Genomic DNA, 68,101 nt, shown 5'->3' on the forward strand with positions numbered 1-68,101 from the left:
GGCTACGTTCACACCGCAGTTACAAGTGACCTGAATCTGATTTTTTCGCTCATATGTGACCCATATCTGATTTGCTTTTGACAATGTGAACAGCACAAGTCGCATTGAATCTGACATTTTCTAATCAGATTCAGGCCACATTTAAATGTGGTACTGAATCGGATACGTATCGGATTTTTTTGAATGCGACCGCAGTCTGAACAGCCAGGTCGCATTTAATGCGACTTTGACGTCATTCTGTCCCGCGCTGCACTGTTTTGTAAATGAATGACAAATAAAGTTGATTGAAAAGCGGGCGGGAGCCAAAACAAACATGGAGGACAGCAGCGAAGCAAATTTGCCGGCTGCCGCCACACACTGTTTTTAGCATGAAGCCATACAGTCCCACGTTACCGGTTGCCGTTGCCATGTTCGCTTCCGTAAACACCGCTGTGGCGTGATGTCATCAATGATCAACTGCGCATGCGGGTCACTTCAGGAGCGTGAGCTGTTCACACAGCAATCCGTAGACAGGCCGCATTTAAAGAGGTAATGTGAACAGCCAAACAAAAAATCGGATTTGAGCCATAAATCGGAATCGTGCATTAAGACCTGCGGTGTGAACGTAGCCTTACTGTCGGGCCTGGACATAAAAAACATGATCGAAAATTATAATCCCATGCATGGTTGTATGTTTACAAAGTATTTGTTTGAAGTTTTTAAAGTTGAACAAGTCAAATTAAACAATTATTAAATACTCATTTATTGGGCTTTAACAGCATCAAGTCATGAAAAAGATGTACACAAATATTTAAGAAAATAAATTACGAAATACTTTAACAGTTAATAAAAATCACTTGATCCTTTACAATGAAACACTGGCTTCACCATCGTGTTTTGGTCACAAAACAAAACGTATAAATACAACCAAGGCTGTGATGTGATCCAGCAGCTCCACACATTTTACTCCAAACTGCTTTTGTCAAGAAACATCTGTTAAACAGAAAACTACAGCTGAGAAATAAACATTTACAAGCTGAACATTACAACACATGACGCTAAAAAATATGATGTGTTCAGGCAGCTGAACACGTCATATTGTTGCTTGACACAAATTCTCTTCTTTCAAGAACACAATTGTACATAAATGACACCTTTGACAATAAAATGTAAAATAAGATGTTTTTTGAAGATCCTCAAATCAAAACTGACGGAAATGTAGCTGTTTAAAAAAGGACCACTTGGAGGTCACTTGTAAATATTGAGACTTTGATCTGTTAAACTGGTCAATCCACTGTGAGATTTCAAAAACGCAAAGAAGGTTCCAGACAAATTACAACTGTTTCTTCTGGAATCAAAAGATTCCTTCGTCGTTCTTCATCATTAAATCTCATTAAATCCTCTTTGGTATCCTTGAAAAAGTAAAATAAATGGTGTTTTCAAAAAGTGTTTTTATTTTTGGGGACCACCCATTGGTCTGAAGGCCCATTATTCTAATGGTAGATAGCAAAATGTCCTATTGGAATGAAAGCCCATTTGTCCGACAGCCCATTGTGCAAAAAGTTAGGATTTTAGTGAGCTTCTGCTTCACATTCCAGACTCCATTAAACATTAGGGATGAGCGAGTACAGCATTATCTGTATCTGTATCTGTATCTGTTAACCATATGAATTATCTGTATCTGTATCTGTACTCGGAGTGGGCGGGGCCTAACCCGAAAGTGGGCGGGATTTAAGTTAAGAAAACTCTGACTGGTATTCTCTGTGTCACTCATTATTCTGTATCACTGATCATGAGAGAGGGAGGGGGGGGGGGCGTGTGTGTAGCTTAATATTATTTATACCACTACTAGCTTTATTTTATTTTTTATCCAATACAGCAAGAAAGTGTCAGACAGTCAGTGCAAGAAGTAAAAAAAAAAAAAAAACGTTAGAGCCAGTTGACGGTTAAAAAAAAAAAAAAACTCCCGACGGCAGAGAGAGAGAGGTGGAGGGAGAGAGAGAGAGAGAGAGTGTGTGTGTGTGTGTGTGTAGCTTGATTTCCAATATTTATACCACTACCAGCTTTATTTTTTCACGAAATACAGCAAGAAAGTGTTAGAGCCAGGCAGCCAGATGACGGTTAAAAAAAGAAAAAGAAAAATCTCCGACAGGCAGAGACGCAACGCGAGTCGGCACCACATCTGAACGAAGTACCAGAACTCTACTAGTTCATAAGTAAGTACCAATCTAAGTAATAACAAACCTGAAGCTGAAGAAAGAAACCCTAAACATTAACGGAAAACGACCCGCGAACCTGAGTGACTGAGGGAGAGACAGAGAGCTGTTCTGTGTGTGAGTGATCAGAGCGGACACAACAACACGTCTGCGAGTGTGTAGGGGAGGGGCTGTAGCATATCACAGGACGCAGACACAGTCAGCTACCCAATGAGGATTTTTATTTAATCCGAGCACAGATATTGACTCGTATTACTCGTATAATACTCGTACTCGGCAAAAGTGCTTTATCCGTACCGGATACTCGTTTCAGCCGAGTATCCGGCTCAACTCTATTAAACATACTGCTCAATTTAACAGATAACATATAAATCATAAAGCATGTATATATATTTTTTTTTTCGGTAACGAGACATCAGAATGATGGCATGACAGCTGTTTGTTGGTGGATGTAGCCTGTATCGGGTTTGACTGGTTTGTTCCTGAACGGCGAAGCTTTCCGTTTAATTAATTGGTGACATGTATTTCAGGTGTCTACGATGACGGACACTGAAGAAAAAAGGATGACTTAAATGCTTGAAAATTACTTCTGAAACTGGCTGATTGGGTTTCCTCTTCTCAAAAAATGTAAGTTGTTTCCAGAGGTAGAAGTTGTCGTTATATCCCAAATTCTGTAAATATTGTAAATATTGTTCACGTCTGTAGGATGTGTTGGGATTAAAGAAACACTTTTCAGTATGTGGACTCTAGTTTGCCTCTCGGGGTTCCAGCTTGATGTTAGCATGTTAGCTGTGTAGCATCGTAGAAACAGTCTTCGTTAATCATGGAGGTCATGCTCTGAACACTGAAGTCTCTCTCCAGCAGGCTGTTGAAGTCCAGCCCACTTCCTCCAGGACTTCGTCGCAGACTGGAGCTCCGCCTCTTCTCCTCGTTCCTCCTGTCGTCGTTCTGAGAGGCCACCACCGCTCCTCGCTCCGCCTCCTCCTCGGTGAAGTTCAGCCTTTGCAGCTGAGCCTCCAGCTCGCTGGTCAGGGAGCAGAGTCTCGTCCTCTTGCCCGCCGGGTCGGAGGCAGCGTGGCTGGGCAGCAGAGGCTCCGAACATGTTTCTCCCAGGATGGACATGCCGTCAGGTGTGCAGCTCTCCTCCACCCGATGATGACTCATCCTCTGGGCATGACTTCTGTGCTGCCTCCTCCTCTCTGCTGTGGACATCCTGGTCCTCCTCAGGGAGCCGGTGGGGGGTCGCTCCCTGAGGAGGGAGCGAAGAGCTCGAAGCACGCTGGCCTTCGTCTCCAAACCACTGAAACACAAACAAAACCACACCCAGAAGTGAGTGTACTGCTGCTAATAACATCTTCATCATTTATTATCAAACTAATTAGTTGCCAATTAATTTTTTTGTGAATTGACTAATCTATTAAATGAGTAATCTAACGATAAAACAATGTCTTAAAGACCTTTGGAGGAAAAGAGGACAAAGTGTCCGGACTTTTTATATATAACACTGGTCCTCACAATGATAGAAGTACAAGAACACACACACACATACACACACACCATTAAAAAAGGAATTTACTACATTGAAATGTGGAAAATGTTTCCATCAGTAAAAATGATGGGGTGCTCTGTAAATATATTTATTCTAAAACCACAAAAAGACAAAATCTCATTCACCATCTCATCACAAGCTAATTCTTCTTGCTCCGATCAAACAGATTGATTCAGACAGCTGATTCTTTACCTGCTGCAGAGTTGGAACACCATCTCCGGTCGTCCCTCAGCCTCCGACCTGCTGTGAACCAGCTCCCACACACACTGGTTCTCTGAGCCTGATGACAAATATAGGTACATCTGTGAGTGCAGCTGTAGCACAGCGACTACCCCTGGACACCATAACAGATTGATTATAACACTGACCTGTGATGTTGGCCGGTCTGACCTGAACCGCTGAAACTGGGATTAGCCAGCGGAACCTGAAGGGATCCAGATCAGATGAGCGAGAAGCGGTCTGTCCAACACAGAACAAATACTATCAATACTTTTAAACAATGATAATGAAACAATTTATCTATAGAGAGCTTGTCATGGTACTCAAAGTCGCTTTACAGTTAAAATACAAAATAAATTTGAAAAAATCAAAAATTGCCGTCAAGCTGGTGAATGTCCGAAGGAGGCATAGTTCTAAACCGAAGCCCACGGTTAACCACCATGTTCACGTGTCCAATCGATTTTCCCCACTCAGCAACACACCCGCTGAGAAGCCATCTCTGGTCATTGGCAGCTCCATAGTGAGACACGTGACTTTAGTCAAATGTGTCCCAGGGGCCAGAGCGGGCGACATCGAAGCTCAATTGAAACTGCCGGTTCAGGATAAATGTAAATACAGTAAGATTGTTATTCACGTCGGTGTTAATGACACCCGATTACACCAATCGGACGTCACTAAAATTAATGTTGGTCGGTGTGTGAATATGCAAAAACAATGTTGGACTCCATAGTTTTCTCTGGTCCCCTTCCAAACTTTACTAGTGATGACATGTATAGCCGCATGTCATCTTTCCACCGCTGGCTGTTGAGGTGGTGTCAAGATAACCATGTGGGCTTTGTTGATAATTGGCAGCCTTTCTGGGGAAAACCTGGTCTGATCAGGAGAGATGGCATCCACCCCACTTTGGATGGAGCCGCTCTCCTATCTAGAAACATTGCTGATTTCATTAGTAGTCCTAAAACATGACAAACCAGTGTTGAGACCAGGAAGCAGAGTTGCAGTCTTACACACTTCTCTGCGCCTCCATTAGAGCATTCACCCACCCAAAACCAAAACGACATAAGAACGGTGTCTGTCCCCCGACCAACTAAATTAATTTGGTCCAACAGAAGAGGGATTTCACATGAAAACCTTCTGATGTAGTATAACAAAATAAGAGAACAGTCTTACCCTTAGTTAGCGCGTCCTTACTAGATATGATCAATGTGTCTTTATTAACAGGCTATGTGCCACAGTCCTTTAAAGTAGCTGTAATTAAACCTCTTCTTCAAAAGCCTACTCTAGATCCAGGGGTTTTAGAAAACTACAGACCGATTCAAATCTTCCTTTTCTCTCTAAGATCCCTGAGAAAGTAGTCGCTGTGTACCTATCAAGCTGTGTGACTTTATAAACAACAGTCTACTTGAGGACTTCCAGTCAGGATTTAGAGTACATCATAGTACAGAGACAGCTCTGGTGAAAATGACAAATTACCTTCTAATTGCTTCTGACAAAGGACTGGTTTCTGTACTTGTCCTACTAGATCTTAGTGCTGCGTTTGACACCATTAACCATGAGATTCTAATATGTAGACTTGAAAAATTAATTGGCATCAAAGGAACCACATTAAGCTGGTTTAAGCCCTATTATCCAATCGATCTCAGTTTGTGCATGTCAATGAAAAATCCTCCAGGCACACTGAAGTTAAACACGGTGTTCCTCAAGGTTCTGTGCTCGGACCAATTGGTTTCAACTTATATATGCTTCCTTTAGGCAATGTCATTAGAAGACACTCTATAAACTTCCATTTTTATTCAGATGATACTCAATTCACTATTTCCCATACAAAGATTAACTTTTTTTTTAAGTGATTTTGAAATATAAATATTGTTCCGTTCATTCATCTCTGCATAGCACTCTTTCTCCCTGTCATTTTCGTTCACACACACACACACACACACACACACACACACACACACACACACACACACACACACACACACACACACACACACCAGTGTTTCCCATACATTGATTTATTTGTGGCGGCCCGCCAGTATATCAACATTGACTGCCACATATTGATTTCATTTTTTCTAACTATTTAAAATGGGTAAAATCGTATTTAATTGTAGAGCTGCATGCAGCGCATCAGCCCCTCCCCCCGATTTCGCTCTGTCTCGCTGTCTCTCGGACTGTCTGTGAATAGCCCCTCCTCTCCGTGCACACTTACTGTTCAGGAAGGATTGTCTCCCTGAATTCCCCAATAAAATCAAACTTTGCTACAAGTAGGCTGTGGAGCCGTCACTTAAAGTGGAGCAATGGAGCACTCAGCATCCATCTTGCAGGGCTGTGCTGCCATGGAATACTACTGTTGATACTATTGATTCTGTTAATACTGCCATGACTGATAATGCTATTACTACTACTATACTACTACCTAAACCACATGCAGTTGGACGCAAGGGCCTGGGCTGCACAAAATTTCTGCCTAAAAGTCTGTTAAGGCAGTTTTTTCTCGCCACTGTCGCTGAAAACTGAAAATCGTGAGCGTGTTCAAGTCCTGCTCAATGTGTTAAGTGTCCTGAGATTACTTCTGTTGTAAAATGACACTATAAATAAAATTGAAGTGCAGAAAAAGTGAAGCCGTCATAAGCTGTGAGGAATTCAAGTACACTACAATGTCTGAGAACTGGTCCTCTGCTGCTGAAAAGCACTGATATCAATGCAATGCGTGTCCTTGAACGCATCAGTGAGAGATCCAAAAATGGCCCCCCACTTGCATTTGGATTACCAACTGAAGGTCTCACTAAGGTCTCTGTAAACAGAGTCCCCTGAATGTCCAACATTTGGACTTGAACACACTGCTGAACCAAATCTGCAGCTGTAAATTAACCAAGGAATCATAATAAACCCTGATGGAGCTTTCAAGTAATATACTAAATACCTGCTTTAGTTTTGACAGGTGATACCATGTAAAAAACAATTCTTCAAGACTCTTATCTACTCGTAGAAAAACGTGAGAGAGGATGACTCACCATCCTCTTCTTCAGCTTGCTGTTCTCACGGTAAACCAGGATGACAGCTCGTTTGAACACTGAGGACACAGCAGGAAGTTACTCACAACGCTCACACCTCTCTCTTCATCACATAATGAACGATCAGAGTCCGTACCCACCGAACAGTGTGAGCTCCGGTTCTTTTCTCAGGCGTCCCAGGCAGGGCAGCGGGTTCAACCAAACCACCGACGAATGGATCAGAAACTCCCCCATCGAGATCTCTGTCACCTGGGGAGGGGAGGGGGGGGGGGGGGGGGTCAGTCCCACAGAAGAGAGTCCGGTGGCGGGGTGTGTGTGATGTGTTTGTGTACCTGTTTGTCAGGTGCACTGTGCTCTACAGCCAGCTGGTCAAACACACAGCCGTAATCCTCGTAGATCTTCTGCATCTCGTTGATGTGAGTCGCCACCTTCTCCATCGCTCGCAGCGCCTCTGTGTGGACAGCATTGGAACTACAGTTAGCATGTATATAAATAAGTTAACTAAGTATAGAACTCAGTTTTTTCATGACCACTACAGGCTGCAGTTATCATTACAGCTGCCCCCTTGGTCCAGGACACTCTCATAAAGGAGATTCAATGTGTGTGTGTGTGTGTGTTGTACTGTCAAGTGTGTGTGTCTGTGTGCGTTGTTCCTGTCAGGTGTGTGTGTGTGTGTGTGTGTGTGTGTGTGTGTGTGTGTGTGTGTTGTACCTGTCAGGTGTGTGTGTGTGTGTTTGTTGTACCTGTCAGATGTGTGTGTGTGTGTGTGTGTGTTGTACCTGTCAGGTGTGTGTGTGTGTGTGTTTGTTGTACCTGTCAGGTGTGTGTGTGTGTGTTGTACCTGTCAGGTGTGTGTGTGTGTGTGTGTGTGCGCGTGTTGTACCTGTCAGGTGTGTGTGTGTGTGTGTGTGTTGTACCTGTCAGGTGTGTGTGTGTTATACCTGTCAGGTGTGTGTGTGTGTGTGCGTATGTGTTGTACCTGTGAGGTGTGTGCGTGTGTGTTGTGTGTGTGTGTGTGTGTGTGTGTGTTGTACCTGTCAGGTGTGTGTGTGTTGTACCTGTCAGGTGTGTGTGTGTGTTGTACCTGTCAGGTGTGTACGTGTTGTACCTGTCAGGTGTGTGTGTGTGTGTGTGTGTGTGTGTGTTGTACCTGTCAGGTGTGTGTGTGTGTGTGTTGTACCTGTCAGGTGTGTGTGTGTGTGTTATACCTGTCAGGTGTGTGTGTGTGTGTGTGTGTGTGTGTTGTACCTGTCACGTGTGTGTGTGTTGTACCTGTCAGTTGTGTGTGTGTGTGTGTGTGTGTGTGTGTGTGTGTGTGTGTGTGTTGTACCTGTCAGGTGTGCGTGTGTGTGTGTTGTACCTGTCAGGTGTGTGTGTGTGTGTGTGTGTGTGTGTGTTGTACCTGTCAGGTGTGTGTGTGTTGTACCTGTCACGTGTGTGTTTGTGTGTGTGTTGTACCTGTCAGGTGTGTGTGTGTGTGTGTTGTACCTGTCAGGCGTGTGTTGTACCTGTCAGGTGTGTGTGTTCAGGGCTTTCGGGGTCCGTCAGAGACACTAGCTCTCGCAGCAGCAGGGGATACTTCAGGACTCTCTGAACTGGTTTGATCAAATACGATTCTAGCGATGAAGAGTGCTGATTAGTCGGATTCCTTGCCTCCAAGAAGTGTTTGAAGGCTCCATCCGTCTTTGCTGTGAAAATAAAGTTTTGTCAGACCAAACTCAGGGTCGTTCTTCTAAGAACAAAGAAATAACTCCACGTTGTGTCTTGAGCAGTGTGACGGATCAAACTCACCTCTCTCCAGAACCTTCTGGACTTTGATGTGGTTGGCACAGAAGCCACTGTAGTGCTTGAAGTGGTCGGCGTAGTCAAGAAAAGATCCTCCCAATGAGAAGAGGAGTTTCTAAGGCAGAGACGGAGAAATGATTTTCAAATATTGACTGAGATTAGGAAACGCATCTGAAGTATCATCTGAATGTTCACCTTGAACTCCCCGGGCGTCTCCAAGTGGCTGAAGTTGGGACAGGAGCCGATTCTCTCCTCCAGCGTCTGAAGGAAGACTCTCTGGAAGTCCAGCATACCCGGCAGGCTGCCGAATAACGCCTCCATCTGCAGGAGAGACGCTGCGTTCAGGGACACCGACAACAACCGGAACGTCTCAGCACTGTGACATGTCTGTGTTTGTACCTCTTCTTTTCTGAGGAAGGTCTCCTGCTGCAACGGAGTCAGGTAGATGTCAAAGAGGCAGGCCAGGTCCTGATGGGGACGGGAGACGGATTTACAGTATACAGTAGTATTAGTTGCAGTAGTAGTACTGCAGTACTAGGAGTTGCAGTTGTAGTACTGTAGTACTATTAGCTGCAGTAGTAGTACTAATAATAGTTAAAGTAGTATTTTTTAGCAGTAGTAGCATAATCAGCAGTAGTATTAGTTGCAGTAGTAGTACTGTGGTACTATAAATTGCAGTTGTATTACTGCAGTACTATCAGTTGCAGTAGTTGTACTGCAGTAGCAATTTCAGTTGCTGTAATCGTATTTTAGTATTTCTGCAACAGTAGTATTGGCTGAATTCCCCAATCAAATCAAACTTTGCTACAATTAGGCTGTGGAGCTGTCACTTAAAGTGGAGCAATGGAGCACCTGATATACAGTGGTATTATTTATTAATTGATAATTGAAAGTGTGTGAGGGCACCACAAATAGAATCGGATTCTGTGGGAAACACTGCCAGTTTTAGTAGTAGTACTGCAGTGGTAGTTGCAGTGGTATTATTAGCAGTACTACAGTTGCATCAATTGCAGTAGTAGTACTGCAGTAGTAATATTATAATATCAGTAGTACTCAGTGTTGGGAGTAACGCGTTACAAAAGTAATGCATTACTGTAATGCATTACGTTTTGCTGTAACGCGGTAATGTAAGGCATTACAAAAAAAAAACTGGTAATATTTTACTCGGTACAAATCTCAGTAACGCGCGTTACAATGCATTTTAAACCCTAAATCAATTGACTCTACATTCGCGATAGCAAGATGGGCATACGCTCCACTTTTGGAAAAGTGTGAAAGCCGGTCCGTGTAACTCTACACTATGTTAATTAAGCGCTGTTGTTAGCAGGCTCCATGAGCTGGACACCGACTCACGGAGCGGGTCAGAGCGCAGCCGACCCCTGCAGTCACATCGTGGATCAACAGCTGAGGGGCGACGGCTTCGGTTCTCCCCGTCGGTTTTGAACCGCTTTTATGTCCGCGTCATAACGCTTTTGGTGCGTGTTTAAAACAGTAGGTTTATTTCAAAACGCGAGCGTCAGACGCTGTCAGAGCGTTAATGAACAGTGTTTTAGAGCTCCCCTAAATGTCTCAGGTAGGCTTTCAGGTAATTTCACAGCATACAGCGCCTTCAAGGTCATTAAAAAAGACGAACGGCAAATCTGGAATGAAAAATGGCCCTGTTATTTCATCCCCGAATCCCATTCATGAACACAATATCTAATATCAGTTAACGAGTCATTTTCCGTTTCTCGTTTTCCGTTTTTTAAACGAATAACGGGATACGAGTCATTTTCCGTTTTTCGTTCTTTTATTTTGAAGTGAAAAACATCACATCCTGCTGTGTAATGAGCTGCATTGAACACAAGAAGATCTATTGAGAACAAAAAATCCATATTTCCTTTTATTTTGGCGAAAAGTAATGCAAAAGTAATGTAAAAGTAGTGTAATGCCTTACAATTCAAAGACAGTAATATTGTAATGTAACTAATTACTTTGAAATGACAGTAACAAGTAATAAATAATGCATTACGCTTTTGAAGTAACTTGCCCAACACTGGTAGTACTACAGTTGCATGCATGAGTTCATAGTACTTGTACAGCAGTAGTACTGCTGCAGTAGTACTACAGTTGCATGAATTAGTTAATAGTACTAGTACAGCAGCAGTACTGCTGCAGTAGTACTGACCTTGACATAGGACTTCTCGGTGTCCACCAGTTCCTGGATGACTTTACGCAGCCGCTGACACACACTCAGGTGGGCGGGGCTGGGGGGCTGCCGGCCACCCTCCCCACTGTACGGGTTCCTGGGAACATCAGCCTCTGCCGCTCGGCCTTCTGGGAAGGTTTGGTAGAGAGCATGAACCCGCTCCATGGCCTGAGGACAAAATAAAATCACTGCCTGTTAACGTGGAGATGATTATCTCACTCCTATTGGAGGGGTCATTAAACGCAACACGCAACATAATATATGCAGTGTGTATATATATATATATATATATATATATATATATATATAAATAAATAATAAAGTGGTATTATGGTGGTTTTACTGCAGTAGACTCCCTGGTGAAACATCAACAGCAGCAGCGTCATCCTCTCTGTTTACCAACAGTACTACAGTAGTATTGGAAGCAGTATTACTGTCGTATTACTGTAGTATTCAGGACATTGTTTTCCTCTCTGTTTACCTACAGTACTACAGTAGTATTGGAAGCAGTATTACTGTAGTATTCAGGACAGCGTTCTCCTCTCTGTTTACTAACAGTACTACAGTAGTATCGGTAGCAGTATTACTGTAGTATTCAGTACAGCATCCTCCTCTCTGTTTACCAACAGTACTACAGTACTAATGGAAGCAGTATTACTGTAGTATTCAGTACAGCGTCCTCTCAGTTTACCAACAGTACTGCAGTAGTATTCAAAGCAGTATTACTGTACTATTACTGTAGTATCCAGGAAAGCATCCTCCTCTCTGTTTACCAGCAGTACTGCAGTAGTATTACTATAGTATCCAGGACAGCGTCCTCCTTTCTGTTACCAGCTTTAGCCTTCTCACCTCTGAAGACGTTCACGCACTTGTTACATCTAACCGTGCCACCACCTTCTCCCTTGACCCGATTCCCTCCTCTCTTCTCCAAGACATCTCACACTACATCTTGCCATTCCTCACCACCCTGATCAACTCCTCCCTCACCTCAGGTGTCATTCCAGCAGCTTTTAAGACAGCTACAGTGAAGCCCCTCCTTAAAAAACCCACCCTAGACGCTGCTGACATCCAAAGCTACAGACCTGTATCTCTTCTTTCATTCCTCTCTAAAACCTTGGAACGTGCCGCCTACAACCAACTGTCATCCTATCTCTCGCAGAACAACCTCCTTGACCCTAATCAATCAGGATTCAGGACTGCTCACTCCACTGAGACGGCCCTCCTCACAGTGACCGAGTCCCTGCGAGATGCCAGAGCCTCATCACACTCCTCCGTTCTCATTCTCCTCAACCTATCTGCTGCATTCGACACAGTCAACCACCAAATCCTCCTCTCCACCCTGGCTGAACTTGGCATAACTGACTCTGCTCTCACCTGGTTTACATCATACCTGACAAATCGCACCTTTCAGGTCACATGGAATGGCTCTATGTCCAAACCCTGTTCTCTGGACACGGGTGTCCCTCAAGGCTCAGTATTAGGACCACTTCTGTTCTCACTATACACCAGATCACTAGGTTCTGTTATTACATCACATGGATTCTCCTACCATTGCTACGCAGATGACACCCAGCTGTTCCTCTCTTTTCCCCCAACCTCTGACACTCAAATTGCAACTCACATCTCGGACTGTGTGGCTGACATCTCTGTCTGGACAACTGCACATCACCTCAAGCTTAACCTGAATAAAAGCGAACTCCCCTTCATCCCAGGGAAAGACTGCCCTCGCATGGACCTGTCAGTCACTGTCGAGGGCATCACAGTATTACCTTTCTCAACTGCGAGGAACCGTGGTGTAATCCTCGATGACCAACTATCCTGCACCCCCAACATCACTTCTGTGGCCCGATCCTGCAGATTTGCCCTCTACAATATCCGCAGGATTCGGACCTTCCTCACAAAGGATGCAACGCAGCTCTTGGTCCAAGCACTGGTCATCTCCCGCCTTGACTACTGCAACTCTCTCCTGGCCGGACTCCCAGCCTCTGCGAATAAACCATTGCAGCGTATCCAGAACGCTGTAGCACGCCTTATCTTCAATCTACCCAAATTCTCCCATGTGACCCCCCTCCTCCGTGACCTCCACTGGCTCCCTGTTGCAGCACGCATCCAATTCAAAACGATGGCACTGGCCTTCAGGGCCATCAATGGAACGGCACCCATCTACCTTCAAACACTGGTCAAACCACACGCCCCGAAGAGAGAACTTCGCTCCTCTACTTCAGCTGGCCGGCTGGTACCACCATCGCTGAAATCAAACAAATGTCGCTCAGCAAAGTCCAGACTCTTCTCTGTTCTGGCGTCTCAGTGGTGGCACAAACTCCCGACCAATGTCAGGACAGCAGAGTCATTTGCCATCTTCCGAAAAAGGCTCAAGACTCACCTGTTCAGACTTCACCTCGACTCTACATAGCATGACCCACTAACTGTAGTAGTATTACTGTAGTTTTACTGTAGTATCCAGGACAGCGTCTTCCTCTCTGTTTACCAACAGTACTGCAGTAGTATTACTTTAGTATTACTGTAGTATCCAGGACAGCGTCCTCCTCTCTGTTTATCAGCAGTACTGCAGTAGTATTACTGTAGTTTTACTGTAGTATCCAGGACAGCGTCCTCCTCTCTGTTTACCAGCAGTACTGCAGTAGTATTACTGTAGTATTACTGTAGTATCCAGGACAGCGTCCTCCTCTCTGTTTACCAGCAGTACTGCAGTAGTATTACTGTAGTTTTACTGTAGTATCCAGGACAGTTGCTTCCTCTCTGTTTACCAGCAGAACTGCAGTAGTATTACTGTAGTTTTACTGTAGCATCCAGGACAGCGCCCTCCTCTCTGTTTACCAGCAGTACGACAGTGTCGGGTGGCTGACTGCAGCTCAGACAGCAGACCAACTCGTCCAGCAGACCTCCACCAGGAGACGCCTCCCCTCCCTCCTCCTCCTGCAGCACCTCCTCGTCCTCCTCCGGCGGCAGCACCCAGCACAGGGCACCCATGGTCAGAGACCAGGATGTGGGGGAGGCCTCGGCCGGGATCAGAGGTCACCTCCGCGAGCCGCCACCGGCCAGCAACAACAACTACAAGGTGTCTCCGTCTGGACGAGCGGAGGCCATTAATCCTCCTCGGGTCAGACTTCACACACAAACACTCCTGGAGGAGTAAGCCTGGATTACCAGCCTGATCACAGGTCACGTGACAGGTGTATGAGCTTCATGGAGCACAACAGGGTTGTAGAAAATGCAAACGGGTTCAGTGAAGGAAACACATTGTTCCTCTCCTCAAGTTGTTCCACAGAGGCCACTGTCCACCGTGAGAATCTGAACCAGAAACTAACCTGCCTCACAGCCCACAGCTGTGTCGTTTCACCATATTTTCAAATGATATTTACACACTACATGAGTGAAATGGAAATATGAAATGTATAAACAAAATAATATAGATATATGTTTGGGGAGATAAATAGGGGGGATGCACACAGAATTATAAGCAAATAAATGGTAAGAGAATGCACACGGAAAATAACAAACATATATACATATGTTTAAAAATAAATAAATGCGTTTCAAACAAATAAAATAAATGCCAAAGTAAATAAATCAGAAAATGTATACAAATAAATAAAATCAAAATAAATAGGAAAGTTATATATATATACACACTCACCGGCCACTTTATTAGGTACACCTTGCTAGTACCGGGTTGGACCCCCTTTTGCCTTCAGAACTGCCTTAATCCTTCGTGGCATAGATTCAACAAGGTACTGGAAACATTCCTCAGAGAGTTTGGTCCATATTGACATGATAGCATCACGCAGTTGCTGCAGATTTGTCAGCTGCACATCCATGATGCGAATCTCCCGTTCCACCCCATCCCAAAGGTGCTCTATTGGATTGAGATCTGGTGACTGTGGAGGCCATTTGAGTACAGTGAACTCATTGTCATGTTCAAGAAACCAGTCTGAGATGATTCACGCTTTATGACATGGCGCGTTATCCTGCTGGAAGTAGCCATCAGAAGATGGGTACACTGTGGTCATAAAGGGATGGACATGGTCAGCAACAATACTCAGGTAGGCTGTGGCGTTGACACGATGCTCAATTGGTACTAATCGGCCCAAAGTGTGCCAAGAAAATATCCCCCACACCATTACACCACCACCACCAGCCTGAACCGTTGATACAAGGCAGGATGGATCCATGCTTTCATGTTGTTGACGCCAAATTCTGACCCTACCATCCGAATGTCGCAGCAGAAATCGAGACTCATCAGACCAGGCAACGTTTTTCCAATCTTCTATTGTCCAATTTTGGTGAGCCTGTGCGAATTGTAGCCTCAGTTTCCTGTTCTTAGCTGACAGGAGTGGCACCCGGTGTGGTCTTCTGCTGCTGTAGCCCATCCGCCTCAAGGTTCGACGTGTTGTGCGTTCAGAGATGCTCTTCTGCATACCTCGGTTGTGGTGGTGGTGTAGTGGTTATTTGAGTTACTGTTGCCTTTCTATCAGCTTGAACCAGTCTTGCCATTCTCCTCTGACCTCTGGCATCAACAAGGCATTTGCGCCCACAGAACTGCTGCTCACTGGATATTTTCTCTTTTTCGGACCATTCTCTGTAAACCCTAGAGATGGTTGTGCGTGAAAATCCCAGTAGATCAGCAGTTTCTGAAATACTCAGACCAGCCCGTCTGGCACCAACAACCATGCCACGTTCAAAGTCACTTAAATCACCTTTCTTCCCCATTCTGATGCTCTGTTTGAACTGCAGCAGATCGTCTTGACCATGTCTACATGCCTAAATGCATTGAGTTGCTGCCATGTTATTGGCTGATTAGAAATTTGCGTTAACGAGCAGTTGGACAGGTGTACCTAATAAGGTGGCTGGTGAGTGTATAGAGAGAGAGAGAGAGAGAGAGAGAGAGATATTTGTCTTCACTCCTCTCTCTCTGAGGATGAACAGTAGTAAGGCAGCAGTCTCACCTGACTCTGCAGCTCGTCGCCGTCACACAGTTCTGATGAAACGTCATCACAAACAGGAAATAGGACGTCATTGTCTGGAGGATCTGTGGAATCAACATCAGGTTCTAAATGTGTTCGGATTGGTCCAATTTTGATCTCAGTGTTTTCAAAAACATCAGCAGCCTGAATGTTCCCTCTGACCTCTGACCTCAGAGGAGTGAATTCAGCCACACTTTTGAGATTCAACATTAAATTGAATAAAAGTTGAACTACTAGATATCAGCATGAAACATCAAGAGAAATCGTTTTTGAATTACAAGTTTTCAGAAATGTTTAAATAATGGCAATGTAATGGTATCTGAGTGAGTTTAGGAGAAATCTAGAGACACAAACACACAAAGTAATGAAATGAATGTTTTCTTTCCATCAGTCTGAAAGAAGACATGTTATGAAGTGTTACGGAAGATAAATAGAACAACATCTCTACATTAATGAACACCATTACATAACTATACATCACACACAAACATTTATGACTGAGATTCAATCTGAAATCCCACCATTACAATTTCTGCAGATAGCTTTCCCAGAATTCCCTGAGGGTGTCTATCAACCTGCCTTCACAATGAAAGCCTTTCCTTTCAAACTAAAAGCTCCAGTGGGCACTGCACTTGGCTTCAGGGCCAGTAGGGAAACCGGAGCTCCTGTATTTCATCCTGGAACTGTTCAGGACTTTGTATCATAAACCTCTTCATGCATTTCCTGTCTGCTCCACTGACACAATCATTAATTAAACACTTTAAAATATAAACTTGTGTATGTTTAGAAACTTAGAAAGAATCTTACCGGCGTTGCTCCAGGTCTGGAGTTCTGGAGGGACCGGGGGCCGGCAGAGTTCACCAGGATCCTGGTCCCTTCTGAGGAGCAGCTGCAGCTTCTGGTGGCTGAAGAGACTCTGCATCAGGTCCAGGTCCAGTCCAGACACGCCGGCCCCATTCACAGCCAAGACCTCGTCTCCTGCCCTAAGGCCTGATGGGGAAACAAACACACACACACACACACACACACACACACACATTAAAAACACAAGTGTCTGTACTTCACATTAAAGCCCAATAGATGTTTTTTGTCTTTGCAGCTTGAAAATCGAAAGTGCGTTGTGACTGCTCTCAATAATACACAGGGAAAATAATACCAGAAAAATACAAATTAAAATGTGTACATTTTAAACAAAACATATAAACATATATACATTTAAAAAAAAAGAGAAAAGTAAAAAGTAAATAAACGGGAGAATTAATACAAAAGGTAAATAAGTAAAGAAACGAATTTCAATCATTTACATTTCATGTCCAGATTAAAGTTTGAGCACAGACAGTGAGTCGTGACTGCCCTCTGCTGTCAGATGAATAGAATAAATGCTCTACAGATCCATTATCAATCATTCTATCGTTTGCTTTAATGAACTGGGATTGATCAGAAACACTCGGACCTTCTCCGGCCGACTGTCCCAGTGGGTCAACTTCGCTGACAAAGACGTGACTTCTTCCGGCGCCGTCCACGTGTCCCGTCACCGCAAAACCTGCATGAAATATACCACTATTTTAGACTTGAAATGTTCACAATTTAGTTGATGGGACAAATACAGTTCAGTTTCCAGTGAGTTATTAGTGAATCATTTCTCACCAAAGTCTCTTGCAGCGTTGAGTCGACAGACGTTCAGAGTGAAAACACCTGGAAGCTGCTGCTCATCACCCAGCTGGACGACAAGAGGAGACGGGGGTCAGCCGGAGGTCAGCAGCTTTCACACATCCTTTCATCACCACATCACTACTTCTACCACATCACTACTTCTACTACATCACTACTTCTACTACATAATTTCTACTACATCACTACTTCTACAACATCACTACTTCTACCACATCACTACTTCTACTACATCACTACTTCTACATCACTACTTCTACCACATCACTACTTCTACCACATCACTACTTTTACTACATCACTACTTCTACTACATCACTACTTAAGCTCTTAATTCTTTTTGATGTTGATGAAAATGAGCTAATTATTTCAAACATCAACTCATATTCCTCCCAACCATATGTCTGACATTTTCTTTCAATCTACTAATCAATCCATTGATTTAATCTTTGCAACTCTAATCAGATTAAATCCTGATGTAGAATTTTTAAAACTGTATATTATTATATTATATTTATATTTAATATTGAAAAATGTAAACTAAAAAAATTATTTAATGGATTTATTTTTTAATTATTCAATCCTCATTCATGTAACACATTCTTAAAGACATGCACTGTGCATAACAGTGAGTTGAAGGAAACATGCGGTCACTGAACGCACCTGTAGAGCTGCAGAGTGTCCTGCAGGAGGCGCCACCTCCTTCTCTTTCGAAACCATTTTCAGTCTCTGGAGGAGGAAAGAAGTTTTATATTCTTAGGTTAGAGCTGCAGGTTCCATCCTCTTATGATATGAAAAATTGAAATTATTGACATAAAATACAACAGAAAATAAAGTCTGAGAAATCAAACTCTCATGAGCATTTTATCTCCGTTTCTACCTGTGAAAAATACTTATTGCTGTTTAGTATCCAATTCAATTTTATTTATAGTGTCAAATCACAACAGAAGTCATCTCAGGACACTTAACACATTGAGCAGGACTAGAATACGCTCAAAATTTCAAGAGTCAACACAGTATTGTAGGGACCTCACCATAAGGACTACACAGAGCGGCCTAAACAGGCCCAGAAGCCTTCACATGCAGTCGGAACAAAGAGACAAAGGGGATAAAAAACTACAACCGCAATTTTGGCTTTACTTCTCGCCGAGGTGTGACATCGCACTAAGGGCCCTAGTTTCGTGGTGCAGCGCAGGGTGGTGGAGCCGGCGTAATGCAAGTTTCGACCCGCGCAGCCTTGCGTACGGTCAGTTTAGTGGATCGCTCGGCCAAGATGGGTGAGGCGGCGCAGCAGGGTGAGGCGTCACAGATACAGCTTGGTGCAGTGGAGGTTTTGTGGCAAAAAGCCTCACCGAGACTTCTCCGAAAGCCCGCCAGCTCCAACCTAGTCTACTCTTGGCGTAAGGCGCAAGGCGCGAATAAAGTCCATTCATTCAAGGCGAATTACAGCTGGCGGAGTGGCAGTTTGGTTCACCGGCGCGCAGTGCGCACACATCACCAAGACCTCACTGGCAGGAAACTTGCAAAGTCCAGGCGGACACACCCCGTCGGCGTGGCGCATGTGCGCTGACTACGCCTGGTCTACAAAACTAGGGCCCTAACTCTCCTATTGGCTGACAACCACAAGGACCCCAGGGGGTCCCTGAGAGACAGCCGTGAGGTATAAAACCCAGCGCTACCTTAAAAAACGTTCTCTTCCATCGCAACACCATGTTGCAACAGGGGGTGAGCTCCTCCACCACAGCACACCGCTGCAACAGGAGGCAAACTTTTAACGTCTGCAGCGTTTCCTTTGTCTTAGGAGACAGTCTTTTCCCCAAACTCACTGGACAAGGGACAGACTGTTTTCCATCCTTTTTCCGCGACTCGCCTTTTCTTTTATTATTTCGGATCCCGAGAAGGTCGCCGCAACCGCGCGGTTCTTTGTTTGCCTGCAGAAGAGGAACACAATGGTTTCTTTATTCCAGCGACCAGCAGGAAGGTTAACCTCTGAGCCCTGCGCCTGTCTGAAGTCAGCTGACTAAATCGCCAAGCCGACACAAACACAAACTGTTTTCTTCATTCGAGTTGATCAACGAGAAGGATAACTGCTACGCCACGCTCTCGTCTGGACTCAACCGACTCGTCGCATCCCCCACTGCCGCCGAGGACTCGCGAACCACAGCCTGCTGCTGCCGGCACGTCAAGAAGCACCGCCGCCGCACAAGACGGACTTACGCACATCGACAAAGTAAGAGGCTATCTGTCTGGGCAGAGACATAAGTTTGATAGTGTAGGATATGCTTGTAATTCTTGTTGACGTGTTTTTGATCACGGACCGCCGAGTCCGTTGCTTTATGTGTTGTTGTATTCGAATGCTGATTGTGTACCCACGCCGCTGGGTTTCATTTCGGTCAATGCGTGTCCAACCTCGGACACATTCACGAGCTCAGTAATGATCTACCATCAGTTAAAGGACTGGGGTCCCGCCGAACGAATGCCAGTTCATTCACAAGCTCCCGTGTGATGGTAATAGCTTACTGATCCTTTGTGTATTACGCGCTTATTCCCTCTCTCTCTTTGTTCCGGGTAACACACATGTGCACACACATACACTGCCCCCACACGTATCCTACGCCAGCTGTTTCCGTCTCCGCACACTAAGGAAATAGCTCCATCTGGTGGCTGTACCCGGCCATCTCTCTCTCTCTCTCCCTCTCTCGCTATTCTATCTGACATCAGCGGCTCCGCCCCTGAACGCTGTGAGGAATAGGTCCACCTGGTGGTCGCGCCCGGCCATCTCTCTCTCTCTCTCTCTCTCCACACACACACACACACGCACACACACTCCACGTGTGTCTCTTCCTTTGTTTAGCTTAGCTTTGTGTGTACTTAGGTAGTTAGGTAATCAGGCTTTGTTAATTGCAGTGTTATTGATTGTGATCATTATTACTGATTTTAATAAATCTTATTATATTATAACTAGCGGTCTCTTGTGCTTGTTGTGTATATGTCACTGGATAACAGCAGGTTGTGAAGGCTAGTGCTCGAATTTCACACCTTTTTAATTGTTCGATTGTTTTCTACTTCCATGCCAATGATCACGATGATTGGCATGTGAGTATAAAACCCTTTATATTGAGACTGAGTACAGTTGTTGGTTATCTTTTCCCTGATTCCAGGGTGGTGCCCCGTATATATTTATGATTATATCATAATAATATATTAAATATAATTACTAATATCGATAATCATATTGACATTAATAATTATCTGTTGATAACCAAATCTGCTCCTGCTACATCCACAACAGTATGATGGAAGGATGGAGGACGAGGAAAATGATGACGGGGGAGGACAAGGAGGATTAGGTTGGAGGAGGATGAGAAGGAGGAGGGAGGAGGATGCTGATGGAGGAGGAAGAGGAGGAAGATGATGGAGGAGGTCAAGGAGGATGAGGTTGGAGGAAGATGAGAAGGAGAATGAAGGAGGAGTGGATGAGGAGGAGGGGGATGATAGAGGAAGAAGAGAGTGAGAAGATATGATGAGGAGTCAAAGAGAGACAACAATAAAAGTTAAGATTGAAATGTATAGCAGTTAAAAGAGGAAGTAGCTCGGACGTCGGAGGAGATGACAAAGAGGCGTCATGTTGAGAGGAAAATGAGGGAGGAAGGACGTTAAAAAAGGAGCAGAGAAGTTGAAGAAAGGAGGAGGTCATGTGGAGAGGAGAGGAGGTAGGGGGCTCATTTTCTGCCTCTACAGCTGGATTAAACCGAGGAACAAAGGCATTCTGGGAGAATAAAAGGCTGGAAGACCTTTTTAATCCCCCCACCTTCTCCCCCTCCTCCTCAGGCTGCTATGAAACAGATGTCCAACTAACCAAACACTGTCTAAATAAAGACAACTCCTCTCCTGCTCTTTTCACATCCTCCTTTGTCCTCCTCTCTTCTCCTCCTGAGGGGGCAAAGAGCCGACAGGTGGCTGCAGATTCTGGACAATGTTAGAAAAGACTCAGACCTGCCCACATGTCTCTTTAGTGTAAGTCTGTTGAGGAGGAGGAGGAGGAGGAGGAGGAGGAGGAGGAGGAGGAGGAGAAGAAGAAGAAGACTTTGACTTTCAAGTAACTTTATTTAAACACCATTCCAAGAAACCTTTAAATACTTATTTCACAAGATACATAGATAATCTCACAAAACACTATAAAACAACCATCATTCTAAAAATGTAAAACCAAAGAGCCATCCTCCCCCAGTGAGCACAAGACCTGCCTAACAGCCCACACAGCTTTAAAACCATCCAGGTTTTTGATTAGTCTAAAATATGTGTGTTCTACCCTCAGACGGGCTGCCACTAAACCCCTCAGACAGCGTACTGGGTCTGTCCAGCCTTTTCCAAGCAATTTGTTTTTTCGGCTTTTCCAGATCGCTAGTTTGGCACTTGCAAAAATAAAATTGATTAAAACCTTGCCTTTCCTTGGGTGAGTATTTGGGTCCAAAGACAAAGAGGGGAACAGAGAAAACCTCAACAACCCCAGACAAACCCCCAACCCACTCATTTCAAAAACATCTACCAATCGGGGACAGGACACCACCAGGTGGTCTAAGGTCTCCGTTAGTGAGCATAATGGACAACCCTCCCCAGTGCTTGGGTCAAAGTGAGCTCTGTGTCTGTTCGTAGCTATCGCTCCATGTATAATCCTCCACTGGATGTCAGCCATCCATTTCTCGACGGGAGGCTTATACAGGACCCACCAGCGACCATAAGGGGAAAAGTCTGAGCCTAAAAACTTGGTCCACTTTGACTCTCTGACTCCTGCAAGAAGAGAAAAGCTCAGTACCTTCACACAGCTGGAGTACAGCTGTTTACTTGTACAGGAGCTGAATGTTCCAAGTGCTGTGAACCAGTTCAGGCAAAACCAGGCCTCTCAGTCGGCTCCTAAGCCTACACAAAAGCGGCTCTATGGCCATACTGTACAATTGGCCTGAGATAGGGCAGCCCTGCCTGATCCCTCTTTTAACTGATACAGGTCTGCTCAACCCTCCCCCAACCTTTACAACCAGTGTTTGGAATAACGCTGTTTAAAAGAACGGTGTTAGGTAACGCCGTTATTTTTTCAGTAATGGGGTAATCTAACTAATTACTGTTTCCGTCGTTACAACGCCGTTATCGTTACTGAACGTTAAATGCGGTGCGTTACTATGAATTGAATTTGTCGGTTAAAAAAAAAAAGTCAGGATCGTGTTCTGCTTGCGCGCCGCTCGTGCCTGGTCTCGGAGGCCTGTTGTCCGTGGAGAAACGTGCAAACTTGCCGCGAGCTGGAGCCGGAGTTGGGGCTGCTGCTGGTCTGAGCGGCACGCGAGGGCCACGCGGGCCCCGGTGTCCCACCGTTCTGGTGTTGGACCGGAATCCGGTGCAGCTGTGGAACGGGATGGTGAAGACGGTGATGATGATGATGAACGGCCCGGCGGCTCGTGGAGGCACCGGGGCCTCGCCGTCATTATGTCTACTGCTGTGCGCTCTGACCCTGTTTTGTGATATATGACAGACACAGCGTCTCCCACTGTATAATTTCTCCTCAAGTTTTAATTATTCCCACATGCGAGGTGCGGAGAATGCAATCTCAATTATTATACACAAGACTACACGCTACGCGACTATAGGAGTAGACTACAAGACTACAGTTTGCCATCTCATTAAAAGAAAAATCCAAATTCTTTGACATAAAGCAACTTTTTTTTTTACAGTAACGCAAATAGTTACTTTCCGTGGTAACTAGTTACTTTTATTATAAAGTAATTCAGTTACTAACTCAGTTACTTTTTGGAACAAGTAGTGAGTAACTATAACTAATTACTTTTTTAAAGTAACGTTCCCAACACTGTTTACAACACAACATGCATCACTGTACAACAACTTCACCCAGGACAAAAAGTGCTCCCCAACACCAAAGGCCTGCAGTGTGGCAAAAAGAAAGGAGTGATCCACACGATCGAACGCCTTCTCCTGGTCGATAGAAATGATACCCACATTAATGTTGTAAAGTTTGCAAACTTCAAAAATGTCTCTCATTAAAAACAAATTGTCCTGTATTGATCTACCAGGAACACAATACGACTGATCAGTACCAATAAATAATTCCATATAAAACTTCTGTCTGTTAGCTAAAACTTTTGATAAAATCTTATAGTCCATACATAAGAGAGCTACAGGTCTCCAGTTCCTTAACAGGGTCAGATCCCCTTTCTTGATCACAGCACGCCTACAGGATGCTGGAAGAGTTCCTCTCTCAAAAGACTCCTTAAAGACGTCCAGCAGGTCATGTCCAAGAAAACTCCAAAAATGTTTGAAAAAGTCTGCAGGTAGGCCGTCCATGCCTGGAGCCTTTCCTGAAGCTATTTGTGTCACTGCAGAGGTCAGCTCCTCCAAAGAGATGTCAGAGCTCAGGGTGTCCCATTCTCCTGGACCCAGCTGTGGAAGACCTTGAAGAAGTTCATTAGTGGCATCGACATCACATACTTCTGCCCTAAACAGGTCTGAGTAGAAAGACACTGCATGCCTCCTCATCTCAGCAGGGTCACATTCCCATCAGGCAGGCGGAGACACACCATCTGCTTCCTTTGGCCCACAGACCTCTCCAGATTGAAGAAGAAGGAGGTTGGGTGCATCTATGTCCCTTAGAGTAGTGAACCGTGCTCGGACCAGAGCTCCTTTTCGCTGCTGCCTTTTGAGGAGTAACTGTTCAGTATTTTCAGCAGACATACTCTCTAGCTCTCTGACTTCTAACTGTAACTGCTCCATAGCCCCTCTAATATTTGCAGTGGAGTAGGATGTGTACTGCTGACAGAACACCCTAACTTGACTCTTTCCAACCTCCCACCACTGACTCAAGGAGGGAAAAGACTCTTTCTTGGATCTCCAATTAGCCCAAAACATTGGAAGTTTTCACAGAACTTAAAATCATGTAAAAGTTTAATGTTCAAATGCCAGAAGGACCTAGGTTTCCCAGGTGGAGATAAAACCAAATCTACTAAAATCAAATGATGGTCTGTAAAACCAACAGGGAGGATTTGACAGTTAGCTGCATGGGAGCAGACACGTAAAATCTGTCTAACCTGGCTGCACTAATCCTACCATCTGATATTTTCACCCAGGTGAACTGTTTAGCTGAAGGATGTTTCATCCTCCTTTAGAAGCTGAGACAGAAAGGAGGACGACTGAGGATGGAGCTCCTGTCCTGTCCTGTCTGAGGTAACATCAGTGCAACAGTTCCAATCCCCCCCTATTATAAAACACTCCCCCTGATCACAGCTATCTAAGCTGTCTCTTAATAACTTAAACACAGACAAGCGTTCAGGACCATGATTGGGTGCATACATATTACTAAAAGTAAAGGTAAAACTTTCTATTTCTGCCTTGACCATCAGAACTCTTCCTGCTATAATCTCTGTTCTGGATAAAATATTCACATTTAGTGAGGGAGAGAATAAAACAGCAACTCCTGCACTGAGATTAGAGCCATGGCTGAGTACATACCGACCCATATTCCCCAGTCTGTCCCATTCAGGCTATCACTGTGCGTCTCCTGTAATAAAATAACATCTAACTTTTTCTGTTTAATAACCTCTGACACTAAGGCTCTTTTCCGCGTACTTCTCCCCCCGTTAATATTTAAAGAGGCAACCTTTAAGGCCTGCATAGTAGAAGAGGAGAAAAGAGAAAACAAAACAGACAAATAGACACAGCAGAGAGGAAACACCCAGTGTTGTATGATCATGTTATTTTATTCTGGGATTTCTCATTTTCCTTGTTCTTTTGGTCCCTTTAAGACCTTTTTTCAGAGTGGTGACATGTGTCTCAGAAGGTAACGTCTCTTCTCACTCAGCAGGTCTATCCCTACAACCTTCTGAAGAGTGCTCACCGTCTGAATAAACTTTTTAATATCAGGGAAATAGTCACTAATTTCCACTGACCTGCCAAAAGAATCATCTAGAAACTCATTTACCTCTTTAAGAGAATACAGGTCTGTGATCTGAGAGACACTGTCTGCTACAGACACACTGTCAGAGTCAATCTCATCATCTGAGTCCATTTCCATCACCTGACTGTTGTCTATAACTGTCTGCAGCTCTGTCTGCTGCCCAGCACCAGACTGCAGCTTCTGCTCCATAAAAACAGCCTCCACCTGTCCTGATGTAGGCCTACCTGCCTACCCTTATCCCACTACACCTACCTCCCCCTGGCCTACTTCACCAGCCTCCCCACCGGCTCTGTTGCGCTCACTTCCCCAGGTGCACTAGCCCCAGCCTGTTCAGCCCTACTCACTCTATTCCAATTACTTTCCTTCTCTACACTCACAACCTTTACACTCTCCTTCCCTGCTTCCTCTCTCAAGACACTCAGCTGTGCGTCAGCCGCGGAGACGGCCGCCGCTGCCACACGCGCAGGCAGGGCGGCCTCGCAGCCGGCCGCCGCTGCCGCACGCGCAGGCGGAGCGGCCCCGCTACTGCCAGCCTCAAGGTATAGACACACCAACTCCGGCAACGGACGTCAAGTCAACGGATCCCATTCATTGTCTATATAGAGCAGGAGCTCCGCATGATGATACAGCACGTCGAGTTGACGGCCCCGTCGCCGTATATGAATTTGCATAAAGTTCGATAGATTGAAAATGACGTCCGTCCAACGCAAAGTTAACCCACTCTCGATGAGTTCACTCACACAGCTCTGGTCTTTCAAAAACACCACGAGCGCTTTATTCATGCGGGAGGCATAGAGGATGTTTCCATGGCCTATCTGCTCTCCCACAGCCAGCAACACCTGCTCCACGGTGAAGCTATGTGGTGGCACCAGCCTCACTCCCTTTCTCAGTGAAACAGGTGGCGTCTCAGAGGACCTCATCCTCGCCACGAGGCACGAAAAACACACAAAAAACACTAAACGCACTTTATACAATAAACTAACTAATATAACAAACAATAATCACACAATAAGAAACAGTAAGAAAAGAAAAAACTTAAATAGTTTTGAAAAATCCTCCTTGCTCTTCACCAACAAACCTCCACCGAAGAAGAAGAAGAAGAAGAAGAAGAAGAAGAAGAAGAAGAAGAAGAAGAAGAAGAAGAAGAAGGAGAAGAAGAAGAAGGAGGAGGCCGGGCTCTAGTGAAATAAAAACAATGGTAACAAGTAGGTCTTTAGGTTCAGCATCAAAATTTAAATATAAAATGAATCTGATCTTTAAATATACAACATTATGACTACATTCTTTACATATGATTATTTTACATTTTGTGTAAAACTGTGTCTCCTGTAATATGTATGACTACGTAGTTATATAAGGTTTTGGGCACTTCCAACTTTAGTGGCGTCAGGACTCTGGACCCAACTAAAAATAAATGCTCACAGTTTATATTTACACTTAATTAAAAATGATCCACCAAGGGAAAAAAAAAAAAAAAAACTTTGAGTCTAAAATTCTGGTCATGATTAAAACCAAAATCAGCCCCAGGGCATCATGGTCAAAAAATGAGGGGTTAAGCTGAGCTGAAATTACAGGTTTGTGTAGTCGAGTGGTAATCAGAGCAGAGTCAGTCTGGAGTCTGAAGACCACCGACAGACAGTAAACACATCATCAACACAGTCAGGATGCCACTCTCCTTATAAGGAAACAACCTCTGAGTTTTAACATCTTGTTTGTGTTACATGATACTATATTTATGATATGATCGCAATAGACTGAATATGTGTTTTACTGTTTTATTTATTTATTTTTTGTTTTATATTTAAGGTACATTTTGTGACACGTCAAATCCTCGTGATTGAATCAGGAAAAAGGCACATTAGAAATGAAATATATATTTTCACATGTGAATTGTCAAACATCCGACATTACATTTAATTGAGTTCTGATGGACGGTTCAAAAGTTTCGATGGTTTCCTTTAATCCGTTAAACGTGGATGTGAATGGATGAACCGTACCGGCAGTAAACATTTTGCTTTTTATTGTTTCTGGAAGGAACAAATGTTCTTACAGTAACAATCTGTGACTGCTGTTTGTTCGCAGGACAAAAGCAGCTGTTTGTCTCCTGCAGAGCTCACACCGAAATTAACTCCACATGTCCTCCAGAGATCAGACAGGCTCTGTGGGTCGGGACTGCCCGGAATCCATCCAGATCCAGCTTCAGAATCAGACCCTTGAGGTCGCAGAGTTGCTCTTCATGGTTGGTAGGAAACTAAAATCCTAATATAAATGATTTAAGGAGCTTTGTTTGACCAGATTTGATGCTAATATCTATGTCTGCTTTTAATTCAGCGGAAATAAGTGGGACATTTTTTTGGCAGATTTGCTTGAAAAAATGTGCAATGCTAAAAGGTTAAAGTTGTGAAACAAATGGTCGGTTTAGGGTTTGTTAAAAGTAATAACGTAAAAATATAAGGTAACAACACAACATAACAACGCAACAATGCAACCTCACACGCAACATCACAACACAACGTGACAATGCAACATAACTACATAATGCAGCAACATAATGGAACAACATAACTCAACAATGAAACCTAACAATGTAACCTACCAACATAATGTAACAACATAACTCAACAACACAACGTATGTTAATACGCAACATAACAACATAATGCAGCAACGAAATGTAACAATATAATAATGTAACAACATAACTCAACAATGTAACCTACCAACATAATGTAACGACACAACATAACATAATGCACCAACATAATGTAACAAACTAACACAGCAACATAATTAGGCAGGCCAGTAACGCAACAACATAACGCAACAACGTAACGCAACAACGTAACGCAACAACGTAACGCAACAACGTAACGCAACTACATAACGCAACTATGTAACACAACAACATAACTCAACAAGCTAACATAACGCAGCAAAAAAATCATATCTTAAAGACATAACATCATAACGTAACTATCCATCCATCCATCCATTGTCTACCGCTTATCCTGTATTCAGGGTCGCGGGATGACGTAACTAATGTAAAATAAACAACGACTGCCCTTAAATACTTTCCTACATTACGGTACGAAAGAATGATGTAAAACTTTGGTTTTACACAGAACATGGACCTCCATCTCCTGGGTGAAAGTCCTGTATTTGTGTGACCCACCAATCTTTTTCGCCCGTTAAACTCATTTTTACAAAACGTAACTTTCAATAATGTATCAAGTCACTTGCTCTGATGAAATGCACACTTAATGTAGCTTTAGTGCTAATCTAGCTAGCCTGTTGGGAGTCTCCTGTGTCCACATTCTTTTGGCCACTCTGCACCAAGGTGAAACGGGATGGATGCTTTTCTTATTGCGTTTTCGATTGAACCTTTTACTCAGTCAGATAATCAGAAAGGGTATCAGCCTAACAGCCAACAACGGTGACGTCCTACAACCTCAGAGCTCACTGAGCTCTTTGATTGGTCGGTTTTCTGTAGAATGAAGGAAACTTCCAGCGGATCAAACTGCAAACCAAACCACTGTCCTCATATTTTCCCATATAATGGATCCCAAAGTATAAACACAAATGTTATAGCATCTGTCCGTCAAAACACAAAGCCAAAATAAACCTGCAGCTGCAGAGACATTTATCCTCCTCTGGTCCCAAAATAGCTCCGCTGTTTATCAAGAGGGGGCCCCTCAGGAGCCGTGCCTGATGGGAACTTCAGCTGGCTCATGATCCAAAGTTGACGAGGAGCCAAAAATCTGCCTCATAAAGACAAACCGACGGGGCTGTTTAACTGCAACATTTCATCCTAAAAAACAACCACTAAGAAGTGCTGCTAGACGAACCAATGGGTGCACTGCCGGGAACGTTTACAGAATGACATCACTCTCCAAACTCCTGAACCTCACATGATTAAAACATCTCTTATTAGTAAGAAACGTGAGCCGTTTGTGTCCTCAAACTTGTTCAGGAGTTGCTTTTGTTTTCAGAGCAGTCATCGTGTTTTTACAGCATGCAGCGTGTTCATTTAAGTTGACGTATCTAAGTAAGTAGCTGCACGTGGTGGAGACTGTCTGTGGGCCCAGAGGTCTAGATAGATCAGAAAACCAGCAGTTTAAAAGTAGTTATCTTGTGGTCTTGCAGACAGACCTAACAAAGCACGACTTCACACTTTTTACACCATCATTATGGAGTTATTTCAGCATCCTTTTCATCTGGTTATTGATATTAAATCATAGCTAAATAGTTTATTCTGGTTTTCTCCAGCTGTAGCCAGCAGCTCTTACAATGGTGCATTGCATTACCTGAGTTATGGGGTGTCTGGTCTCCCTGCTGCGTTTTTTCAGGTCGTCCAGAGCCCTCAGAGAGGACGGCAACCCCCTCTGCCTGCCGCTTCCTGCTGACAGAGACCGGCAGCACCGCCTCAACGTCCCCTCGTCTCTGCTGCACACCTGAGGACAAAGCAGATGTCCAACATGACATTAAGATGAGACGGATGATGGAGGCAGTGTTTCTTACTGGTGGCCATTCTTACCAGAGCGTGGAAGGAGGACACAGAGAAGACTCCCAGGCGTCCCAGCATGCTCTTGGAGGGCCGGCTGGCCACAGCTAGGAGGCTCTTGGGGTTCGGGAGCTCGCTGCCCTGCAGGCTAGACAGATAGCAGCGCAGCCGGAACAGATCCAGGTTCAGCTTCTCCAGGTTCTGCTCCCACTGCTGGATCTGAACACAACAGGGTTTTATATATATATATATATATATATATATATATATATATATATATAAGACATATATAGACACTTGAGATATTAATATTATCCATCCATCCATCCATCCATTGTCTACCGCTTATCCTGTATTCAGGGTCGCAGGGGTCTGGAGCCGATCCCAGCTGTCATTGGGCGAAGGCAGGGTACACCCTGGACAGGTCGCCAGTCTATCACAGGGCCAACATGTAGAGACAAACAACCATTCACGCTCACATTCACACCTATGGGCAATTTAGAGTCATCAATGAACCTATCCCCATCATGCATGTCTTTGGACTGTGGGAGGAAGCCGGAGAACCCGGAGAGAACCCACGCTTACACGGGGAGAACATGCAAACTCCACACAGAAGGAACCCGGGGCCGACCCGGGAATCGAACCCAGGACCCTCTTGCTGTGAGGCGAGAGTGTTACCCACTACACCACCGTGCAGCCCCAGATATTAATATTATTTTAAAAATAAATAAATGACTAAAATGAAAATGAAATGTGTTCATTATTAACTTGATTATTTCAATTCCATATTAGCAGGCTGCAGTAAGTCTCTCCAGTTGATCCAGAATGCTGCATCGTGATCAGACATAAACTTAGTCCTCACCTAAATATGAACTACAAAGTGCTGCTTCTAAAGTAGTAACGTTAAATGACACAAGTCAACTTTGACTTCTGCTGTTATGAACGCACGCATCCACCTCCAACCTCCTCACTATGCAGACTTGTTGCTCCTACCTTCTGGCTCACAATAAAATTCATTGATTACATGGGTTGTGTATGAAATTTTGGAGGTATAATGCTGTTTTCACAACAAAGGCAAAGCTAATCTTTTGTGTGCTGTGATTGCATACAGAGTCAATGCAAAGATGCAAATAGACACAAATTTAAAGACTGTCTGGGTTCATCCGTTGTAGAAATACAGCTTGTTGAAATGTAATATCCCATAATGCCCAGTGCTGGTGCATGGTGGGAATGCTGCTGTGAGTTTCCTGCTCAGACTGGGACATGAATCTCTGACGTATGGTTACAGAATGTCGGCTGAGATGAAGGTGATTTTTATGCTGCTGTCAGCAACTCCACATTTGGTTTATGATGTCACTCGTCTGACTCGGTTGTCGGTTTGTCGTTTCAGTAACATCTGGAACAGATTTTAAAGTCGACTCCACGTGAGAAGGAGCTCAGATGGCGTTCTGCTCTGTGGCTGTTTGTTATGGGGAGAGCGTTTCCTCTCAAAGCTGCTAACGCTGCTTCTACCGGGCCTCGGCCTTGTTTTATGTCTCTTTTTTCAGTTTTTAATTATTCTAGCTTTTTTTGTCTTTCTCTTCCTATGTTTATATGTTTTTGTGGCTTACTTTCTGTCAGTATTGGGACTTGAACCTGTGACCTGGGCCGTACTGGTTGAGCCTAGATCCCAGGGACTGACCTGGCTCTCCACGGCCTTCCTGTTCTTCTGCTCCTTGATGACAGACAGCTGCAGCTCCGCCATCTTCCTCATCTTCCCGTCCATGTCGATCTTGTGCAGTAGCGAGCGGCTCTGGCAGCGCAGCAGGCGCAGTGTGTCCTCCTTCCCCTGACGCTTCGCCAGCAGCGAGGCGCTCGCCGAGTGGATCGCCGTCACCCAGTTCTCCAGGTCGGTCTGGTTGGTGGCCTGGATGGAGGGAAGAGACAAAGATCATTTAGTCCAAGTCCAGGTCTGAAGCATTGTCAGTCCTGTTTGGCTTCAGAAGAGCTTTTAAGAGTGATTACCTTTAAAGGCTTGTCATGGCGTCTCCCTCTCTGTCCTCATAGTAGAGATCTAGGTATGAAGGATCTGGACCGGTCTCTGATCTCCTTTAAGTCTTTTCTCTGAACACACTTTTATCTGAGCACCTTCCTTGATGTTACTTGAGTTTTCATTTCCTTTGGACTCTTTCTTCTATATCTTAATCTATTTAAACTTGAGTCTCTCAAATTGTTTTTGGTCATCATTGTATTGTTCCTATTCTAACCCTAAAACTGTTTGTTTTGTGTATTGTTTTAACCTTGTGTGTATTGTTTTAACCTTGTACTATAATTGTTTTCTTTCTTCAGTATGTATTCATAAAGTATGCTACATAAATTCACTAATTATTATCTTTTCCTTTTCTTGGCCTTTTTTTTTTCTTTTACACATTATTTGTTTTTATGCACCAAATTGTTTTCTTTTAAACTGGATGATTTTTGTCTGATCCATTTTTTGCCTTCTGCAACAATGTATTGACTGCTTGTAACCGTCCACCAACCAGTCCATGTCCATGTCTGTGAAATTGTTATAATTGGTATATGAATCTCGGGGTTAGGTACAAAAATTGATTTTTGTGAGTCAACAGTGACCTTTGACCCCCCCCCCATTCTAATAATCACATTAATCCTGAGTCCAGGTGAATATTTGTTCCAAATATGAAGAAATTCCCTCCAGACGTTGCAGAGATATCACCTTCATGACAACGGAACCAAAAACATAAAGGCCTCTGACGACGATGACTGTTGCTGGAGCCAAGCCAGGTGATGCTCATAGGTCAGCTTTTTGACAATGACTGCACAGATACTTGTACAGCATGAGCACTGACAGGTAAGATTTTTCTTAAAATCAATAAACATCTCCTTGGTTTTGGCTACATTAATATCTAAAAGCGATGACTGACAGCAGACCGGGCCATGGTAAGAATATTCACAACATTCCGCCCGGCATGCTGGCTTTGAGATGCATTTGAGATGTATAAAATAGAAAAAAGAGAGGACATGCCCCTGTGGTGAACTGGTGGAGGCGAGAAGAGCATCAGATACAACATCGTTTCCATTCACACGTTGAGACCTGACAGCTTAAAAATCAACAGTCCAGTATCAATGTTGTGGATGCTCTTTAAAATAAGCAGAGGTTAAAATCAATACAAATGAGGCGCACAAAAGTTTCATCACCCTCAAATTTGATTTCATGACGAGAGAGGGAAGCACTACAGGCCTGGTGCCAGGTCATCTTTGGCACAGGAACAATATATATGTATATGTGTGACTATATATATATACTGTATATATGTAATTTTTATACATGTTTTTTCTAACGTGAACTTCCAAAAACAGTGCTCTAAAAAATAAAGATCATTATTATATTATGACTTGAATGATTGGAAACATTTCAATGAAGAAAAAAAAAACAGATCATGTCCCCAGATAGCCTGAGTGTTCCAGAGCCTTTTAGAATGTTTAGCACGACAACACCAGGTGGTTTTGTTCAGTGCCTCATTGGCGCAAAACATTTGTTGCAGTAATTAGCTGGGTGTCGTGATTCCCATTAAAGGTTCGTTGGCCCTTCATCTTCAACTCCTGACAAAGGCTCCTGGACACCTCGGCTCCTCCTCCTGAACTCTTCAAGATGCATGGTGTTGAGTGGATGGTCCACCGTGTGATTTGTGTGTCTGTAAACACACTCTAACACCGAGAGAGTCATAAAAACAGCTTTCTGAGCTCTTAAAAATAAAATGAGCCCAGGGACACACAGTGTGCTGCATCTATTTTTAGAGTTACTCTGAGATCTCAGACCTTCTCAAGTCCTGATGTAATGTTGGAGATTGATATAGATCTTGTTTGAGCTTGTTCATTGTCTCGTCTGCAGAATTCAAACTACCACCTCACTACAATCCTTCCTCCAGTGACGTAAACATAAACAAGTAAAACTACTAAAAAAAAAAACATTCCTGAAATGTGCTCCAGCTCTCTGTGCATGTTTGTGGTTCAAACCACACGGACAGTGGTGGGAGAAGAGTCGGATCACATTTAGAAAGAATGAAACACCAACTTCCCAGAAACCAATATTTTAAAAAAAGAAGTTATTTAAGGAAACTAGAGATTGGAGTTTGATTCTGGTTGTTTGTGAACGTGGATCTCTGGGGCTGGAGGTGCATTTAAGGATGCTCCGACACATGAGATTTTTAGACCCATGTTTTACATGTTTGTCTTATTCTGACAACAGAGCTGAAATCTCCAATAAAATACTTGGCAGAACATCAAATGAAATTAAAAAAAAGTGCACCTGTCACGGTTTCCTCACCTGGAACAGGTAGACGTCTCCGTGCGAGTTGCTCAGACAGAAGACGTGCTCCTTCTTGGGGTGTTCGGGGACGGCCTGGACGATGCTGTCGTCGGCCAGCAGAGCGTAGCAAGGAGAAAGCTCCCGCTCAGTGCTGATGCTTTTCCCGTAAGTCTCATAAAAGAGCAGAGTGCAACCTGAGGGGGCAGAAGGGTCTGTGGTCTTTTTTTGTCTATTTTTAAGCTTATTTTTGCCTCTTAAATTTCAGGCACCAACATAAAGTACAGCATCTGACAATGCCTGTACGTATGTGACAACAAGGGTACGTATGTGACATGTAATAACGATGGTACGTATGTGACAACGGCAGTACGTATGTGACAACGAGGGTACGTATGTGACATGTAATAACCAGGGTACGTATGTGACAACGACAGTATGTATGTGACATGTAATAACGATGGTACGTATGTGACAACGAGGGTACGTATGTGACATGTAATAACGATGGTACGTATGTGACAACGAGGGTACATATGTGACAACGATGGTACGTATGTGACATACTAGACTATATCCATGTTAGTGTTGTTCCTAACATCGTCCTCAGATCCAGCTGTCCTCCAGGTAGAAGGACGTACCTTTCAGCGTGACCCAGTAGTTCCTCCACTTGCGGCGAGCCACCACCTCCAGCTTCCTGTCCTTGCTGACGGCGATGAGAGCTTTGAAGGAGAGCCACCCAGCTCGTCTCACCACACCCTGTTCCTTCTCAAACAGGATGTCCAGATACTCGCCTCCTCCCACCTCCACGTCTCCATCCATCTCCTCCTCCCCATCATCCTCTTCCTCATCCTCCTCCCCGTCCCCCTCTGATGGCTCGGTCCGGTCGGCTGCGCTGCTGCAGCCAATCTCCAGCTCCTGCATGAAGTTTTCATAGACGTTCTGTCGTTGGACGTCCCCACTCTGGTTCTGGTTCAGGCTCCTGGAGGAGCCACAGTGAACTGCTGGGGACTGGCTCACGTTCAGTGTGTGGAGAGGGTTGGAGGACCAGAGCCCAGAGTCCAGCTGGTTGGAAACATCATGCATGTCGCTGCCATACGGCTCCTGAGGACGAATCAGAATCAAAATGGAATTATAACAATTATTATTATTATTTCTAAAATTATTGTTAACAACATGATTTTATATATATATATATATATATATATTATATAGTTTAAAATCTTCTATGCATACACAACTACGCCTCACTTCCTCTTAGGAGATGATAAACTCACCTGGATCCGCCTCTTCTTCCTGCTGAGACTTCCTGTCCAGTCGCTGAGTTGTCTGATTCGGCTCTTCAGGAAGTCTTTGCGGCTGTTTCTAGATGTGGTGGAGGCGGCGGCGGTGGTGTCCAGCTTGTGACAGGGAAGTGTTAGGGAGGAGTAACACTCCACGCCTCCTCCTATCCCCTCCTCCTCCTGGATGACATCATTCAGGAGGAGCAACGCTGAGGAGGAGAAGGCGGCCGTCTGCTGTGGGGAGGCGTCCTGTGTGGCAGGGAAGGCGGGCAGTGTGTTGTGGTAAACGCTGTCCAGTGAGGTGCAGGAAGGTGACGCCAGGCTAAACTCTCTCAGGTCAGCCTGCAGGATCACTGAGTCTCCGATCCCGCTGTCCTCCGTTCGCCCCGAGGAGCAGGTGTTGTAACCAATGGCGGCGGAGGGGAACTCATTGGTCTTGGAAGTGGGTAAGTTAAATCCAGGTTGGATGTCCACCTGGGCTGAGAAGACGGTGTTGTATCCGCTGCTGTTCGCCACACTCTGCCCACAGACAAATACGTTGTCATTCAGCTCGCCGCCGGTCCCCCATGGCGAGTCGTACCAGGAACCGTCAGAGCTGAGCGAGCTGCCTTTACTAGTGCGGATTGATGTTTCGGCAACTGGGGTTACAACGGCGGCCATGTCAGGGACACCGGCAAGCCCCCGCGGCTCCACGGGGGCTCCCCTGGTGTTGGAGAACTCCACCCTCATGCTGCCATCTTTGCTGAGTAGCACCTTTGGGCTGCCACCGCTCTCCAGCGACGTGCACTCTCCACACATCCCGTTACTTCCAAATTGGCTCCCTCTGACAAACCTCTGAGGAGATCCGGTTCCTAGTTTGGTGCCTCCTCTGGGTGCATGCTCATAATGCCAGGAGGTGTACGGCGGTCCGGTAGTGTGCTGGTTCTGGTAGCTCCTCCCCCGGCTCCTGCTGCCTCCCTGGCTGCTTCTCCACCAGCTGCGAGCCGACGGCATATCCTCTCTCCTGGAGGAGAACCGGAGCGAACAGGAGGGCTTGGCAGGGTGCACAAAGCTGCTGTGACTGTCTGTGTTTCCCATGGCAACCTGGATAAGGATCAACATCGTCAAGCTTCATAATTCAAGGTCAACTTTACAGCTAAGTGTTAAAGTCATCTTAGTTGCTAACTGCATTGGTGGCGAGGTAGCAAGCTGTCAATCACAAGGTAGCCCCGCCCCGAAAGCATCCCCTGCTTTCTGGTCTGACTTGCAACTAGAGACCATAAACTCATGTTTACAATGTTCACTTAGATAATAAATCAAGAGAGAAGTAGGCTCATTTTCTCATAGATGTCTTTTGCAACCAGAGGAGTCGCCCCCAGATGGCCAGCAGAGAGAATGCAAGTTTAAGGCACTTCAGTGTTGGCTTCACATTTCAGAAGAGGTTGCTGCCTGATTGATACAAAGGAAAACTCCCATGATTCTCATGTTCATGACTAATTCCAGTATGGTGATTGATGACCTCCAGTATAGGTCGACCCACTACAGTTTCATGATGAACTCGTTTTACTCAGTGTGGAAGGAGCCTATCCCCCACCAGATCATTTCCCCATAGACCGGTTATACTAGGTGGTCTTGGAAAGGCCCTGTTGAAGGCAGCTTCTTGCAGATCTGACCTGGATGTGCAGCAGAGCTCTGCAGCCAACCAGCATCTGGTCTATTTTCTCCACACATGCAAACACACTGGTATTGTCCTACAGATGATATAAGAATGTCTGCATTATATTTATATATATATATATATATATATATATATATATATATATATATATATATATATATATATATATATATATATATATATATATATATATATATGTAGGAGCCACAGCTCCACGATTCTCGGATGTGACTTCTCAACGAACGAAAGATGAACTATTCACCCTTAAAAGATATACAGACAAAGGTCCCCTCGCAACAGATGAGTAAACATTCTCCTTCAGATCACTGGACCGACCTGGAGGAAATGTGAGGCCGCTTTATGGCTCGGTTAGAGGATTTACAAACCCTTAAATCAGAGCATCTACAAGTTCTCCATGCACCCCGAATGAGGAGGGGGGACCAGACCTTCAGACTTTGAGGCACCTAAACACAACTGGAAACTGATTTAACACCTTTGTTTGACAGAGAGCCCTGATGAAGTATAAAGGATAACACCTTATCTCTTCCTCACCATTTGCTCCCAAGTCATGTTGAAGACCCCTTCCTCCCCTCTTGGAGTCATAAACTAATGACCTGATCTGTGAGAACGACCTGGTCTGCTGACATGCAGAGAGAGGTCACATGAACTCTGCAGGAAATCATGTTCAAATTTTGACCAAACCAAGAAAAGGATGAGATACAGTATATGTTCAACATAAGTTTAAAACCATCCATAATAATCATTGAGGAATTGTAAGCATACTGGCGAACTTCCCGTCATTCTACGCCGAAGAACAAAGAAGTTACCAAAAATGCTAAAAATTAACATTGTCATTGTAATGGACTTACAACTGCACTCACACAGTCAGAGGGAAAATACACTCAACAAAAATATAAACGCAACACTTTTGTTTTTGCTCCCATTTTTCATGAGATGGACTTAAAGATCTAAAATTCATTCCAGATACACAATATTACCATTTCATCATCTCTCAAACATTGTTCACAAATCAGTCTAAATGTGTGATAGTGAGCACTTCTGCTTTGCTGAGATAATCCATCCCACCTCACAGGTGTGCCACATCAAGATGCTGATCTGACATGATTAGTGCACAGGTGTGCCTTAGACTGTCCACAATAAAAGGCCACCCTGAAATGTGCATTTTTTTGCTTTATTGGGGGTCTGGGGACTCAGAACCAGTCAGTATCTGGTGTGACCACCATTTGCCTCATGCAGTGCAACACATCTTCTTCGCATAGAGTTTATCAGATTGTCAATTGTGGCCTGTGGAATGTTGGTCCACTCCTCTTCAATGGCTGTGCGAAGTTGCTGGATATTAGTGGGAACTGGTACACGCTGTCGTATACGCCGGTCAAGCACATCCCAAACATGCTCAATGGGTGACATGTCCGGTGAGTATGCTGGCCATGCAAGAACTGGGACATTTTCAGCTTCCAAGAATTGTGTACAGATCCTTGCAACATGGGGCCGTGCATTATCTTGCTGAAACATAAAGGTGATGTTCATGGATGTATGGCACAACAATGGGCCTCAGGATCTCATCACGGTATCTCTGTGCATTCAAAATGCCATCAATAAAATGCACCTGTGTTCTTCGTCCATAACAGATGCCTGCCCATACCATAACCCCACCACCACCATGGGCCACTCGATCCACAACATTGACATCAGCAAAGCGCTCACCCACACAACGCCACACACGCTGTCTGCCATCTGCCCTGAACAATGTAAACCGAGATTCATCCGTGAAGAGAACACCTCTCCAACGTGCCAGACGCCATCGAATGTGAGCATTTGCCCACTCAAGTCTGTTACGGCGACGAGCTGGAGTCAGGTCAAGACCCCGATGAGGACGACGAGAATGCAGTTGAGCTTCCCTGAGACGTTTTCTGACAGTTTGTGCAGAAATTGTTTGGTTATGCAAACCAATTGTTTCAGCAGCTGTCTGAGTGGCTGGTCTCAGACGATCTTGGAGGTGAACCTGCTGGATGTGGAGGTCCTGGGCTGGTGTGGTTACACGTGGTCTGCGGTTGTGAGGCCGGTTGGATGTACTGCCATATTCTCTGAAACGCCTTTGGAGACGGCTTATGGTGGAGAAATGAACATTCAATGCACGAGCAACAGATCTGGTTGACATTCCTGCTGTCAGCATGCCAATTGCACGCTCCCTCAATGCTTGTGGCATCTGTGGCATTTTGCTGTGAGACAAAACTGCACATTTCAGAGTGGCCTTTTATTGTGGGCAGTATAAGGTACACCTGTGCACTAATCATGATGTCAGATCAGCATCTTGATGTGGCACACCTGTGAGGTGGGATGGATTATCTCAGCAAAGCAGAAGTGCTCACTATCACACATTTAGACAGATTTGTGAACAATGTTTGAGAGAAATGGTAATATTGTGTATCTGGAATGAATTTTAGATCTTTAAGTTCATCTCATGAAAAATGGGAGCAAAAACAAAAGTGTTGCGTTTATATTTTTGTTGAGTGTATGTTTGTTCATTAATCTGCCCGCATCACGGAGGACAAAATGCTTACTAAGTTACCAAACTTGTTTGGGCTAGCTTGATAGGTTTGCATTTGTATGTGTTGGATCAAAGTTCCTTTCAACTCTACCAAAAATATTTAGTTCAAAATGATTTGTACAGAGAAATGTTTGCAGTTCATGTTTCATTTGTTTTGACCTACCATTCTGTGTGAGAACTATATGCAATGTGTTAGAAGGAGCCAACTTTGACCATAAGGGCAAGATTGTGTGTGATCAGCATATCGTATACATTTAGGGAATCACATTACGAGTGGTTCTATTGGAGGCCCTCCTGGACCGGCTCCTCCTCAGGATCGGGTTCAACTAAAATCACGCACCCTGCATGTAGCATAAAGACAGAGCATTTCCAATAGCTCATTGAGTAGAGTAGGGTTGGAGAGGGGGCTTGAGGTCAAAGCTCACGCTTGGCTGGCTCCCCCCCCCCCAGGGGGAACAGCTACAAAACCACCGCAGAGCGGTGCTCACGGTCCCGTATCAACCCTTGGCAGACGGCCTGCAAACGGCAGTGCCCTGATTCACCAACGGGAAGAGTGACTGCTTGGGGTTCAGAGGAAAAGCTGAGACCACGCTGCAGAACATAAGACCGACACAGTTTACACTCAGTTGGTGACCAGAGTTGAAGCAAATGGCTAAACTAATTAATAGCGTTCTCTAATATTTTATATCCATTGAGGCATTATGTTTTATTACTAAGAAAGTCCAAATTCTTAGGAGAAACACACACTTGTCCTTATCGCCAAACTCCCTAACTTCATGGTTAATCAGTTTCTTTCAGATACTTCTTGTGTTTTATGTGTGTTTATGTTGATTCCACTTATACTCTTTTATTCCCTTTGTTTAGTCCTTAGTTAGTCAATAAATTCCCCTAAAGCATAAAGTCGTTGTCCGTGGATATTTCTTCTGTGCAGAATACAAAGATCCCTATTTCAAGAGCTTACGATCTAATGAGGAAATGAGACTGATTAATTAAATGATATAATTGTTAATTAATTAATAAGTGGTCATTAGAATCATTAAAGTGAACTCTATAAAGTTCTGTCTGTGAAAAAGAGTTCGGACACTCTAGCTCCGGCCTGAAGGATGACGAGCCGGTTATTTGGGAAGTGAGTGGGGATTTTGGAAGTGGGTGGGGATTTTGTACAGCCGCCCCGTAATTTGTGGCAAATTCCACCCCTGGAAAAGAGTCACAAGGTGCACCCTCTTCCTCTGTCCAGTCTGGCAGGAGGTTTGATGTCCCTTCAGCAATCGGTGTTCCGTCCCATCTCTCCCTGAACCCGGTCCAAGGTGTAGAAGCTGCTCATCAAGTTCCTGATTAGGTCCGAAGCAGGGTCCAAGTCGTCTGCCCCCTTGTATCTCTATGCATTTACACCAGCCTGGATCTCTTCTGGGGAGCTCTCAACCGGAGCCTTCTGGACAAGCAGTCTTTCAACCGGAGATGAGAAGAAGCAGGGGCTGCCCCGTCAGAGATCACCTTGGCGGCGGTCATGATCAGATCTTCCAGGATGCTTCCCGAGTCAGGTAACGGGTGACAGACTTCCTCAGCTGCTCCATCTCACTTGGAGGCAGAGGAATGGCTGTCAGGGGGAAGGCAGGCCACTGAGCCCCAGGGGTCAGCCAGAACGGTGGCCCTCAACTCCAGTCGATCTGGGGTCCGTTTCACAAAGCAGGTTTAGTAAAAACCTTGAGTTAGTTAACCCTGAGATGAGGGAAACTCTGGTTTTTCGGTTTCACAAAGCCAGTTCAGCATAAATCTGAGTCAGTTACCCGGGTAACATACTCCGTGAACCTAACCTGCTCGCTGGCAGGTTTTCTTCAACAAACCGTGAGTTTCTCCCTACATGTCTCCGCCTTTTTCTGGAATCTGAACCAACTCTGAAAAAATGTGCCGTCCTTTCATCGTCAACCTAATCGATATGGAAATAAAAGTGATTCTAGCAGCTTTGCGTCGGGAGAGGATTTTGATTACCTTTCCTTTCAATCACATTAGATATTATCTAAACAATATTCTTCGACATTTTCAACATTTCATATTGCGGACATAATCCGCAACCAGATTCTTTGCGGAGCTAGCTTTTTTGCGAACGGGAGATTTATGAAATGTTTAAGTACATTCCTGTGTTGAAATACCTGCTTATATTTACTGTTTAATATGTGAAATATGATTAAAATCATATGCCTTAGTCAACGTATTTGCGCAATATTCTTATGCTTAATTTTCAACTGAAGCCACTTTCTTTTTGTCCCTGGGGGGATTACACCCAATGAAAATGATAATTTATTCATTGCACTAATTTGTGAACTACGGGAATTGAACCACTATCGCCTGCATCATAGGCAGCGTTGCTAACCGTTACGCCACAGTGTTGCTCAGCAAGGCCTAAAATAAAGACTTATTACCTTTAGATCAATCGACTGTTTCATTCAGTTATACACATTAGATTGGGCAGTAATTGTCTGCCACGCCAACTATCGCTACTTTGCTGCAGTTACGGTGCTCCACTTTCTCAGGATGAGCTCGTTTTCTACATAAACACTCGGTAATATCTAATGACGCTCTCCCCGTTGCCATGGTGAATCGTAGTATCGGAGCTCCATTGATGATGGCTTTGTAGAGTCGGCAGGCACGCGCGTGCGTAACTCAGAGTTTACATACTCAGAGTTGACTAAACTAATTCAAAACCGCTGTTCTGAAACCGAAAACTCAGAGTTGCCCATCTCAGCGTTGGTCAACTCAGAGTTCAGGGTTAGGTTCAGAGTTTGTTGAACCTGCTTTGTGAAACGGGCCCCAGGATATGGAACAAAGCTTAGGTCTGTGGAAACAGAGCTAAGCTAAGGAAACAGAGCGAACATCTGAGGTAACAGAGCTAACCCCTGAGGAAACGGAGCTAACATCTGAGGAAACAGAGCTAACCCCCGAGGAAACGGAGCTAACATCTGAGGAAACAGAGCTAAGGTCTGAGGAGACAGCTAAGCTAAGGAAACAGAGCTAACAACTGAGGTAACAGAGCTAACATCTGAGGTAACAGAGCTAACCCTGAGGAAACGGAGCTAAGGTCTGATGAAACCAAGCTAAGCTAAGTTAACACACATGGCTATAATAAACAAAAGACAAAACATTTGGCGTCAGGAACTACAAAAATCCCAGTAAATAAAAAGGTTGCTACGGTGGCTCATTGCTGTCACACTAAAAAAAAAGAGGAGTAATTACGTGAAAGTTTCTTGTTATAACAATATCTTTTTCACGTTTTAACAAGATAAGTATCATGTTATTACATGAAATTATCATGTTATTGCAAGATAATGATATTTTCACGTTATAACATGAAAATATCATGTTATTTCAAGAAATGATATTTTCACGTTTTTACACGATATTTATCATGTTATTATATGAAATGATCACGTTATTTCATGATATTGACATTTTCACGTTATAACATGAAAGTCCAGTCTCACTTGCTGGAAGTCGTGCTCTTCCTGCAGGAGCAACTAAACCAATATGGCATGTTGCATGGCTACAGATTTATGCATTTGAAATGCATCCAAGCTGGCTTGGTTGTGACTCAGTCCACTGTTCGTTGTCTGCTCAAGGTTCTAGATCCTCAAGGAGTGCAGCTGAGGTTAATGACGTCTTGTAAAATCGTGAAAATATCATATTTTGAAATAACGTGATATTTTCATGTTATAACGTGAAAAAAATCATTATAATGAAATAACGTGATAATTGCATGTAATAACATCATAAATATCTTGTTAAAACGTGAAAAAGATATTGTTATAACAAGAAACTTTCACGTAATTACTTGATACTGAGCCTTTTTTTTTTGTGTGACAGCAATGAGCCATCGTACGTCCCAGCTTGGCTTTGTTAAAGTTTGTCGATCCAAGCGTCCTCACAACAGCCGTCAGTGGACGCTTACAGTCTTATTTAACAGCCTATCTGGAGACCTCATCATCGAGGCATTCTGGAACCCGTGCGGCACCCTTTATAATGGAGTCTGAAAAGGGGTGTCCCCTTAGCGGAGTTAATTGGGACAGTGTAGCGGTCTGGTGGTGTCCTCGCTCGTTGGGGCCGCAAACCAGTTCCACCTGGCTGCAGCCCTTGACCGGTTGCATCCTGATTCCGGATACCATCTTCCTCCACTGGATGCTCCGCCATGCTAGCCTCCAACCCATAGCCTGCCATCGTCTCTCTCCTCCGGCTCGAAGGACCATGATAAATTGTCCGAACACTCTAGCTCCGGCTCGAAGGACCATGAAAAAGTGTTCGGACACTCTAGCTCCGGCCCGAAGGACCATGAGAAAGAGTGGGCACTCTAGGTGAGGTGAGGTGCTGGGTCAGTTGGAGAGAGGCTGGGGACAGGCTAACCACGGTCAGATGGTTGGAGAGTTGAAGGAGGACAAAGGCAGAGAATCCAATTTGGCCACAAACGGGCATTTATTGATATTTCTGGAAGGTGTTATAGTAGGTGGTTGCATGTATGTGTTCTGGGTGGGGAGATCTGGAGCAGCGCGATGACGAGCCGGTTATTTGGGAAGTGAGTGGGGATTTTGTACAGTCTGACCAACAGATGGTGCCCCTTTTATGAGAGCAGGTATTAAAATGGTATATTAATACACATTGATATACATATTTTAATATCGTCCTTAGTTTCCTTACATACACAGTTTACGTAGGTACCCTTACCCGTGCAAGGCTGATTTAAATCATTGTATCTGCAACGAAGTCATATAAACGGACAACTGTAGCATTTAACGGTGACCAAAGCATCGCGTGTAAACACACCTGCTTCCCAACTGTGTGAGCACTGTCAAAAGGGGGCTGATTTGCATTGTTGAATGCTAAACGTATAGCGTCGCCGAACGCTCTGAAATAACGCCTTCTACACGTTACGTTCTCCGCGATGTTCCGGGCTCGTAATCGTGTCCTGTTTTGAGTAGATTTCGCTGCGAGTCTCCAGGACTTCAAATTTAAATCAGAGACTTCCAAGCTTCTAGACTAGACTAGCTCACTGGTCGGAAACAAATGTGTATCACACAGTGGAAGTAAAAACGTTGCCAAAGACGACGCGCGTTCACGCAAAGCGCCCCTGTATGTTCTTAAATGAGAAATCGTATCCTGCTTTGATTATATGCTGCTGCAAGTTTCCAGAGCATTTTAAATTAAACCAGAGAACCCAGGTTCCCTCTGAAACCGAACGCTAACAGAAACCGCTGCTTAGCGCGCGTCCCCTGGAGACATCACCGTACGTTTATTTGTAACAAGGCCATATGGCACACTAAAGTTATCGTGACGTTCCGAGAACTTTAAAGGGATAGTTCAGAATTTTGGACATAAGACCTATTTTCCAAGTGAGCCGGTGTGTTCGAGACGTCTGGAGACGTTTTCAAGAAATTTCATTCAGTTCTTCTAGTTGCCGAGCTGCTTATGCTATAGCTAGCGCGAGTCAATGGTTCTTAGCTAGACAGGCATTAAAAACAGTTTTGCCCACTCCACAGTGCACCCAAGGCAAATCCATTAAAACACGACTGTCGATATACATATCTGTGTTGATAGAATAATATTTGAAACAAAACTAACCTTGCATCGCATGAATCATCCATTTTTTGAGGAACTAGTTTCTCAGCAGCAGCGGAACTTTACTTTGCTCCGTCGGACTCAAAACTCTAAGACGCGCAGCCCGAAATACTGCCCGTAAATAGGCAATCGAACCGGGCCAAACTGTCGGCACTTATACCCCCAAGGCTGTCTGAAAAGCCCTCGGAGCTCACTCAAACACCGGGCAGCCCACGGCACGCAAAGGCACAATTACGCACCGCAAAGTCACAATTACGCACCGCGAACCTGGTCCGTCCGGAGAACCGTAAACCCTCGGACGCGTTGCAGGGATTCCCTCTGGTAAATAGACACATGAACACCGCAGAATATTCGGGCCTCGTGCCCTCAGAGCTGGGTCAAAAGCCCTTGGTCCTCACTCAAACACCGGGCAGCCCACGGCCACGCAAATCCACACATGCGGACTCTCCGTCGGACTTAAAACTCTAAGACGCGCCGCTCGAAATCCAGCCGGTAAACACGCGGCTCAACACCGCCGAACTCTCGGCACTTGTGCCCCCAAGGCTGTCTGAAAAGCCCTTGGATCTCACTCAAACACCGGGCAGCTCACGGCCGCGCGAAGCCACAATTACGCACCGCGAAGCCGGACCTCTGCTCCGTCCATAGACCCGAAAACCCTCGGACGCATTGCGGGGGATTCCCTCCTGGCACCACCAGTCTCCATTTGTTCGGTCCCGGATTTCAGCTCCAGCGTGGGCTATCTCGGTCTCCACAGACGCTCGTTCACGTTCTGCCCTTTGAGCATCACTCTCACGCAATTCTTCCTCTGTATATTCAGGCTCGTACAGGTACGGTTGGGTTTGGGTGGAAAAAAACTCCTCATCAGAGTCTTCAAAAGTTTCAGTATATTCTCCAAAAGTGTCCATTTCTGTGAGATTGAAGAAACTAGCACTGCAGGCTACATTGCGTCTGTAGCAATGACAGCAGGTAAACAAACTATTATAGAACCGGTAACTTATAAGTGCTAGGTGATATCACTCCGCCGCTGCCATAGCCTACTAGGAAGTATGACACGCTGCTGCTGCTGCTGAGACATAAATCCTTAAAAATGCAAGGTTGGTTTTATTTCAAACATTCTATCAACACATATGTACATCGATAGTCTGCCGTTACAATGGATTTGCCTCGGGTGCACTGTGGAGTGGGCAAGACTGTTTTTAATGCCATGCTAGAACGATTGACTTGCGCTAGCCATAGCATAAGCGAACTCAGCAACTAGAAGAACTGAATGAAATTTCTTGAAAACGTCTCCTTACGTCTCGAACACACCGGCTCACTTGGAAAATAGGTCTTATGTCCAAAATTCTGAACTATCCCTTTAAGGTGTCCTGTCTTAACTAAATTCCGCTGCGAGTCTCCAGGGTCTTTAAGTTAATTCAGAAAACTTCCCGTCCCTTGAGCAGCCTAGCTAAGCTGACAGAAACAGCCGTCCTCACGGCGGAAGTAAAACAAGCTGGTCGCCGAGGCAACGACCTCAAATAGCGTCCCGTCAGCTGTTGATACTTAAAACGAACCCGCTAAAATCGTTACGACGATAAAGTGTGTAACTGTGCTTCTGAGTACTTCTGTCGTTAGCCGCCGAGCTAACTTCTGTCGTTAGCCGCCGAGCTAACTTTTCTAGCCGCCGTGCTAATCTGCTGTGTGTTGATGCTAATCTGCTGTAACGTGATACTGTCCCAACTCTTCTTTGACTGCGGTCAAACGAGAAAACAGCTCCCCACTGCTGGTTGCCCTCGCAACTGCAGTCAAAATAAATTAGCTCCCTCTGCTGGTTGCTTAAGCAACTACACTACAACACAAGAGCACCCTAAAGGTGGTCTGGAGAAAGGAAGGAAGCTGCTTTGTCTCTTGTTGGTAAGTCAGAAACTAATTGTAGATTTGGGTTTAGGCATTGTGTGTGTAAAGCTAGTGGTAACATTTAGTCTAGTATTGATAGCTTGTTGTTGAACTTCTTGTGAAGCTGTCTATGGTAAGTGAGCAATCAGCTTGTTTGAGCCAGCTCACCTGTAGTGAATAGACTTGATTAGAGGGAAGGAGGAGCCACAGTCAGTACTTGCGGTAAATTGAGCACTTAAAAGGCTGTCACTACAGCGTCAGCTGCAGCGTCGGGCCATCAGAACGAAGACAGCTGAACAAAGACAAGGGAGTCTATCTGTGGGAGTCCAGAGAGGAAGCCCATTGAGGTAGGTATAACATCTCAACCCCCCCCCCCCCCCCTCGCAGCCATGTGTCTTATCCCAGTCAGGACATCACACTGGAGAAGATTTTACCGAAGTCCCTTCATTCGAGGCTGTAACCCATCCAATCTCTGCTACCCACCAATCTCCACCGGTAAGGAACTTGAAGTACTAGGGGGGCTGTGGAACTGCCAGTCTGCAGTCAAGAAGGCGGACACCATCTCAGCCTATGCCTCCCTGCAGTCTCTCCACTTCCTGGCCCTCACAGAGACCTGGATCACCCCAGAAAACACTGCCACTCCAGCTGCCCTTTCAACTGCCTACTCATTTTCACACTCCCCAAGACGAACAGGGCGAGGAGGAGGAACTGGGCTCCTCATCTCACCCACATGGGCCTACCAGGTCCTTCCTCTCGACCACCTACCCCGATCTACGCTTGAATTTCACGCCGTCGCTGTCACTATTCCTTTCAAACTCAACATCATAGTGATCTATCGCCCACCCGGTCCTCTTGGTGACTTTTTGGATGAGATGGATGCCCTCCTGAGCTGCTCCCCTGATGATGGCACACCGCTCGTCGTCCTCGGTGACTTCAACATCCACTCGGGAAAGCTGCACTCATCTGAATTCATCGACTTCTTTTCCGCATTTGACCTTACGCTCTCCCCCTCTCCACCAACTCACCGGGCCGGGAACCAACTTGACCTTGTCTTCACAAGATCCTGTGGCATCTCGGCAATCTCTGTTACCCCGCTCACCGTGTCCGACCACCACTTTGTGACTTTCTCCCTCCCCATGAAGCCCACCACATCCCTCCCCTCTACGCCTCGAATGGTCACCAGCCGCCGCAACCTGAAATCCCTCACTCCCTCCGCTCTCTCCTCAACTGTTATCTCCTCGCTCCCATCCTCGGAACAGTTCTCCTTAATGCCTACTGAGGAAGCCTCCTCTATCCTGATGTCCTCACTCGCCTCTTCTTTGGACACTCTCTGTCCCCCAATCGCACGACCGGCGCGATCATCTCCCCCCCCCTCCCTGGCTGTCTGAACCTCTGCGAACCAACAGATCATTGTTGCGAGCGTCAGAGAGAAAATGGAAGAAATCGGGACAGCACGAGGACCTTGCTCACTACCACCTCCTCCTCTCTGACTTCACCTCAACTGTTTCGGCAGCTAAATCTGCCTTCTACCTGGCAAAGATCAACTCTTCTGCCTCCAACCCCAGGAAACTCTTCTCCATGTTCTCTTCCCTCCTCACCCCTCCTACCCCTCCTACCCCTCCGCCCCCTTCCTTCCTTACTGCCGATGACTTTGCAACTTACTTTACCAAGAAAGTAAATGACATCAGCTCCTCATTCACGCCTATTCCCTCCCAGAAGACATCTCCCCCAACTCTCAACTCGGATGGTCTTACCAGCTTTAGCCCCATCACCTCTGAAGACGTTCACGCACTTGTTACATCTAACCGTGCCACCACCTGCTCCCTTGACCCGATTCCCTCCTCTCTTCTCCAGGACATCTCACACGACATCTTGCCATTCCTCACCACCCTGATCAACTCCTCCCTCACCTCAGGTGTCATTCCAGCGGATTTTAAGACCGCTATCGTGAAGCCTCTCCTGAAAAAACCCACCCTTGACGCTACTGACATCCAAAGCTACAGACCTGTATCTCTTCTTTCATTCCTCTCTAAAACCTTGGAACGTGCTGCCTACAACCAACTGTCATCCTATCTCCTGCGGAAGAACCTCCTAGACCCTAACCAATCAGGATTCAGGACTGCCCACTCCACTGAGACGGCCCTCCTCACTGTGACCGAGTCCCTGCGAGACGCCAAAACATCATCCAACTCCTCCGTTCTCATTCTCCTTGACCTATCTGCTGCATTCGACACAGTCAACCACCAAATTCTCCTCTCCACTCTGGCTGAACTTGGCATAACCGACTCTGCTCTCACCTGGTTTACATCATACCTGACAAACCGCACCTTTCAGGTCACATGGAATGGCTCTATGTCCAAACCCTGCTCTCTGGACACGGGTGTCCCTCAAGGCTCAGTATTAGGACCGCTTCTGTTCTCACTATACACCAGATCACTAGGTTCTGTTATCACATCGCATGGATTCTCCTACCATTGCTACGCTGATGACACCCAGCTGTTCCTCTCTTTTCCCCCGTCCTCTGACGCTCACATTGCAACTCGCATCTCGGACTGTCTGGCTGACATCTCTGTCTGGACAACTGCACATCACCTCAAGCTTAACCTGAATAAAACCGAACTCCTCTTCATCCCAGGGAAAGACTGCCCTCGCATGGACCTGTCGGTCACTGTTGAGGGCATCACAGTATTTCCTTCCTCAACTGCGAGGAACCTGGGTGTAATCCTCGATGACCAACTATCCTGCACCCCCAACATCACTGCTGTGGCCCGATCCTGCAGATTTGCCCTCTACAATATCCGCAGGATTCGGACCTTCCTCACAAAGGATGCAACGCAGCTCTTGGTCCAAGCACTGGTCATCTCCCGCCTTGACTACTGCAACTCTCTCCTGGCCGGACTCCCGGCCTATGCGATTAAACCATTGCAGCGTATCCAGAACGCTGCAGCACGCCTTATCTTCAATCTACCCAAATTCTCCCACGTGACCCCCCTCCTCCGTGACCTCCACTGGCTCCCTGTTGCAGCACGCATCCAATTCAAGACGATGACACTGGCCTTCAGGGCCATCAATGGAACGGCACCTGCCTACCTTCAAACACTGGTCAAACCTCATGCCCCGAAGCGAGCACTCCGCTCCTCTACTTCAGCTGGCCGGCTGGTACCACCATCGCTGAAATCAAACAAATGTCGCTCAGCAAAGTCCAGACTCTTCTCTGTTCTGGCGCCTCAGTGGTGGAACGAACTCCCGACCAATGTCAGGACAGCAGAGTCATTTGCCATCTTCCGAAAAAGGCTCAAGACTCACCTGTTCAGACTTCACCTCGACTCTACATAGCATGACCCACTAACACCCTCCCTCGACCCCCCCCCCCCCCCCCCCCCCCGCAAAAAAAAAAAAAAAAAAAAAAAACTCGGATCGGAGCACTGTTACTCTTGAAGTACTACTTTACTCAGATGAGGACCTAACACTTGTTCTATTTTTAGCTCTTACTGCATCGGCAATGATACGTCGTGGTTTCTTTGTTTCCTTCTTTTGACAAATGTACTTATTGTAAGTCGCTTTGGACAAAAGCGTCTGCTAAATGACCTAAATGTAAATGTAAATGTAAAGGCTTTTCTTGTAACTACATTCGAATAAAAGTAGAGCTCCCTCTACTGGCTGTTTTGATGATTGAGTTTGGTTTGCAAGAGTGAAATCAGATGTGCGGTAAATAAAAAGGAGTTTAGTGGACTGTAAATGGAGTAATCCACATTGATCCTGATTAAATTCAAAGATTATTCAATCTTAATTCGAATTCAAGATTTATTCAACTCACACTCAGACAGATAGATCGAGACTTTGTGCTTTGATCCAAATTGTAATTAATAAAAAAATTGGAAAAAAAAAAGATTTTAGATTTTTTTTTTTCAAAATGTTTTCAATTTCTTTTCATTCCCTGTGTACCTCCCTCTCATTCAGGTAACAGCACATCCTTGCATGATCAACACCTGACAGTCATTGTCGAATAACTAGTTTATGATTAGTAATTTGACAATCACTAACATTGAAGATAATTTATCCGCTCACCGGAACAATTAATCTTCAATTGATTAAATTAAATTAATTTAGCCACAAATAATTAATTCACTTCATCCTAAATAGCAAAAATTTAGGAAACAAACTTACATTAGATTCTCTGAATTTAACATACTGTGTTGCTCCATCCAAACACACCCAAAAAGAAAACTCAATTACCAAACTACCTACACTTAACGGCTAAGCTAAAAGTCAAACATGGCTTCACCTGTTTCACTTCAATCCTATAGCCGAGGAGATCCTCTGAATATCCGACCTGGTACCTCACAGGAGGACAGCTGTGATGAGGAAAGAAAAGCTGAGCTAAAAGCTGAGATTTCCAGAATAGGCATGTCTCTCCATGCTAGTCAAAGGCATTCATTTACAGTGTTGGGAACGTTACTTTAAAAAAGTAATTAGTTATAGTTACTCACTACTTGTTCCAAAAAGTAACTGAGTTAGTAACTGAATTACTTTATAGTAAAAGTAATTAGTTACCAGGGAAAGTAACTATTTGCGTTACTGTAAAAAAAAAAGTTGCTTTATGTCAAAGAATTTGGATTTTTCTGAGCAGTTTTCACAAGTCAGTTGAAATGAGTAGAACAGACATCTCCACCTTGAAAATGCCAACTTTTCATCGGATTGCTCCGGACTCGCCATCTCTGCTGCTTCTTCGAATTAGGGATGGCCAAAACTAAAAATATTTTTGACCGACCACCGAACCTCATTAACCGGTTGAAACCGGTTAACTGATCAGATTAAAATGCGCTATTAAATGCGCTATTAAAATGACCCCCCCCCCTGATTTCGATTCGCGCTTGCTGCTTATCTCTCTCCCGTTCTGTCTCACTCACACACACTCTGCCCCGGCGCCGCCCTTCCACTCACTTCACTTTTTTAAATCCCCTACAGCGCGAAACATCGAGTCCCGCGGCTCATTTAGGAAAATGACAGCTCCGAGACGCTGCTTGTTTAGTTTTTAGGAGATGGTAGTGCTAATAATAATAAAGCAAGATGATTATTATCATGACCTTATCTGTTACCATTGAAAATCCTGAAATGTAGTAATGTCCGAATCCAAGCCCATCCAAGATAAAACGGGCACCTTCGGAATGCGTAAAAGACGCACCGGCGTGAAATGTTTTTATTTGGGCTATTAAGTAATATTTATGAAAAATTCAGTGTTAGGGATAAGTTGTTCATTTCACACAAAAATATCTTGTCATGAGATGGCAAACTGTAGTCTTGTAGTCTACTCCTATAGTCGTGTAGCGTGTAGTCTTGTGTATAATAATTGAGATTGCATTCTCCGCACCTCGCATGCGGGAATAATTAAAACTTGAGGAGAAATTATACAGTGGGAGACGCTGTGTCTGTCATATATCACAAAACAGGGTCAGAGCGCACAGCAGTAGACATAATGACGGCGAGACCCCGGTGCCTCCACGAGCCGCCGGGCCGTTCATCATCATCATCATCACCACCGTCTTCACCATCCACGCTCCACAGCTGCACCGGATTCCCATCCAACACCAGAACGGCGGGACACCGGGGCCAGCGTGGCCCTCGCGTGCTGCTCAGACCAGCAGCAGACCCAACTCCGGCTCCAGCTCACGGCAAGTTTGCACGTTTCTCCACGGACAACAGGCTGCCGAGACCAGGCACGAGCGGCGCGCAAACACGATCCTGACTTTTTTTTTTTAACCGACAACCGACAAATTCAATTCATAGTAACTCACCGCATTTAACGTTCAGTAACGATAACGGCGTTGTAACGACGGAAACAGTAATTAGTTAGATTACCCCGTTACTGAAAAAATAACGGCGTTACCTAACGCCGTTATTTTAAACGGCGTTATTCCAAACACTGTTCATTTATAACTCGAGACAAAGTCGAGAAACCGAACGATGAATTGCACGAGACAGAACATCGCCTCAAGAGAGCTAACAAAGAAATATTTGAGCTGAAAACTCAAATCAAAGACTACGTTAAGTGGGGAATAGCAGATCAAAAAGAGATCCGAGATCTGCAACAACAACTGATTGTTGCCAACGATGCAGTTGATGAGTTATATCGTCAACAGAAAGTCAATGAGGAAGAACTTGTGGATGCTAAGAAAGAGCTACAGTACTCTGACAAGCAGAATCGTAGGCTCAAATTCCTCCTTGATGATTCCCGTCATGAAGCGGAAAGAGATGCTTCATTTCTGGGACCGACTCGAGGAAAGTTTCCTCAAGATCCTCTCCAATCTTCCCACTTGAACATGGCTCCCACGTTCCATTCCACAGATTCATCTCCCACGTGATCACATTTTAATATCCATCCACTATATTTCTTAGAAATAGAAATTTGTGATTGTGTCTCTCCTCACGGGAACAATTGCAAAAAGACACTTGCGCTCAGAAAAAGACCCTAGAGTGTATGGACACAGCCCTTCTGTGTATAGTGTCTAATGTATCTCCTGCAGCAGAGTCAACCAGCGGTCTGGTAAAACCGCTTCCCACGGGGGGGGGGGGGGGGGGGGGGGGAATGGACAGCAGCAAAGAGGATAATGCAACAACAAAAGGAAAAAACAAAGGTAATAATAATTAAATAAACAGTAAAGATAGAGGTAATCCCCCCCCCCACATAAAAATCTAATCATAGATAGACTGAGTGGTTGAGTTCACATTATTGCACATATAAAATAGATATGATGAAATGTTGATATTGCACAGTGGTGTACATTGATATTTTTATATTAAAGTAGCTTTTAAAAGTAAAACTTTAAAAACGTACTGTGTTCTTATTGATTTATATATCCTGTCAAATATTTTCTGTACGTTTTATATTTATTCTTTCATTTGTATCATGAAGCACTTTAGGAACCACGTTTACTACTACAACTACTACTACTACGTCTACAACTGCTATCACTGCTTCTACTGCAAACTTTTCCTTTATGCTTTATTTTAATCTTCTATCCCTTTGGTTCAGCTCATACATGTTGCAGATAATGAAAATCTATAAAACACAACAGAACAATGCTACAAACTGAGTACCATTATGCAGCCTTTTACTTTTTACTTTATGGGATGAGTGCATTTTTTAAAAAGCCAAAATAAAATGTTTTAGAACAAACACATAAAGGTGAATGTAATACAAGAGAGAGGAACTAACAAAAGGAGGAAATATTGAAGGCGACTGTCTGGACACGAAGAAATAAAAAGTTTTACCGATGTGTTTTTCAGCTCAGCAGCTCCTTCTTGCTCCTCCTGTTGCCTCCTCTCTCTCTCTCTCTCTTTACTTCTGAAGCTGTGTGCCTCCAGCTGCTCCCCCCCTCTCTCCCTGAGATTGTCTATGCGGCTCACCCCCTCTACTCCCATCTGTTGGGGGAGAACAGAGGGAGGAGCTTCAGCACACAGACTCTTTCTGTACAAACCACCTCCTCTTTCATGACGTCGCTTCTCCTTCACCCAGACTTCACTCTGTCTTCTGTTTGTTTTGCTTTTCTGGAGTGATTTTCTCTCTTTTTGTTTCTTGTATGTTTTTTTTTTATTAAGTGCCAATCTGAGAGGCTGAGGTAATAAGGCAGGAAGAATTTTAGAAAAGTCCAGGTTTTCAGCTTCATGTAGAGACAATAAGCACATTTTCGCATTGCATTACTAGTGCGAGTTTGAGCGCAGGATCATTTGTGTTTATTTAAGGGAGAGGAGGCGGGGCTTTCCTCCATGTAGACACCAACAAGGTTTATCACGGCTGAAATCACCACTATTGCTGCTTTGTACATGTTGAAGTCCCAGATCCACCAGGAAACCAAACAGCGTCCTGTCTGGGTTCATGACATCAACCACAGCTGGATTCACTGAATCTAGCAAGACCCACATCAGCTGGTTTACTACAGCTGGAGGAACCCAAAATAAACTATTTTGTTATTATAATTATGTTTTATTTAATAGCAATAAACAAATACAATGATGCTGCAACAACTCCATAATGATGGTGATCAGTAAAATGTGTTAAGTCATGCTTTGTTTGGTCTGTCTGCAAGACCACAAGCTAATTACTTAAAACGCTTGTTTTCCGAATGGAGTCTGGTTGATGGGTGCTAGGCTATGCTAACATTGTAGTTGCTCCATCAACACTCCAAATAAGGTAATCTAGACATAAATACAGCCGAGACCTTGTTGATTGGACCACAGAAAGTCTCTGGTTTCTCCGCATAGTCTGGTCTGGTTTCTGGACTAATGTGAGTTACTATCGTAGACCTCTGGGGGACCACAGACCCAGGAGACAACATTAGTTTACTACATTTCTGATTCAGCAACATCAGGACGACGGGAGGAGAATCTCGATGTTGATAGGCGTTAGTGATACAAAATCACATGAAAAATCTTTGCATTAACATCGTATGTAATCACGAAACACAAAAACAAGTAATCATTATTTTCATCATAGATTAACACAATATTAAAAATATCAGAAGATATTGAAAACTAATGATTAAACAGCCAAGAGGTTGAGATGAATCTGGGACAAGAGGCAAGACTGTGTCAATCTAGTAGACAGAAGTCCAGGTCAAACGCCCGGCAGACAAACACAATCTGAGACTCGCTCATGAGACAATTTCAAGTCAAAACACAAATTAAATTAAATTAAAAATAAAAGAACCCACAAAACCGAGACAAATGGAAGACACCATTTTTGTATCAACAGAAATGTGTGGTGTATTCAGATTTTCACTCCAGCCACAATAAAAATGTAAACCACATCAAATCACAATCTTCAAATCACAAGACATCTTCTGCAGAGCGACAGAGAGCACAGAGGCTTGTTTCCTGAGAGGTCAAGGGTCACGGCGGACTTGAGTTTCAGTGTGTTCTAGCAGCGAGCTCAGAGACGGACACACCCATCCTGTCCCAGAGAGGGACGACGGCAACACAATGCACGGCTGACCCCACATGCATCAGCGACCTTTGACCGCTCTCATTTGAAACAAGATGGGAATCGCTGAGGGGAAACCTTGACAGCTGGAACGCCCCGACGGAGAGACGAGGAGGAAGAAGAAAGTTATGTAAACATGGACATCTGACAACAGATATTAACGTTCACGTGTTTAATGTACTAAACAGGTGATTCCGCATCATCTGTCAAAAAAACGATATGATGGATTACAGGTCCACCTCCCTGAGAGGACATCGTCACAGACAACACATACTCTTTGCATCACCACTAGACGTGCTGTTTTTTTCACACAGTCACACAGCAGATTGTGAAACGGCACAAAATTCAATCTATTATTTTCATGCTGAGCAACAAGTATTGTCTTTTTTTGGTGACGCTCAGCATAACTTTGTTTTGTTGGGACAAAATGTAAGTTCGGTTTAAGCAACAAAACCAACATTAGGTTTAATGTTGATAAACCATGAGTTGAAATATTTCAATATGCGCATGATGCAAATTTTGCAACTTTCTATGCAATCGTGAATAAAATGCACACACAACACACAGAGTAATATGAACAAGTTATCCCAGTCAAAGTGTTGCATCAGTAAACTTTGGGAGCTCAGAGACAGCACAAAACAAACACAAGGGAATAAACAATGAGAGACAGCCAAGAAGGTCTATATATAATAATAGTAAATAAAAATAATAGTAAAACAGGTCAGCTGAGTAGAGTTTGAGCAGTGAAACCCCCCAGCCCTCTGTCCTCCCGTGTTGTGTCTTGCTTCTCAGACAGAGAAAGTCTGCCGTCCACTTTTGTCTTCTTGTCCTATCGGCCATCTGCTAGCTTGTAGGACGCCCCACCACGGGCGACCCCTCCCATTCTTCACCAACAAAGACCCTACTCACCCCCTCCCCTCCCCCAGGCAGGCTTGAGGCCAACATATTGCAGGAATTCATCGGATTTGAAATGAAAAGAATCTGATTAATGTTCACATTAAGCTCTTGTGAGTTGAGGAATGCCACCTGTTGCCTAAAGTGGATTTTATCATCTGACGGGCATCAGGAGACTTTAAATATCAAGGCTTACATTTTATAAGGGCAAATATTTCTGATGTAATCTTTCAGGACTGCTCTTCAATCTTCAAATTGTCGAAGTGTCTGTTTTAGCTGCTGCAAAGAGTCTGATGTTGGTATTCTGGCGGGCCGCCACAAATAAATCAATGTATGGGAAACACTGGTGTGTGAACGAGAATGACAGGGAGAAAGAGTGCTATGCGGAGATGAATGAACAGAACGATATTTATATTTCAAAATCACGTTGAAAAAAAAAACCTGGAATCAACTTGTGGCGCTCAGTGTTGATTCTGTGGCGCTGCGCCACACATTGGTCTATGTATGGGAATCACTGCTATGTGTAATGAAGCTTTTGTGTCGAGGCTGAGAGGACACAGGAAACAGGAAGTCCAGATCAGCCGTAAATAGCAGGAAACTGAAACGCCTCCTGCTGCAGCAGATACACAAACCCTCAGACTGCTGCTTCCCTGCACACATTTATATATATCATGTGTAGTACTATATATCATTTTATACTTACAGTATATTTATATCATACCAAGGACTGTTTATACAGTCTGGAAACAGTAAAACTCATTTACATTAGAATCAATGGTGCAGAGATACTGTACTGGTGGAGGGTTCTAACCACTGATTCATCTGCTTCCTAATTAATCAATACATGGGTTTAATACATGTCAGGAAATACTAAACAAAACCATCAGCTGCATTTATTTAGAACACCATGAATAAGACAAAAGTTGCAAAAACTTTACATCACATTTCTTAGTGTTTTCTTTCATCCTCAGTCTCAGTATCTTCAGTCAAATGTTCTCATCAAAGTGCTGAAAGATTGTGCTGCAACCAACAAAATATCTTTTGTTTACTTCAAGGAAAAAAAGAAGCTGCAGGAGAAAGTCTTGCGCTGTACTTCTCTGCAAAACAAGAATATATTGAATGAAGGAAGATGTTTTTCGCATTCAGTTAGCTAAAGTTATGTATGTCGAGTGACCATTATGGAAAGTTACGTGGTATAATAACAAGTGAGAAAGTCCACTAAAGGCTGATGGAAGGGTCAAACAACCCCCATGGGATCACACAAAGCAGCAGCTTCGATAAGGAGGAGGGGTGCTGGAGTCAGCAGTCCCCTTCCCCCCATCACAGGAAGTGTGACTATAAGGGATAGGTGGGGCTCTATTTCCTGTCCCGGCTGACTGGGGTCCTTGTCCTGGCAACATGGGCAGAAGGACACGGCAGGTGGGGCCGAGTGTTGGGTTTGGTGTGGCTGCCGCAGCTGCGTCCTCCTCTGGAGAGCCTCAAACATCCAGAAAACCTACACTGCTGCTCATTTACAGACACCTCATCAAGCTGATTCAGGATCAGCATCAGTAGCAAAATCCACCTGATCTCACTGCGATAACTGCTTTCCAAATTAACGTGTACCGCGTTTTTGCTCTGAGATGAAAACAATCCTGATCTGGACAACACAGCTATGTTAGGTTGAGACAACAAAACCAACGTTAGGTTGAGACAACAAAAACAACGTTTGGTTTAAGCAACAAAACCAATGTTTGGTTTAGGCAACAAAACCAACGTTAGGTTGAGACAACAAAACCAACGTTTGGTTTAAGCAACAAAACCAACGTTTGGTTTAGAAAACAAAACCAACGTGGTGTTCAACACTGGTCTGGTTGAATGTCCGGACCCATTCATTTTAAAATGTGTGGATTTGCTACTTTACTTTGTCCTCTGAGATAATAAACAGTATGTTTGGGTTTTGGACTTTGGACAATTTTTAGTTTCACGCTCAACTAAACCGCTTTGTGAATTATTTTTCAAGGTTTAGATATTTTTGTCTTGGATTATATTTGCTCTTGATGTATCACAAATGAGTTTCCACCTCTAGTTTCTCACCCTAAGTGAAAATATTAAATGATTTGCAGCCCTACAGCACAAACACACACAAATACCTTGTTATGAATATTACACATCAACCCTCGTAATGTCCACTCCCGGTCCTCCTCCTCATGTCTCCCAGCCTGCCATTCAGCTGCTGTGATGGATGGAAGGTCTCCGCTGTAATCGGCGGTTAATTGAATGTTGTGTTGTGTTGGTGTTGCTCGGGCGCTGCTGCAGAGTTAAACTGAAACTAATCACATTTGATCGCAGGTCAAATGTGGTTTGGTTTAACCAACAGAAGGTTATCTGCAGGTCCTAAACAAACAGTCAATAAATCAGAGTTAGTCCTTAATCTGTCAGGCCTCTTCATCCCCCCTCCCCCCGTTGACAGAATATGATCTTACACCTCAAACATACAACCACTCGTTGAAAGTCATTACGAACAAGTAGGAAAATCTGAATATTCCCATCCTCGCCACGACAGTGTGGAGACGAACAACAAAAGTGTTTTTATCTCAAACTTGGTGCTTTCAGTGTGAATTGAAATATTCTTCATTTTGGCAGAGGAATTTAAATTCAGATTCAACAACTTTAAGAAACTGAAAAGTTAAGGCAGGAAATCACCAGAGGCCCCCCGATGTGATATTTCAGGATTCTTAAATTGTGATATATTATCTAATTCAGGGGTGTCAAACTCATTTTAGCTCAGGGGCCAAATGGAGGAAAATCTATTCCCCAATGGGCCGGACCAGTAAAATCATGGCATAATAACTTAAAAATAACGGCAACTTCAGATTTGTTTCCTTTGTTTTACTTTGGTCCAAAATAGTACAAGCATATTCTGAAAATGTACACAACACAAATAATGCTCTTTACAGAACACTTAGTTGAACATTCTGAGGAAAAAAATGGTGCAATTTCAAGAACACTATGCCTCAGTGATTGGAACTTAGACTTCGTCTGAGTGTAACTACAAAGGCATACAACTTTAAGTCACAGCCTATGTGGGATTGAACAAAATACTCTTCTAGGTATCAAATACTGCATTTATCATTTCCACATCTCAATCCTGAGTTAACTCACCACATCATACAAACAGAGGTAGAAACTATTCAAGAGGGTTGAGTTACTTTCCTCTTTTTTGACAGAGACATTTTGGGGCAATAAAAGCGCAGTAGAAGACGTAAATGCCAGGAAGAGAACAGTAAGAGAAAATACATTTAATAAATGTGAAGAGTAGATAAACAAATACAATTCAATGGTATATCTGCACTACTACTGTCTACTACCACACACACGCTCTCTGTCTGTGTGTGTGTGTCTCTCTCTCTCTCTCTCTCTCTCTCTCTCTCTCTCTCTCTCTCTCTCTCTCTCAAACGGATAAATAAAAGACATGTAAACTTCTTGGTTACAGAAACATTAATTTTATGAGGTTATTTACTCCATAAAGAAAAAAATAGCTCTGAATGAACAACAGCTGAGCAGAAACGTTGTCGACCATCGTGGAAAAATACGCGTCTGGTCTGAACAGGGGGGCAGCGGATCGCTTGCGATTTTCGTGGGTGCGCCGCTTCCGCGGCTGGTGTGAACCCGGCGTAATAGGCAGAACGACAAGGCAGCTCCGGGCCAGCTGTCAGGTATAGGCCTACTTGCTCGGCCCCAGTATAAACAGTTTGCTTGCGTAACAGAATTGCTATTGCGACATCCAGTGGACACATTTAGAACAGCAGTTTCTTTTATTGAAAAATTGCAGCTATTTTTATACTTTGGAAATCATCTCGCGGGCTGGATTAAACGCCTTCGCGGGCCTGATTGAGTTTGACACCCCTGATCTAATTCAATATTATCATAAGATATCAGGATATGAGATTATCACAATACTTAAATCATGACACAATATTATCATGATACTTACAGCTTTTTACGGTTTCTATGACTATTTTTCAATAATTTCAACGTTTCCTAAACTCTTAACACAGTTAACATCCATCTGTGTAAGCTTTACAATTAATACGTTTCTTGTTGTTTTGACACAAGGACAATAAAAAGATTTCTTTTCAGTACTGTAGCCAGGCTGACAAAGTCACAGCTCTACTGAGCCATGTATTCCTAGAGATCTTAGTAGTAATGACTTTATTAACTTTTTTAATTATAAAATTTTAGCTATCAGAGACAAAATTACTCACGTCTTGCCTACAATTGGAACCACATTACCCTCAAACTCAGGAATCTTAGAAATAGAAACAGCATTATATATATAATATATATATATACACATATATATTTAGACTGCTTTTCTCCAATCAACCTTAATCAACTAACGTCAATGATCTCTTCTTCTATACCTTCAACCTGTCTCCTAGACCCAATACCAAACAGGCTACTCAAAGAAGTCTTACCCTTACTTAGCACGTCCTTATTAGATATTTTCAAAATGTCTTTATTAACAGGCTATGTGCCACAGTCCTTTAAAGTAGCTGAAATTAAACCTCTTCTTCAGAAGCCTACTCTAGATCCAGGGGTTTTAGCAAACTACAGACCGATTGAAATCTTCCTTTTCTCTCTAAGATCCTTGAGAAAGTAGTCGCCAATCAGCTGTGTGACTTTCTCAACAACAACAGTCTACTTGAGGACTTCCAGTCAGGATTTAGAGTACATTATAGTACAGAGACAGCTCTGGTGAAAATTACAAACGACCTTCTAATTGCTTCTGACAAAGGACTGGTTTCTGTACTTGTCCTGCTAGATCTTAGTGCTGCGTTCAACACCATTAAAGGTTGTATTAGCGATTCTGGTTGCCCTCACTTCCGTTGCAAGATCAAAAACAAACAGAGCCAGCTAGCCCCTCCCTCCCGTGTTTTGAAAATGATCATGGACGCGCATTTTCATGAACGTGCCACCCACCCCTTGTCTGTGATTGGTTGGAACACTGTTTATTTTGCTTTTGAGGTGTTGGTAGTACCATTTGTTTTTGTGTGCGATCTCGGGCCTAGGCTGCCTAGAGAGACACGTTTTTTTGACGGCCTACTTATGGGGCGGGCAGCTAGCGGATCGTGAGGTGAAAACAGATGAATGTGATCATTTATGTTTCGGCCCAGAATCGCTGATACAACCTTTAACCATGAGATCCTAATATCTAGACTGGAAAAATGAATTGGCATCAAAGGAACCGCATTAAGCTGGTTTAAATCCTATTCATCCAATCGATCTCAGTTTGTGCATGTTAATGAAAAATCCTCCAGGCACACTGAAGTTAAACACGGTGTTCCTCAAGGTTCTGTGCTTGGACCAATTCTTTTCAACTTATATGCTTCCTTTGGGGAATATCATTAGAAGACACTCTATAAACTTCCATTGTTATGCAAATGATACTCAATATTATCTATCAATCAAGCCTGAAGAAACCAATCAGCTAGTAAAACTCCAGGCATGTGTTGATGACCTAAAATCCTGGATGACTTGCATTTTCCTTATGTCAAACTCAGAAGTTATTGTACTTGAGCCAAAAACCCCTCGGAGTTTATCTTTGATCAGGACCTGTCCTTTGACTCACATATTAAACAAACCTGGGTAACAATACTAAAATTAGGCCAATGCTGACTCAAAAAGATGCAGAAAAACTTGGCCATGCATTTGTTACCTCAAGGCTGGACTATTGTAATTCCTTATTATCAGGCTGTTCTAATAAATCTCTCCAGCTGGTCCAGAATGCTGCAGCGCGTGTTCTGACTAAAACTAGAAGAAAGGATCACATTTCTCCTGTATTAGCTTCTCTGCTCTGGCTCCCAGTAAAATCCAGAATAGGATTTAAAATCCTTCTCCTCACTTACAGGGCCTTTAATGGTCAGGCACCATCATATCTTAAAGAGCTCATTAAACCCTACTGTCCTGCTAGAGCACTACGCTCTCAGAATAAAGGGTAACTTGTAGTTCCTTAAGTCTCCAAAATTAGAACAGGGGCCAGAGTGTTCAGTCATCAAGCTCCTCTTCTCTGGAACCTCCCGGTTCTGGTTCGGGAGGCAGACACTGTTCCCACATTTAAGAGTAGACTTAAAACGGTTCTCTTTGACAATGCTTATAGTTAGGGCTAGCTCAGGTTTGTCCTGAGCTAGCTCTTAGTTATGGACTTATGGATCCATCTTGGCGTGGCTGTGCCTGCTGCCATGGACTAGTCAGTCAAGTCAAGTCAAGTTTATTTATAAAGCACATTTCATATAAATACATAGATACAATGTGCTTTGAGAAGAGGAATGACATACACATACACACATACATGCATACACATGAAGAAAAAAAACAATAAGAAGAAGTGTTTTAAAAACAAAGACCTACAGTATATTCATGAATTAAAAGCTGAGGAAAATAAAAACGTTTTAATTCCCTTTTTAAAAGTGAGCACTGATTGCAATTACCTTAACTCCAGTGGTAGGCTATTCCAGAGTTTTGGGGCACAGTAGCTGAAGGCACCATGTGCAGCATTGGTGTTGATTCTGGCGGTCAAGAGAAGAAGACTACTACTGTTGATTTTACTGCTACTGTTAATACTACTACTATTGCTAATGCTACCAACACCAAATGCCTGTTGGAACCCAGGGGCCTGGGCTGCATGAGATTTCTGCCAAAAGCCTATTAAGACATTTTTTTCTCGCCACTGTCTCTGTAATGCTTGCTTCTGGGTGATGTTGGGACTTTGCAATTGTATTAACTCTTAAAGTCTTGAGCGTGTTCTAGTCCTGCTCAATGTGTTAAATGTCCTGACTTCTGTTGTGATAGGACACTATAAATAAAATTTAATTGAATATGGTTTCCAGTAAAAGAGAACCTCTTTGGGCTGATCTTGTGTGGAAAAGGAACAATATAGAGCAACACAAAGAAAGTAAGAAAACTGCCTACACAAGGGAGAGGATGACGAGTACCAGGACATGGGAGAGGAAGACGAGAACCAGGACAAGGGAGAGGAAGACGAGTACCAGGACAAGAGAGAGGAAAATGAGTACCAGGACAAGGCAGAGGAAGACGAGTACCAGGACAAGGGAGAGGAAGACAAGTACCAGGACAAGGTAGAGGAAAATGAGTACCAGGACAAGAGAGAGGAAAATGAGTGCCAGGACAAAGGAGAGGAAAACGAGTTCTAAGACAAGGGAGAGGAAGATGAGTTCTAAGACAAGGGAGAGGAAGATGAGTACCAGGACAAGGGAAAGGAAGACGAGTACCATGACAAGGGAGAGGAAGACGAGTACCAGGACAAGAAGAGGAAGACGAGGCAAGGCAACTTTATTTGTATAGCACATTTCATACACAAGGCAGTCTCAAAGTGCTTCACATTATAAAAATGTCATACAATAAAGTGAAAAAAAAATAGAAGGAATTAACAGAAAATAAAAGCAAAATTAAAATGCATAGAAAAACCCTCATTAAAACCAGCCAATAATAAAATAAAGTTTAAAATTTTATAATAATAAAATAAAATTAAAATAAATAATTAAAAACATGAATAGAAAATACAGTGCAGCATAAGAAGTTCACAGATAGTATTGATTACTGAAAGGCAGCGGCAAACTGAAGGCTGCCTCTCCATGTTTGGTTCTGACTCTGGGGACACAGAGCTGACCTGTCCCAGATGATCTGAGAGGTCTGGATGGTTCGTAGCTAAGCAGAAGATCAGAAATGTATTTTGGTCCTAAATCATTCAGTGCTTTGTAAACCAGCAGTAGTATTTTAAAGTCAATTCTTTGACAGACAGTGTAAAGACCTGAGAACCGGAGTAATGTGATCCACTTTTTTGGTCTTAGTGAGGACTCGAGCAGCAGCATTCTGAATTAACTGCAGCTGTCTGATGGACTTTTTAGGGAGACCTGTGAAGACACTGTTACAGTAGTCAAGTCTGCTGAAGATAAATGCATTAGACAAGTTTTTCCAACTCCTGCTGAGTCATAAGTCCTTTAATCCTTGATATATTCTTTAGGTGATAGTAGGCTGACTTTGTAACTGATTTAATGTGGCTGTTGAAGTTCAGGTCTGAGTCCATGTTACGTGGGAGTGTTTTCTTTTGTGGTGTGTGTGTCCTCCCTCTCTCTCTCTCCCCCTAATTTTCTCCAGGCTGCTGCTCGTGGAGCTGATTAGGCCCCACCTTGGCTTAATCAGCTCCAGGATAAAAGGCAGGAGATCCTGGGTGTCTCCCTCTATATAAGAGATAAACACTATGGCTATTTAGATATATACACAGATGGTTCTAAGGACGAGAATGATAAGGTAGGAACAGGTGTATATATTCCATCAATGCACATTAATATTGGGAAAAGGTTGCCAGATCAAATTTCAGTGTATTCAGCAGAGATTATGGCAATCATTATTGGATTACAGTGGGTGGAGGAAGTTAGACCAGATAGAGTGGTACTGTGTGTGGATTCACTAGCAGCCCTTCAAAGTATCCAGAATTGGAACTCAACCCGACAGGATCTTCTTTTAGAAACACAACACAGCTTATACAGATTACACAGAACAGGGATATTTGTTAGATTTTGCTGGGTTCCTGCCCATGTAGGAATCAAAGGGAACGAGGGAGCAAATGCCAAAATAGCAACAAAAATGGATAATATAATAGATATACCTTTTGGGAAAGCAGAAGTTAAAGCAATATTAAAGAAAGAAGTAATGAAAAAGTGGCAAGATAGATGGGACAGAGAAATCACTGGAAGAAATTATTATAATATTCAAAAAAATGTAAGTGCGCATGGTGTTAAAAGAAAAAACAGAAGGGAGGAAACAGTACTTACAAGAATGAGAATAGGACATACAGGACTAAATAAAACCTTATTTTTAATAGGGAAAAGTGGAACGGATGGGTGTGAATGTGGAAAAACAGAAAGTGTGGAACATGTATTGATGGAGTGTGAGAGATACACGGAGGAGAGAACGAGGTTGGCTGATCAACTGCAGAGAGCAGGAAGAGTGTGGAGTCTGGGTGGCATACTGGGAACCGCAGGAGAGGGGGTACCTCTCGCACAAAAGGCAGTGATTGAATATTTAAAGAAGACAGGATTATTTAAAAGAATTTAGTATTTATATAGCTTAACCCCCCCCCCCCCCCCCTTTTAGTCATCCACTCATATATTTATCTGTTTATTTATTTATTTATTTTTCCTTTTTAAAAGACCATAGAAAGACATGAATACTGTCATGTTACATACTCCGATACAGTTGGTGGCGGTATGTACCAAGAAAACGGTTGCAACCCGCCAATAAACAAAAAGAAGAAGAAGAAGTGTCTCCCTCTCTCTCGCACACTCTCACTCACCGTCCTGTGCTGGGTGACGGCAGGCAGCAGACGGCGAGGTGACAACGACGGGTAGTAGGGTTTACTCCTTTCAGCCCCAAAAGGAGGGTGGCAACGGTGCACGTTTGGTTTACTCCTTTCAGCCTCAAAAGGAGAGTGACTACGGTGTATGTTTTCTTTTGGCTATTTTGATTGGTCAGTGCCCTAACCTTTGTTGTTTGTTTTGTCCTTCTAGATCGGCCTCTGCCTGTTTTGTGTGGCAAGCTCATTTTCAGTTTGGTGCCCAGCTTGGTTCTTGTTTTTGTTTAACTCTGTCCTTAATAAAAACTGTAGAACGGTTACGTTCGACAAGCGTCTCCCACTCCTCCTTCACTCCATAACATCAATGGTTACTCCTGGTTCCATATTGGGACGTAACAGTCCATGACTACACCTAAGTTTCTGGCTTTGTTGGTGGTTTTTAGCATTACCGCTTGAAGCTGGGTGCTAACTTTTGACCGTTCTTCCTTGGCTCCAAAAACAATGATTTCAGTTTTGTCTTTGTTTAATTTGAGAAAATTCTGCTCCATCCAATTATTGATTTGCTCAATGCATGTAATCAGTACTGGAATTGGACTATAGTCACCTGGTGATATTGTTATGTAAACTTGTGTATCATCTGCGTAGTTATGGTAACATATTTTGTTGTTTTTCATGACCTGAGCCATGTAGATGTTGAACAGAAGAGGGCCCAGAATGGAGCCTTGGGGAACTCCACATGTAATTTTTGCCCGCTCAGATGTGTAATTATCTATAGACACTGTTGGGGTTGTAGCAGGGGCAGATTTGGTTATCAACAGTTAACTATCAATATCAATGTGATTATCGGTATTAATAATTATATTTAATCTATCATCATGATATAATCATGAATAAACGGGGCACCACCCTGGGATCAGGGAAAAGATAACCTAAAACTGTATTCAGTCTCAATATGGAGGTTTTATACTCACATGCCAATCATCGTGATCATTGGCATAGGAGTACAAAACCAATCGAACAATTAAAAAGGCGTGAAATTCAAGCACTAGCCTTCACAACCTGCTGTTATCCAGTGACATATACACAACAAGCACAAGAGACCGCTAGTTATAATATAATAAGATTTATTAAAATCAGTAATAATGATCACAATCAATAACACTGCAATTAACAAAGCCTTATTACCTAACTACCTAACACACAAAGGGAGAGACACACGTGGAGTGTGTGTGTGCGTATGTGTGTGCGTGCGTGCGTGTGCGTGCATGTGCGTGTGTGTGCGTGCGTGTCGCGAGAGAGAGAGAGAGAGAGAGAGGTGGCTATGGGCGGCCACCAGATGGAGCTATTCCTCGCAGCGTTCAGGGGCGGAGCCACTGAGGTTCGATGGGGTAGCGAGAGAGAGAGAGAGAGGTGGAGCTATTCCTCGCAGCGTTCAGGGGCGGAGCCACTGAGGTCTGACGGAGTAGCGAGAGAGAGAGAGAGAGAGAGAGATAGCCGTATGTAGCCACCAGATG

The 68,101-nt window shown here is 44.0% G+C and overlaps 1 protein-coding gene across 1 annotated transcript; it reads right to left on the reverse strand.

Annotated features, from left to right (window-relative positions):
* Positions 1 to 744: 744 nt before the first annotated feature.
* Positions 745 to 54,730, reverse strand: LOC311027176 (rho guanine nucleotide exchange factor TIAM2-like). The gene is made up of 24 exons (XM_084031043.1): positions 54,628 to 54,730; positions 35,648 to 36,736; positions 35,012 to 35,474; positions 34,392 to 34,567; positions 31,749 to 31,973; positions 30,101 to 30,286; positions 29,871 to 30,017; positions 18,273 to 18,338; positions 17,586 to 17,658; positions 17,392 to 17,481; positions 16,746 to 16,928; positions 15,921 to 16,003; positions 10,933 to 11,121; positions 9,165 to 9,233; positions 8,961 to 9,086; positions 8,772 to 8,880; positions 8,489 to 8,668; positions 7,313 to 7,431; positions 7,121 to 7,229; positions 6,981 to 7,039; positions 4,113 to 4,203; positions 3,937 to 4,024; positions 2,527 to 3,495; positions 745 to 1,578 (listed from the first exon to the last, which is right to left on the reverse strand). The coding sequence occupies exons 2-23, from the start codon at positions 36,728 to 36,730 to the stop codon at positions 2,973 to 2,975; spliced, it is 4,437 nt and encodes a 1,478-aa protein (XP_083887169.1). The 5' UTR covers positions 36,731 to 36,736; positions 54,628 to 54,730; the 3' UTR covers positions 745 to 1,578; positions 2,527 to 2,972.
* Between the last annotated feature and the right edge of the window lie 13,371 nt (positions 54,731 to 68,101).

The sequence above is a fragment of the Eutrigla gurnardus genome (assembly GCF_963514095.1).
Source record: "Eutrigla gurnardus genome assembly, chromosome: 16".
NCBI lineage: Eukaryota > Metazoa > Chordata > Actinopteri > Perciformes > Triglidae > Eutrigla > Eutrigla gurnardus.

Bases quoted from the DNA above. Each gene is read 5' to 3' on its own strand.
- LOC311027176 (XM_084031043.1), bottom strand. From the start codon at position 36,730: ATGGGAAACACAGACAGTCACAGCAGCTTTGTGCACCCTGCCAAGCCC. The intron at 31,974-34,391 runs GTGAGGAAACCG...CCCTCCATCCAG, and splicing joins GAGACGTCTACCTGTTCCAG to GCCACCAACCAGACCGACCT. The intron at 8,669-8,771 runs GTGAGTTTGATC...TTATTTTCACAG, and splicing joins CCAGAAGGTTCTGGAGAGAG to CAAAGACGGATGGAGCCTTC.